Source organism: Sphaeramia orbicularis, chromosome 12 (genome assembly GCF_902148855.1).
Source record: "Sphaeramia orbicularis chromosome 12, fSphaOr1.1, whole genome shotgun sequence".
Lineage (NCBI taxonomy): Eukaryota > Metazoa > Chordata > Actinopteri > Kurtiformes > Apogonidae > Sphaeramia > Sphaeramia orbicularis.
The window spans coordinates 61,875,900-61,947,988 of NC_043968.1; the positions used below are offsets into that span (position 1 = coordinate 61,875,900).

Sequence of the window (72,089 nt, forward strand, 5' to 3'; positions counted from 1 at the left end):
TTAAAGTGAACTCCGGCCCAAATATTATACCGGCCCACCGGGAATTGTCCCGGTCCTCCCGATTACCCAGTCCGGGCCTGGTACTATGTGCGAGGGGTGGGGTTTGTTGTGACTGGCATCACTTGTTTATTCTATTATTACTCTTATTCTCTCTCTGACATTTTTAACATTTTATTTATTTTTATTTTTGTGTAACCTTTCATCCCCCTTTTTTCTCTTCTTCAACTATTTAAGTATACCTGAATTGTGGCACGTGATGCTTGTTATTGTATTAAGAGTCAACCGAGAATATCCTATTAATCTGTTTATGCATGAATTATTACATAACAGAGTGGAATTTTCATTTAATGTTATAATTCCTGAATCAGCCAAACATTTGGAAATTTAGTGTCTAAGTGGATTTTTTCAATATTATTTTGAGCAAAATACAAATTCACACATTGATAGTTCACAGCACTTTAATGGAAAATCTCATTATTTTAGCTCAAATAAAATACATATATAATACATAAATAAAAGTAATTTGTTTTGTGTGTTAGAGCATAACATATAAAACCTAATATGCAACTGTTCTTCATGATAGTGTGCTCTCCATGGCTTGCATCATATGCAATTTTTTACATTTTTTATTTGTTTATTTATTTCAAATAACATTTAAACCAAACAACAACAAGATTTATATAAAAGAAAAGAAAACATTTGAAAAGGAGCGGGTTGAAGTTTAATTTATAATCTCCCGCCTCCTTACCCTATGCATCTACCTACCCTAAATTCCTTTGTCAGATCCTATAAGTAACTCAACAAATCCTATACATAACAGACTAAATTCTGACTAAGTACAATACACAAAAATGATATACATATCAAGGATTGACTCTGTCCATTTCGCAGCAGCATTTCACATCAAAATAAACTCTGTCCTTTCATAGCAGTAATACACATATCAAAACAAAAATATATGTTTGCTGTGTATGTACAGTAAATCTCCAAGGTTACTCCCTCTCTGTGGAACCAACTACCTCGACACATTTGTGACTGCACATTATTGCCATTATTCAAATCTTTAATCAAAAGTCACCTTTTTAGAAATGCTTTTAACTCATCTTGATGCTGTGTGCTAATGTTGAGTGTTTGAGTGTGGCTGGTATTCAAAGGCCTCTGCTCTGAGGATTTTATGATACTATTTTTCTTGTTTTACTTGTTCTATATGTGTATGAATGTTATACATTCTTCTCTGTACCTACTTGTTTTTAACTCATGTAAAGCATCCTTGAGTGCCTTGAAATGCACTATTAATATTATTATTCTTTTTTAGATTTATTATTAATATTGCCATGTATGAAAGGGAAATATAAAAAAATTAGAAAAAAAGACAGTATTTTCTCAAAATGAATTCTGTATTCAAACCAAAATCAATGTTTTTTCAACCTTTTTCTGTGTATGTACAGAATACCATTCTATATGTTGCGTACGGAATCAAATCAAATTTCAAATCAAATCAAATTTTATTTATATAGAGCCAAATCATTACAAAAGTTATCTTATGACACTTTACATATAGAGTTGGTAAAAACCAGACTCTAAGCCAATTTACAGAAACCCAACAGAATCCTCCAGGAGCAAACACTTGTGACTGGTGACAGCAGCGAGGAAAAACTTCCCTTTAACAGGCAGAAATCTCAAGCAGACCCAGACTCCTGGAGGATGGCTGTCTGCCTTGACCAGTTGGGGTTAAAGAGAGAGAGTAAAGGAAGAGAAAAAGAGAGAGTGCTAGAGATAGAGAGAGACTGGGGGAGAAGGGGGGAAGTAGGGAATATTCACTTAATGATTCTCACTTATGTTTGTGTCACTTATTCCTATTTTGTATGTGCTACTCTACTTGTTTTACTCTTGACAAAATAATCTTTCTTCTAAATTTGTGCAAACCAGTATTGAATGTCCAAAAAACTTAATAAAAAAAAAAAAAGCCTTTAAGCTACCAAATCAAGATTGTTTTATTTTTTTTTACCTGAAAACCTTAGAATGGGCCGTCTGCTTTGATTAACATGTTGTAGCTTCAGTATGTCAATTTAAAGTATCACTTAAAGGAAGCAATGACAAAATATACTTTTCCTTTAGAGTACCTATATATCATATTCCAAAAACTGTAATAAAAGTTCAATTCATTGTGCGGTACTTGATAATAATTATAATAGCAGCCTTTGTTTTGTTTGTGTTTCATTCTGGGTATACATAATCATCCACTACCGACTGCTATATCCACCATGTTTTAAGGAAAATGGCTGGTTTGGTTTCAGTTACACTACCGAGTCATTCCAAGGATGAGCAATCACAGCCCATAATCAAGTTTTACCTCAAGTAGATCCAGCCATTTGTGGTATATTTTGCACACAAGGAATATGCAGTGGGTTTATGTCTGAGTGCATAAATGTGTATGAGGATACATCTGTATGTGCATGTGTATTAGTGTGTATGCTTGGTCTTTGTATGCTGTAATTTTTTTTTTTCCATGTATGTAATTCCTGCCTGGTTAGTCCATTCTTATTTTTTTTAAATTTTATCTTTGATTTTATGTGTGTGCAGCACCTTTTTTTACCATGTCTTTTATAAAGTGATACATTATTAAAGGTTTACTTACTTATTTAAAAAGTAATCTACATAAAAGTGGTTTTCAATTATTTTGCAGGCTACTATTCAACTTTTTTTTTTTCACACTAGTTACACAAACTCAACTTCTACACTAGATGGCACTGTTATGACATGTACTCAGAGATTACATTTGTTTGTGTCTTTGTTGGCCTACACACATTGGAATCAAAATCCTCCTGTTGAGTTAAACTCTGATTAAAGGGCCAACATTTTGTCAGATTCACCTCTGAACAGATGTCAGCATGTAGCCCAATCATGTACAGCATATAAATAGTAAGTGACTAGTTTTATAAAGGCTAAAGATTATGACTGAAAAAATGAAAATGTTTGGTTTGAATGAATTTACCAATCACTGGGATTATCAACACTACAGCTCTTAACAGCTCAGACACGTTCATACCTGCATTAATATGTTTCACTGCAGTGCTGTTGCGACACAAGCCAATAAAACATCTACGTGACTTGTTAGTTTCTGTCTTGTGCCCTGATGTTAGGCCTCTAAAAGAAGCATTGGAATAATTATCAGTTTGTTCATCTTAGAAAGTAGGACAAAGCAAAATAACAGTATGTTTTCTGTGGATCTAGACCTTTGAAGATGTGAGATGCAGCATGGGAAACGTAGTATCTGGAAGTACAAAGATAACACTGATAAGTACTAAAAATTAAGAAACATACTTAATTTAGCTTTTAGGATGATTAATTCAGCATATACAGGTAGTAGTATTAAGTACTAATAGTGGTAAAGAAAACCTCAATGCCTCTGCCCCCCTAGAGTGTGGATTTAAAGTAGGCTTATCTATTTGTTGGCAAGAATCTGATATAATGACTTGAAATACTCCATAGAAGTAGCCTATTGGAACAGGCTTTAGATGATGACTTTGACTAATAATCTACTTAATCAACGAAAACGTAATGATAAAAACAGAGTGTCTGGCATTGCTATGCTTATAAGTAAAGTTCAGTTTCAGTTTACTTATAAGTAAAATGAAATGTAACTTTAGCTAAATGGATTGCTTTTCCTGAGAAACGATGCATCAGGTTGTATCAGGTCCTGCAAGGAACTGTTGGAAAAAAAAAAAAAAAAAAAAGAAACATTCGCCACATTTTGATGTGTAGTTTGCATTCTGTCATGTAATTGACTCTATGCACAGCCCCACTACTTCCTGAACTTCAGGTGGGTCCTTTATTTCCTGTCTTTCATTACTGGACACACTGATTAATCCAGGTGCGCCTTAATTAATCAGTAGTCACAAGAAGTAGCAGACACACCTGGACACACCTGGATTAATCAGTGTGTCCAATAATGAAAGACAGGAAATAAAGGACCCACCCACCTGAAGTTCAGGAAGTAGTGGGGCTGTGCATAGAGTCCATTCATTCAATTGATTGAGTCATTGGGAAAATTCATGACAATTAATTACACCTCACTGTACCTGAATGCATCACTCCAGGTTTCACGAGAAAGAGGACAAATTATTCGAAATTTGGAGTATCAAACATTTTGTTATTGCATTTTTGTGAATTGTTATACATCAATTTGTGCCATTTTTGCTCCAGTTTATGTTGGAACTTTGTTTAGGTAAAGAAAGCACCAGATTTACACCCCAGGTGGAAAGCCAAAAATGCAAGGTAGTGCAATGCAGTAAGGCGTTCCAGTATTCTGCATTTAATTTAATTTAATTTTTTTCATTTTTTCTTTTTCAAAAAAGTACACAATAATATAATATATAATTGGCACCTAAATTAATTTCAGATACATATCAACACTTTTCATGTTTGGAAAGGAGTAGGAAGAGGAATGTAATTCTTATTTTAATCTACTCCTTACTAGAACACACACATACACACACACACACAAACTGATGGACTGTCCTTTACAGGCACCTACACCCTCATCTACACCCTTAATTACATCACGATATAACAAATTAACGTTACAAGTTCATTTATAAATCAAAACAATTCAAATCAAACAACCACTGAAGTTTCAAGTACATCATTTCTTATTTATCTCTATACATTTTTTTAAATGAAAAATATTTTTGCAACTCTTTAAATCATTCTGCTGAGAAATCCAAAATTTTACACCAGTAACAGAACATTAGACAGAACATAGACAGGACAGAACACACATTTATATACAACATACATTTTAAAGTGGTTCTAGCAACTTCATGCTTAAAATCAAATCTGCCCCTATGATTTTCATCTTCTGATGTAAACACAGATAAATTATGCATGTTCTCTGGCAATTTTTTTTTTTTTTGGGGGGGGGGGGACTTTGAACACAACTAATGTCCGCAGCTCTGTTATCCCCTTAAGTTTAAATAACCCTAACTTTTTTTTTTCTTCATAAATAATGTATTGGTATGTTTTTTTAAATTCTACTTGATGACTGATTCTAATTTGTGTAATAAATCCAATGGCTCTATATAATTCCAGGTGTGCAGGTTTAGTGCGGGTCGCTCCTTTAACGGGACTTGAATAGTGGGACAATGGGGGAGCACACGAGACTCTGCCTGCGGTCACGAGAGTACTGGGGGAGTGACGTCACTTTCCTAAACCGGGCAACAGCCGTTGAGTCTCGAGCGCAGAGACAGGACCGGACTCTGTGAACGGAGCCCTCAACTTTTAATGTATGCGGGCCGAGTCGCACTGTTTTCCCCTCTTTTATGCATCCTTCTGCTCGGCTAAGCTCACTAACGGCTCGCTTTTTTCCACACCGGCTCGGTACAGGATCTGTTTCGGGTTCTAAAAGCGGTCTGGTGTCACTGTCTTTTATGTTTTAGGCGACTACAACGATTAACAAGGTAAGTGTGTGCAGTTATTTCACATCAGTTAGTTGCTTTGTGGTGAAAATTATAGCTAGCAAGTCATTTCTATAAAAAGAAGGCGTGTAAGTCCCAGTGGTAAGTTAGACAAGTAGCCTACTACAGCTCCTGTTTTGTCCCACGGCGCAGTTTCAAGGCGTAAAATGTGATGTGAAGTGTTTTGTGTACAATGATGCACGACGCGCGCATTTGATGCTTGAGCTAAAATAGTTGCAGCTTCACCCAGATTCATGTTTACACCATAAATTCCCTTTGTTTGAGGAGCAGGATGCAAATAATATGCACAGGCTACGACTATTTAAACTGAAGTCTTTGTAGCTATAAGCTTTTGACAGAAATCTCAGCACCAGACCCAGGCTGAGTGTTCAGAGTTATGGTCTTGTGAATCAACATATTTGTGTTATATTTTCACATTTGAAGAAAGAATAACCTTCCTGTACATCTATTAGTTGTGGCTTGCATCTCATATTCATGCACTTTTCTGTTGGAATTGTGCTGATAATTCACAATAAATCCCCTACAAATTCAATAATACTCTTTTTTTAAAAAAAAAAATGTTGTCTCAGCCAATAGATGCTGATATGAATGGCTTGAATGTTGCCAGAGCAGCTCAGACATGGCTGTCCTTGATGCACCCTCCCACAGAAAACCTCTTCTCACACACCAGTGTCTGCCCACGTTAAATCTGAATAATTCCCTCTCTCTTTTTGCTTTATGTCATATATATATTGAAATTGTTTAGTCTTTCAGGCTGAACTGCCTGTAGTCATTTGCAAAGAGTCTCAAATTGCTTATATTATACTCTTGGAAATATAAGCAGTCACAGAAGACCCAGGAAACAATAATCATATTTTGACTGGAATGCTTTCAATGATTTTTTAGGGGTAAATCATTGACAAGGTTACTTCAAGCATGAAAAACTGGAAATTGCTGGAGGCTTTTAAGGGTAAAAAATGCTGTCATTAGACAGTCAAAACATCCCCATGGGTTCTGCAGACATTTAAAACATTGTTATAAGAAATAAAACAAAGCTGGATACTGTTTCCAGCACTAGGGTTCAAATTATGTCCACACACTTTTCCATTCTTGAAATTACTGTGTACATTTAGAAAGTTAGGTTAAATATAAGAGCGCATAATTGCTTCAGCTGTCGTTTAAAGTGTTGTATTATGTAAACTTCATTATTTGGTTCTCATCACATTTAAGTTTTTAGGAGGAAAATTGCTAATATCAGTTGACTATGTTACATGTTACAAACTATTGATATTGGCAGAACTTAAGTAGACTCCAAAAACTGATATCAGCTAGTAATTACTGATTTTGAGAGAAAATATTAGCTAAAAAAAAGGTTAATTTCCAACACTAAAAGTTTTTGTCAGGGAGGATTTTTGATTTAATCCTCCATGTTTTCCTCCTCTAACTATCGTTATAATGCGCTAGCAGTGGTTTTCTTTCTACAGTAACTACCGGCCTGGCTTACATTTACACCTCTTAATGGATATAACTTTTCAGAAACTACGTTGTTTTCAGAAACTACATGGTCTTGTTTTGTTTTCCTCCTAGTGAGTGAGAAAGTGAGTGACTGCATGGACCAGACTGAACATGAAGAGCCTCAAAGCAAAGTTTAGAAAAACTGATGTAAGTACTCTAACATATGTTCATGTGTGTATATGGAGTCATGTGAGCACATGTGTGTACTGAATGTCTGCATGGCTGAGTCAGTGTCTGTGTATGTATAGCTCCCAACATTGATTTATGGCCGTTTCTCAGCCTTGGGGTCAGCACCACCACATGGCTTGTGGATATTGTGCAGTTGAGAAAATATAATTAGATTTAAAATAATACAATTAATACGTGTCCCCCCTCTTTCTCTCTTCAATGGCTTTCTAAACATGCAAAGTTTCTCTAATTGTAGGTAATACAAGAATTTTAAGACCTCAGAGGGGGGTCACAGGCCACAGAATAAGGTTGGGAGACCATGATTTATGTTGTGCGTAATGTGACAGAAACCTAAATACAGACGGACAACACACTTTTTATAATGAGTCACTTGGGAGGATGACTGCCGAATGGGATGAGTGAATTTTTTTCATTAAACCCACAAAGACCATAAATGTCTACATATTGAGTGTCTCCATGCGGATTTGATCCTGCTGACTATGAATCAGTCTTTAGGGAGGAGTCTGTCAGTGCTGGTTAACTCGCTCATTCGGTCACAGCATATACTCAACACTCACAGGAAGTGAGGCGTCTCCACAATGTCTGACTCATCTGTTGTCACGGCGATCATAATGACACAGAGTCAAACGGCAGACAGGAAAAGGCTGCTGAGTTCCTGGACGAATAGGAAAAGTTTTTGGGGATGAAGGGAGTGTCGAGAGTGAAAGAAGTTGCAGGATGCAGTAAGCACACTAACTAAATGAGCACTTGGGTTATACATACTGTTTTTAAGAGATTAAAATTGTGTGGTGGGGCAGGATGGTGAGTTAAAGAGAGGGAGTCCATCCCACAGAGGAAGAATTAGGTGGAGTACATCCCTGCCTTTACTCGACTAGAGCCAAAAGCTACTGAAAGTCACAACTAGTACATGGCATTTAGAGATGCAGAATCAGAAAGAGGTTTAATGCCAGGTAAAATTTTCACAGTGCAAAGAAAAAAGATGAAGGGTAGGGATTTTTCTTTTCCTTCCTGGTTTGTGGAGGGCTTTTTTTATTTTTACTACTTGACTGTAAATTATGAATTTTTTCCATAGGTCTGGATGCATATTATTAGAATATTTAGAAAATAGCTCAAATGGTGCTCAGTAGAGCTGGTCCAAATTCAGTTTCACTTTCACAAATAATGGATGACTTCTATTTTCAATTAAAATATTTTTTAGAAAAAGCACTTGTCTTGTTTGTATATTATCTCTTTTTTACATCATTAGGTGAAGTCTGAGGAATTAAACTGGAGCAGTGTTTTCCTGTCTCAGGTGAAGTGTAAAAACAACACAAAGAAATTAGAAGTATTGAAAAATACTTTAACTCAAGAGATAAATACAAAAAAGAAATCAACATAATTATTTAAAATAGGAAGATGGAGATGTAGCAGAAAAAGATACACAAAATATCTATTGTTTAAAAAAACAATTATGCATATAATAAAACATGGTTATGTAGGTTTAATAAAAGCTAGTAAAGCTTTTCAAATTGAAGTCAGAGATATTGAGCTGTTCTCTGATTTCAGTTTTGGAACCTACATTTTTGCATGGACCTGTGGCCTAATATCAGACATTTATTGTTGCAAATTCATTCAGCTATGTGGGGGAGAACAAAGAGCTCATTGTCCTAGAAAATATTAAGTCCAGTATTGGGGTTCAAGGTCACAGTAGTTTCTCCTAAGAAAAACAGATTTCGCCTTTTTCTTCTTAGTCTCCTCCTGTGTACAGTTCTGTGCAAAAGTTTGAGGCTACAAGTAAATTTTTTGTTGTATTTTAATAAAAAGACTGTGGGATAGATTTTATGCTCATTACAGCTACATTAAAACAACACAACTAAGGGTGGGCTAAGACTTCTGCATATTACTGTATGCCATCCTTGTTTTTCACCTTTCATCTCAGTAATAGGAATGGTAGTTCCTTACCAGTATTGTTATAGTAAGAATTGAAAATTGTTTCTTTTCCTCACTGAAATAACCAGTCGTAGGTGGTGTGAGAGAAAAAAGGAAAGAGCGCTGGATGTGGATGTTGCTTAGAAACAACACTGAAGCCATTTGTAGCTATGCATGCCTTTGCAGGCCTCACACCTACATACATTGTTGCACTTAGAATACTTCACTTTGAATCCCTTGAATGGTCATTTTTTCAGGTTTTGGTTTAGATTCTTTACATCTTCTTTTCTTATTATGATATAAATTTGAGGTACTTTTTCTGTAAAAGCCTTGAATAGTTTGTCAAACTTTAAAATGACAAACCAGTGCCATGCCGTAAGTATTGATTATGAACTTTAATCAGACAAAGTATGTATCATCAACTATTAAACTTGTAAAACATATTTTTAATTTTATTCGGCATTATACTGCAGTGGATATTTCTGAAGAACAAGGAACCAAAACATGCATTTTTTTTTTTTTTTCTGTAGAGGATTTCTCGTTTGAACAGTGCCAGTACTGTTGTGCGCACAGTCATTAAAATTAATAGTCATGATTAAGATATGCAGGAGAAAATGTCTTGCAGTCCTGAGGCCTCTGTGTTTAACCTCTGTGCCAATAGTCATTCCACTGCTTTTTATAGAGACCCTAAACAACAGTAATAGAAAGGAAATATCCCCCCTTGGTTCTATTTTAAGCTATGTGTGTCAGTAACAGATTACACAGGAATGTTCCCCCAAAACCAGACCTTCATTTTTAAAGAACAGACACGTAATGCCTACATGAATACCTTTTTTATGGAGTCAGGACATTTGTAGATAAATTGTAATTGGATCTGTTTCAGTGTCATTTTTTACTTGTTGTTTGACTTGTTCAGCCCATTGAACCACATTCAAAAGTCAAGTAAGGCAGTATTACAACACCTCCACAACCCGAGGCCTAAAGAAGGTAGAAACCTTCAAAAATGTACTGAAGGAAAGAATAAAACTTGTTATTTTTGTAACATGATACAGGTAGTATGAAGCTCCTTCATGTAACTGTAAAATCTTTAAGGTACGTGTTAGCCAAAACTTTTTCGACATGTGTACTTTTAAGGATTTTAAAAGTTTGCTTTTGTTAATTGTCTTTTTTCTTGTCATTATGATGGCAATACTTCTTCTTACCATGTTGTATTCTCCAAATAACATTTCAGTGTACAACTTAGTGTTTTGACATGTCTTTTCTGATTTTTATATTGTATCATTAAACTAAATGTACAGTTTGTTAGCTTTTATGCGCTTCTCCTTGAAAGATCGTGACACCACTATGTAGGTTTTATGTATCAAAAATGTACAAGTAAAGTGTAAACCTTTATGGGTTGTAAATTCTTGGTCATTTCTTAGTCTTATGGATACTTGATTGTGCTCTGTGTTCAGTTTTTCATTGCTGCAGTTTCCCCTGTCTTAGCAAACTTTGCAGCTCGTGCAGTATATGTGCCATTGTAGTGCAATAAATAAAGAAACTTAATCTAACTATTGGCATTTGAGGTGTGGACAACTTTATAGTGGGCTGTGGATTTTATAAAGCTGCTGTAATGGATTGAATCATCTATATAAGCTGAGGTGATTATTGCTCTGATAGGACAGTTGTGAATACAGCTGAAGCTCAGGTTGTCTGAAAATTATCTCTGTTCTCTTCTGGTACTGTATTGAAATACTTGCGCATAGTGAAAATTCATTGTGTCAAATGATCAAGGCAGTATCAGTGACTCTTGCCATCCTCTGCCATATAACCTGAAAAAGACCTTTCCTACTGCACTGAAGAGATTCCTTTAACTCCTTTGTGGCCTACAATGTTTGGTTGTTAAAATATGTTGAAATACTGTACAAACTGTGTAAAACTGCTCAGCCAGTCTCAACAGAATGTGTCACAAGGTTAAGTAGCCCAGCTTTCTCAACTGCTATGCTGTGACTGCCATGTGAGGCCAAGCAGTGTGAAAATGCCACCTACGCTTGAGGTGCTCATACATTTGCAGTCTTAATATCAAACAGTTCTAATGCTGCATAGAGGATTATCAGGGAACACAAATGAATGTGCTACTTTCCAATAGATTATACACCATGGGTAACAATTGGAATCGTGGCCTACATGTTTTGGTTTCCACATTAACTTAGTGCACTGACATTCTGTGCATGCCAAAGCTAAAGGAGTAAGATCAGTATTGCTTTATCAGACTCTCTGAGCAGGTGTGGAAGTTATGCAAGGTCAAAGAGGAATTGTGTGTGTTCATGCAAATTTGCTTCTTAGACTTTATGGCTGCATTTCAGTAATGTATCTGGGTGCCTGTGTTGGCCTGAATATGCTGTCATTGACATTTTAAGATCCATTTGTGGATCATTTAGGCTGAGCCTTTTTGGCCAAACATTTAGTATAATAAGGGAGATTCTGTGTGTGTGTGTGTGTGTGTGTGTGTGTGTGTGTGTGTGTGTGTGTGTGTGTGTGTGTGTGTGTGTGTGTGAACAGCGTTTAAGACAAGCAGACGGTGTAATCTGGTTTCTGGGAATGGGTTTGGCAAAAAGCCACACAGGGACTTACAGACATTCTGCTTCAGCTGTCAGAAATGATTTGACTCTGACCTCCTCTAATAATGTCATAAACAATGGCTCTGTGTCTAAATGGAACCTTGTTTTTTAAAGTAAAGTGAATTTTATAATGTTTAATGAACTGAGATGGACACTCAGCCTTCATGATGATCTGTTCATTTGCACTGGACTTAGTCGATCAAAATTTAGGTTACTGCCACAGGGAAGCACTGCATTCTGGATGTATATGTATACTATTTGTTTTATTGCATTTGACCTGACATAAAAAGACTCAAGGAGGAATATTAAGATTTAGCTTCATTCAGCAGAACCAGGCCCGTTATCTCTTAGGCATCGGTAGAGATAATAAAGTGATATCGTGCTGTTTTCATTAAGCAAAAGAATTCACATTCCCTAGAGTGATGAAATGCAAGAAGACTTTTGACTAAATAGAAAAGGCATGATTGTTACAGCAATGTATCACATGCATTTCAGTTAAAACATTTTTTAGAAGATGAAGATTGAGAAATCCCTCTTTCACCATTTATCATTAGCGTTTCTTGAAACATTTTAATCTAAGAAAAGCCTAGAAAAAATAGTCTTGTGTAATTAGTGTGAGGAATAAATAATTAATTCATGTAGTGCATGTTGTTCCTTTGAGACTATATTATCAACTCTGCCCTGCTGTTTGAGCAGAGCTGCTCTAAATTAGTTAATTTGCTTAGACTATTATCTTACTCTCAGCCCCTTACAACCATCCCCCAAGCACATTATTCACTGGCTGTGCTGCTCTGCACTCACATACGCAGTCTTTGTTTGTTATTATCTGTCTGCTGTGTTGTTGACAGTGGTTCTGGTATTAAACCTTCACCACCCCTTCATACCGTCACACGACTATAACCAGCTCCCCCAGCTGCTAGACTAAGCAGGATTACTCAAGGCTTTCACACACATGCACACACTCACATCCACAAAAACACACACTCTTTCCCATCCATGTGTGCAGACCACTAGTATCCCCAGCATATACACAGACAACCCCCCGCTTATCTACCACTGTGTCTAATTGATGTGTGGAAGGATTATGCTGTCTCCTCTCACTCTATGCAGCTGTTTTATGACTTCAAATCATTACAGCTACAGAAAACTGTAAATTTTCATTTGCCTGGTATATTATAACACTTTCTGAACTTGATTTTTATCAATTCATATATTTGAGGAATAGGGTGTGTCTTATCAGAACTTATGAATTGTATCTTCGCTGTTAACTAAAGCTATGTCGTAAATAAAATCACATGCTGATCATCTGAAAACATTTTGCAAATTTCTAAAATGCCTTGTGCATTGTGTGGTTTAATTAATTAAACCACAGTATTTTATAACACAGCTTCTTAAAACCTCAAGGAAAAACTCAGACATGTTTTTCCATCTAATGTGAAACCACTGACTGATTATAACTGGCAATGTAAAATATATTTTAAAAAAAATGCATAGTATCACTATTAAAATGCAGTAGTACTTCACTTGTAGAGGGTTTCTTTTTAAATAAAGCACAGGCTGAAGGAGCTCCACTTGGCTTTGTTTCAGTTGGCGCACTCTGACTCAGTTTGGCATGGAATAGTTTGTTCTGGCTGGGTGTAGTGAAAGGGTATTAGTACTGGGAGAGACTGTAAAACCTCAGGGACAGCCCAGTATTAATCTGGGAGTGGTGGATAAGGGATGAGTCTGCATTGTCAATTATCAGCCGGAGACAAAGTAGTGGACAGTCTAATAACCCTGTCTGCACTGACATTCAGTAAAGTCACAGTTCAAACCTGACATGAAAGGCAAGTTTAGTGTTATAAGTTTTAGAAAAGTTTTAGATAAAATTCATCAGTTTGATTAAATAGCACTTGGTGATGGTGCATTAGAAAAAGTGATCAGAACTATGAGGCAACCCCACACCAGCCAGCTTATATGGGACGCTAATAGAAATTTTTTAGTGTTGAATAGGTGAATAGTGTTGGAAAAAAAGATTTTATGTTGGTCTGTGTTTGTCTTTTTCTGACTGAACTACCCAAAAGGACAGTGATTTAGTTTAATCTAGTTTACCATTATCTTTAATTTAAAATTCCATATTAATCCCTGACTAGGTAGGGTATCAGTTAGCAGGAGGGGCAAAGTATTGCACTGCCAGGTTGAGGTAGTGGTAAGCTCTGCATACTTTTTCACTTGTTTATTTAGTTTTGTTTTTATTTAGAAATCTTCATTGGAAAAATGTCTTTTAGGCCTTGATTACACTGTCTTTGAGTGAGCTCAAATTTAATGATATGCTTTTCTGAAACACCATTTATTATAACACAAATGACAGTACTGATATATCAGCCAATATATCTGTGCATTCCTAAAAGTTGAGGAACCCATTCCATTTTTAATCCATAGATACTAAAGTGGAGATGGGAAAACTTCATTACCAAGCAAAGCACAAAAGTACCTCAAATCTGCTAGAGGACGAAACACACTGAGACCTACGAGCCTCATAGCTGTTAGATTCTTCATTAACAAGACAAAAAAGAAAATCAATGGTTTTGACAGAAATGAATACTGATATTTCTATCCAAACATCTGAGTCAAAACTACAATTGTTGTAAGTCTGCCAAATACAAATGTTTTTCTCACTGTTTACATTGGCATTTACATGGACCCATCCCATTATCTAATGTACACTTAATATTTTACAATTGTTTAATAATGTTAGTAAATGGAAGGCTCTTCTCACAGCAGTTTATGTCTTCATTTATATCTAATTGACACTCTAGGAATTGCACTGGTGTTACTTATGACATTAATAATTGCCGTGCTATAAGTGTCTGTTAGTCATGAGACTTGACATTGACCAGCATGCACAAGGACCTGGACCAAGCAGCTAAATATAATTCAGCTGTGCTTTTCCCACTGTTAAATGTCAAAATAACCTCTGTAAAAGAGTATAAGATCACCTGTTAAACACATTTTAATAACTAGATGTGGCACATGTAAAACTAGTCCTGTCAACTGAGGTTAGGCAATCTTGACATAAGGCGTATCAGTTTACTAAGCAGAGACTAAATGTCAGTGACTAAATTGTCTTCCAAGTGCAGCTTGCTTGACAGTTTTACAATGGGAGTTTTTTCTGGTGTTAAGTGGTATCTCTTAACTTACAGGGGTTGGACAAAATAATGGAAACACCTTCTATGATGCCAAAATGTTAGGTGTTTCCATTATTTTGTTCAACCCCTGTATATTGCCAGTCCATGTTTCCTCCTGCTTAGGCCCAGTTTACATGACAACACTCTTAGATGAAAATGACAAAATATTTTAGCAGATGTGCCTTTTGTTTAGATGGCAACTGTTTTTGGGGGTTGAAAATGCAAAAAAGTGAAACCACCTTCCAGAGTTGAAATCTTAAAAATGCTCCACTCTCGTGCTACCGTCCAAAGGGTTGAAATCGCAAAACTACGTTTTCTTGTCGCATAGAGTTTACATCACAGGCACACACCAGTACAGGAAAGCAACATGATGGAATATTTCCCTGCGACGGACCTTCAAGTTGCCCTCGCCACTCTAATTTACATCCAAGAGTTTCAGTTCAGCAATTGTCACGAATCTTTATAGAGAGTAGTGGAGAGCAGAGAAGGAAGATGTTCTGTTTCCTGTTTTGTGATTGTATTTTGTGCTAGGAGAGAACAGGAAGAGAAGGAGAAAGGTTCTACACAGGCGCTTGGTCTTGGTGGTGGTTATGCCACCTAGCCACCTGGTGTGCATACTACATCGATAAATAGGAAATTTCCCACACTTTTGCATGCCCATCTGCATTCAGATTTTCCCTTCAAAACGCACGTGGAATTAAAAGTGAGAACACAACAGCACTTGTGTGTTTTCGGTTCAGATCATTACCATCTAAACGTGGCCTTAGTTGTTATGGCTGGTTAGCTGTGAATTTCTCTTTAATTAATACAGTATACTTAAGTGTCACCCCTGGTTTTGACCACATGGGCTGTGTACTCTAGTTCAGCTTAGTCTGAGGAAAAGGCCTGGGGCCTGTTTAAATACAGATGCAATTAGAGCAGGAACTGCCCATGGGATGTCTTTATTCCTTATCATTTGTTTACATGAGCCACAGATATACAGCCTGGAAACATGGAACACACAACATGCTGAAAGGAGGTGGTTGTGATCTGTGCATGTGTTTGCATGCTCATTTATGTGTGGGTGTGTTTGTGTATGGGCTTGTTTGTTGCCTGATGTGGGAGTGAGAATATTGGTGATGATGCAAAGTGCTTGTCTGGTGCTTTGGATAGATGTATTTCTGTAGGTGGATGTATGACAATATATTTGTTTGTGAATGTGTTTAAATACTGTAAGTGAGTTTTATGTTCTTTAGACTTTATTGTATAGCATGAGTCACCAAGACTGACATACTTATTGACACAGTTTGGAATTTCACATAGATGAAGTAATGGTGTAAGAGACAACTAATCACTGATAATGACAGCAACACTAGAGATACAGGCAAAAGCAGATAAGGTAGCTGATGGGAGTTAAGTTGAAAGGTTGTAGAAAAGGAGACACAGACAATGGAATGATGTAAGACAAAAAGTTAAGACAGGAAAAGAAATAACAAGACTATGATGACTTTGATGTAATGATTTTTGTCCAGACTGAATTATTGTTATGGTGAGCAGGTGACAAACACTTAGAAGGCAGCAGAACACTCCAGACATCTAGAGTAAAAACATTTAAATTAATTAGAAAATTAAAACTTGATGCATGAATTGAATTCAGTTCAATGAAACAACAAAACCTTGAAAAAAAATGTTTTAGCTGACAATGAAAACAAAAAAACAGACATACAGAAGAAAATTTATATATGGTAATCATGATATAAAAATATATCACACTGGCAAACATTATTATAACTTTTTAAAATTACTGTAAAACTAAAAGCACAGGGGGCTCCCAGCAGTATTTCTCATAAAGGTAGCTGAAATCTGCTAAATAAATAAATGGTAACTCTTGACAGAGGTAGTGGCATCAGAACCAAACTGTCACATTGTTTATTTGTTTATTTTATTAGATATTGAAAGAAGATGCAGATAGTTGGAAAATTGCAAAATGTCTGATACACTAATAATTTGTGTTCTTAAAATGAGCAGGATGAAAAGAAAGACAAAAGTTGAGAAAAGTGAGCAGGAACAAAACCCTGTGTGATGGCGAAGCCTCCAATTTGTTCCAGATAGATTGTTTAGTTTGGCCTGCACTGAACAAGTTGAACGATATTCATGATAGAAGATGGATGGAGGGAGGGTTAGACTCTGTTCACCTGAAAAAACTGGAGAACTTTGTCATGAGAGGACGAACTGATTTGCTGCTTACTTCCATGAACTTCTCTGTAAACACTGATCATGTGTTGTTGGATTTGTTTGATGTACATGACCAACCATTTTATGGCAACAACATTATAGTAAAGCAGCCTCTGATGTACACTGTGTCCTATGTCATTGGATTTCAATAGAATGATCTTCTTGTCTGTTGAACCTCTGTTTTTTTTTTAACTTTGATTCAACTTTGTCTCTACTTTTACTGTGCATTACTGGATGTCTGTGTGTATCTAACTTCCTGCCCTGACTCTTGTGAAAAATAAAATATATATCTGCCCTACTCCACTGACTTTATGAGCAGCCATCAACCTTAATGAGACTGGTAGCTTTCCAAGTCCAGCAGAGTTTATTTATGGGGCAGGAAAGGCTATTTATGTCTGGAGGAAGTGTTGAATGAAGCTGTTTTTTAACATAAATGTCTTGCAGACTTGAGCATAAATTATTCACTTTAAAAATAGTCAAAAAGTTAAAAAAATAATAAGAGAGCATTGTTTCGTAGGCTAAAGCACATGCTGGGGCAAATGTTCATCTGTTGCATTTTCCACAGAATGGCTCACCTACAATGCCCCAAGCAAAATAGAGTGTCACTTAGGGGTGTGCGATATGATGATGTTACATTGTGAAGGATTAGAACTCATTGACGATCCGACAAAGCAGAGAGATCGCGGAATCATCTATAATATGATGTAGTCAGAGCTGTAGAGTATTCAATGGCTGTGGATGTACACTGTGCAAAAATATAAATGCGCCATGTGACACTAACTTTTTAATAGTAATAGGTGTTGCACAATATATTAAATCACACACAGTTTATTCTGTTGATCAGTGTGGTACAGATTACTGTCCGTTACAATATGATAGTGGTGTCTGGCATTCAGGGACATTCATGTGGACACGCTGGGGGCTGGTTGAAAGAAATCACAACTCTATATCTCGTGTCCACCACTGGCTTCCTGTAGAGCAGGGGTCACCAATCCTGGTCCTCGAGGGCCGGAATCCTGCATGTTTTAGATGTATCCCTCTTCCAACACACCTGATTCAAATGATAAGCCTATCATCAAGCTCTGTAGAAGCCTGATAATGACCGTCAGGTGTGCTGGAAGTGGGAAACATCTAAAACATGCAGGATACCGGCCCTCGAGGACCAGGATTGGTGACCCCTGCTGTAGAGTAACACATCGTCTTCTCATCGAGTTGACAATATTGTCAGTTGTGGTCTGTTGAATGTTATTCCACTCCTCTTTGAGAGCCACACAGAGCGATAGAATATTATCTGGACCCATTCCCGCATGATTTGTGACATCTGTGGCATGGTGGCCCCAGTTTAAGGAGGGCCTGAATACTGTTAATGCTGTTTTAGCAGCGTCTGGACATGCTACACCTGTGTTGTGGGTGGAATCACTAGACCACTGAGCAAGTGCTCACTCATAGAGATGGACACAAAGTTTGTTTACAAATCATGAGAATTAACCATCTCTAACAATTATAAGACATCATGAGCTTATTTTGGGACGTGCATCTCGAGTTACACAAATGGTAAGGTAGATTTGTTTGCAGTAAGCTTTCACTCACTACCAGTCGCTGCGTGCGCAAGCACCCAACACAAATCCTTCTTCGGAAATTGCAGTGAAGTACAGAAGATAATGCAAAGCACAAATATAAGACATCGTACAGTTTACACACAGTACACGTGGACACATGCTGGAATTTTTTCATACTGTTAATCAGAATAGTTAAATGTTGATGCACAGATGCATCACATTGGTTCAGATCCACGTCACGTGGAGTTCACGTTGTGTAGCGGGAGTCATGGTTGACAGTGAAACGGATAAGTTGCTTCCTAAAAAGAACCTCACTTCCATCGTATGGAATTGGTTTAGCTTTTCCCCAAACGACAAAGCACAAACAACAGTAATTTGCTAAATTTACACAGACACAATTTGCACATCGGATGGCAACACCATGAACCTGTTCAATCACCTGAAGAGACAGCATCCCAAACACTATGCTGAGAGCCACACAGCCACACCACAGCCAGAGGCAAAAGGTAGCTTTAAACAAAAGCAAACAACTTTAACGTAAGCATTTAGTAAAGGCACTCTATGAGAAGAGTTGCAAATGGTGGAAAGAGGTAACACAGGCTGTGACTTTTACCTGGCAAAAGACATGCAAATTAGTCTCAAAGATTAATGTAAAGAATTGTGATAAAATCGAGATTGTGATTTTATTTTTAAAAAATTATGATATGACATTTTTGCCATATTGCCCACCCCCAGTGTCACTGTATGAAAATATTTTTGCACATACAGCTATCAGTGAGAGAGTGGGGTTTGTGAATCACTGACAGTGTATTCCAGTAAGTAACTGAACAAACTTAAGAAAGATGTTAATTAAGATATTCAGAGGTTTTGAGTAGAGGTTGATTATGTAAATTTTCCATGCATTAAAAAGATGAAGAACAGAGCTGTATTAGATAGTTGATTAACTGAGTCCTCAGTCCAGGTAATGTCCACATTAACCTACAACTTTTGTGATAATGTTTTTTTTCCAGGAAAAAAGATGACAAACACCCTCTGGTCCTTTATGTAGTGTGAGAATTTGCGTCTTTTCTTTGATATATTTGACTGTATAATCTGAGTTACATGTACATTGTAAGTGATACTCATTTCATTTAAAAGTGATTTATAGTGCATCACAGGCACAAATATTTCCCTTTGGCAGTTTATAATGTTGGCGAGTCAGTGCAAGACAGTCACTTAGCATATAAATGGGAGTTAATACAGCAGAGGTACCAGACAGCTTTGGTGTCTGTAACGAATGATCATGCATAGACAGTGAGTAAGGTGAGGCTTGTGGTGTGTGGGGGGAAAGTATAGTAAATTTAGTTGCCAAATGAGAAAATGTTGTCATTACATAAACGTGCAGTTCAAATTGGGCATTATTGTGAAACACATGGCAACATCTTTCATTATGAGAGAAACCATCTGGTCTTTGTTTAACAGTTCTGTCTTCTAACTCTCTTATTCTGGGTTAGGGTTTCAGAACCCAGTTAACTATTGTGTGTGTAGAAGTGTATGCGCTCTTGTTGATGTGTGTTTGTACTACAGAGGGCAGTAAGCGCTTTCAGCTGTGGCCTTAGAGAAAGGATGTATTGTTTGAGGACATTTGAGCATCTGCTTTGTTGCAGATAAGGGGGCTGAAGTTAACAGCCACTGCTGATCAAAGGGCAGAGATATTGTAGATGTGTCAATCTCTGTCTTTCTTTGATCGTTTCTTTTCCTTTTATTTTGTACAGTGTCTGTCCTCTCTTCTACTTCCTGTACATTCCGTTTTCCTCTGTTTCTCTAACAAAGATTATTCTGGCAACATGTTATTCCCCACTGGAGTCACTGTAAGCCTTTGTTGTTTGTATGTCTCGCCTCCTTCTAACCTACTTTCCTTTCTGCATTTATTAACTCTGCTTCTCATCTCAGCATGTTGGTAACAACTGTTTTTGCACAAAAGCACAAGGTTTATGGTGGATGTGGTATCTGTGTTGGAACAGTGGCTGGTTTTGTGTTAAGTAATTCATGCTATAGTCACATACTTGTATAACATCAAAAAAACAGAAACAGATTACTTACCTAGATCTCTTCCTCTGTTTTCCTTCTGATAATCTCACATGACTTTGGTTTCCTGATTGGTTTAATGTCATCAAATGTTTGGTCTGTTGAGTCCAGAGAACAATTTGTCAAATGCTGCTCAGTTATTATAAAAACATTTTTTATACCAGACTATGATTTTTGTACCAGTTTTATTTGCAGCCTGGCAATAAGATTAACCTGTGTTTTATGTCCACTAGGGCTGCAACTAACGACAATTTTAATAATCGATTAATCTGTAGATTAGTTCAATAACTAATTGATTCATCAGATAAACGCAAAAGACTCAATTCTCAAAGATCAGTATGTAATGCAAAGCAATATAGGCAGCAGACAAGTCACTAATGATTAAATCCCCGCAGTGGCTTCGGGTATAGTTAGCGAGCACTAGCCCACTACCTAGACTTATTATGGCTAGAGACTAGCAAGCTATAGTCTTCAACCAGGTCCGGTAGGTAACATTAGTCCGGTGGCCTGATAACTGGAGATGGATTTAAACATTATGATTATGATGACAGTGTCTAACTAGCTAGCAAGACAAACTAATGATGACATGTAGGCTATCTTAAGCTAGGTTTATATTCCCAGTGGAGATGACAGCCCCATTTGCCCGAAACATTGTGTGCCGTGGGGTTTTGGGCATTTTTTTCTCCATGTTCAAGTTTTGTTACATTAACGGCGCAGAAGGTTTGGGCAAATGGGGCTGCTGTGGCCACTGGGAATATAATGTAAAAATCTGGTCCGGCATCCAAAGCCTCAGCCATGCTGCTCTGTGTTTTCCTCTGTTACACTACACAGTGTGTGGGCATGCCTCAGTACTAATGTGCTTAAGACCCAACGACTCGACTGCCGAATTCGCTGCCAACTTTTTTAAGAATCGATCAACTCTTTGTGACTGAACTCTTCAAACATACAAAACATGATGTAGGAATCATAGTTTCCTGTTCTTAGTTTGTTTTTTCGTCAGAGAACTGGGAAAGTGCAGAGAAACACGAAAACGCCTCCGGGTAGCCTTGTTTATACAAAATCCATCAGGTTAGGAATTAATGAGGATCTGTTTCCTTTACAGTTTACTTAAAGACCTACAGTAATGATTGGATGTTTGATTTTGCAATTGTATAGTTTATTTTCAGAACATCAGTGATAGAGAAACTGAGAAACTAACATGAAGAGAGTAGAGAGTATAAATAAGCACTGAAGTGGAGGATTGAGTAAGTTAGAACTATGACTGGTATACTGTAACTTCAAAACTAAGTAAGGAATACAAATGGCTTATGCATGTTTAAAAAGATGTGTTCCTGTCCAAAGTTTTCTGTTTTTCTATTTCACAGCATGTTTCTAGTTCATTCATTCCTGTCTTGCTTCTTCCTTGTCCTTTGCGTCCTGTTCTCTTGTCCTTGTCCTTGTAGCCAGCCTCCCAACCTGGACAAACAGGAAACACTTAGTGTTATCAGTGGACTCTTTGTGGGTCTTAATGAGTGTCAAGCTAAAGACAGAGAGGGAACAAACACTGCTGTCCACACCCTGATCCAACAATAAACACACTTATCACAGCACAAGAAACGGAGAACGAGAGAGCGAAACTAAGAAAGAGTCAGGCGTACAGAGGTGACTGAATAGAAGATGGGAAGTCAGGCCCATTTCACTTCCTGTTAGTGCATGTAGAAGGACAGTGGTCTTTATAATCACAGGATTAGTGACCCATGACTTATTGCTGGTGTAAACCTACTTTGCCCAGTGAGAGCCAATGTAGGCTAAGCCTACAGTGTTTAGTTTAAGCAGATACTGAAAAAGGTCTTACAATTATACATTGTTCACTGGCTTAGAGCTGTCTGAACATTTGCTGTTCATACAGAATTTGACATTCTCTGTGGTTTGTAGTGTCCAGTATACATCTTCAGAAAATTCTTAGCATTAGTTACACGACAGGGGCTAGGTCTTATGTTAGGGTTATAGCATTTATATTATGCAATACAAGTTTGGGAAAATATATTGAGAAACTGCTGTAACAATTCAGTAAATTCCACTGACTGATCTTCCACTATTGATCTGTGGCATTGATTCAAATTATTCTATTTCCACTTTGATTCCAGTGACTGAAAACAAGTACAGATGTTGAAGGAATAAATTGTTCAGTGTGAGTATTATAAGTAATAATTGTAGACAGTTATAGACACATTTTACCACTCATAATACTCCATCACACCATCAAAGTTTAGCTGGTATGATATATCAGTCAATTTCAATCAATCTCAATCAATCAATCAGTCAATCAATAAAATTATTTATATAGTGCCAAATCATAATAAAAGTTATCTTATAACACTTTACATATAGAGCTGGTTTAAACCAGACTCTCAAGCAAATTTACAGAAACCAACAGAATCCTCCAGGAGCAAACACTTGTGACTGGTGACAGTGGTGAGGAAAAACTTCCTTTTAACAGGCAGAAACCCGGAGCAGACCCTGACCCCTGGAAGATGGTTGTCTGCCTTGACCAATTGGGGTTAAAGAGAGAGGGTATAGGAAGAGAAAGAGAGAGAGAGATTAGGGGAGAGGGGCAGAAGGGGGGAAGTAGGGGGAGGCACATGGATGCACAGCAAAGTGCACTTGAACTGTTAAAAAGTAGATCAGCTGGTGTTAGTACAATTATCAATAACTAGAACAAATGTCCATAACTGTTAATACTACTACTACTACAAGTAAAAGTATTAACAGTGGATGTACTACTACTGTAACTGTTAGTACAAATACTAGAAACCACTACCATCTTTGTAACTATATAATAAACACAATTACAACAATATGGATAAGTGAGTGATGACAATGAAGGCAGGAGAGAAGGTGGACTACAGCAGCAGGTCCAGAGATGATCCAGGGAAAACCTGTGAGGTGATAAAGCACAGACTCCGGAGAAGAAGTCAAGTCAGTCACATGTATTTGCTGGGGTGTAAGTAGAAGAGAAGATTAGGAGAGAGAATGTCAGAGAAGAGGAGGAGTAATATACAAATTTATTTATGTAATTATAAAGAAATTGTTCTTTTCTCTGTTTTCTGTTCAGTTTATTAGGATCTGATCTGAATATGATACCTTTTTCCAAAATTTTGGGGGTTTAGATTGAGGGGCTTGAAAGGTTTTACGCATTTGACATATTTTTATGTTTTTTATATAATTTGAAATTGTTTTGCATTTTAATATATTTCTCCAGAATGAATCCATCTTTGGCTGTCAGTACTTGTATGTAGAGAACTTTTCTTTAATGACAGATGATTATCTTCTTAGTACTTCACTGTATGACACTGCCCTGCTTAGTGTCAATATTTAGCTTGGAGAAAACTGTAAAATATACTTTGTTTAGTCAGTTTTTATTGAAGCTGCGGCTTGTGCTGATTTTGCATTATCTCTGCCAGCACATGATTATTTCATTGGACTCTCTGCGATGACACTGGTTGTGTATGCGGACAAAACTGGAGCAGCGCATTCCGCTCCACTTAAACCTGTCCATTACAATGTAGTCTAATGCTATCGGTGTCATGCTGCACCACAGTTACGTCCCTTTCTTTTTATTGTCCAGTCCATTATAATGACCCAGACCATTAGGCAGGATCATGCTTTACAGTACATCAGCATTTGCACTGTAATTTTTTTTATTACTGCTGGTAGGAGGTATTTGTGTCAGTACCCTAAGTGGTCAAAGTCCATTCAGGCTTTTCTCTCACATGCAGTTCTTGTTATCAAGACCATGATGAGAGTTTCACGACTAATATTCACAGAATAGTTGTGCATTTCAGTGTCTTTGAGTGTCTTGAGCAGCACTCTATTTTGTTGTTATTATTATCATTATCATTATTATTATTAGCTGTAGGATAGTGATTTTTACCCTGCAGCATTATAAGTGTACAAGATTGAAAAAATAGTGACAATCTGTCGGTATCTGTACACTATACTGTTTCCACTTTCAAGTACTGTTTTGCTACATGGATTTATGTTGCTGAAGAATGTAAAGCATCAGTGTCCAGTGTAAGAGGAAGTCCTCAGTATTGGTGAAATGAATCATGAACACTGGAGAAAATGATGCACAAAGTTGTACAGATGTTTTTTACTACATGGTCATGCATGCTGTGTAGTGTAGAAATGTTGGAGGTTCATATGAGGTCAAAGCTTTCAGGACGTGTGTACTTTTAGAGTCAACAAAACAGTAAGATGTAGAGTACAGAAACTTTCTTATTTTGTCTTTGCCCTAAAGGTTTTTGTTCCTTGGTAGAGAGAACTGACAACCAGCTACAGCATGAGCAAATCTACTGAGTCAGTGGTTCTGCCTTGACGACAATGCAAGCCTCTGAACCAAGAAAATATACCTAGACTCCAGGACACTGGTTGTAAAATTCTACCATAGCTGGTCCATACCATGTTTCTGGTTTTCCCAGTGTGTAAAACCACACTCTTAACATTATTATTGCCAGGTTTCTCCTCTTACTAACCTCGGAGGTCTGACAGGGTTGTGTGGTTGACCATCTTTCTCAGCAGTCTGATGGTGGGTTTTTCTGTAAATCCTACTTGAATACACTTTAAAAATAAGAAAAAAAAACCCAACAACTATCATATCATTATGTCCCAAGTTTAATTCTGGACCTGAAGTGGATATATTTTCACTAAGGCTGTTTTTCTTTCTTTTTTTTTTCTTTTTCTTTTTTAGTGTCAGTCGCAAGCCATTTAGTTTGTATTTAGAGTTTAGAAATATAATGAAACAGCACAAAACATGCAGCCAGTGTGATACAAATAATCAGATAAATCAATAAAATATTTTCACTGTGGAATAGCCAATAATTTAGGATGAAGCAGCTAATGTTGCACCTGGTTTCACTCTGGTTTTTTGACTGTGGGACACAGTGAAGCTGGAGCCAATTCTAGCATGTACTTGGCACAAAACACTTTGACAAGTGGCCAGTAGACCTTTGTGAGGCTATGTGCAGTTTTCCATTCAAGGTTGCAATATTTTAAATGAGAATAGGCAGGCTGTTATTGACATTTTCTTACCTTAAATGGCAAAATATCTCCACACAAACAACAAGCTGCTTCAGTAAATGGCAGGTTATTAATTTGTTTTCAAAGAGATCTCATTTGTTGCACTGTATGATTTTAGCAGTAGTAATCTTACTGATCTATCATATGTGATTCTGCCTATTACTCAGTATCTGTTGTTTTAATCTGGCTTGGTTTCCTACTGTTTTTGGATCACAGTGGTACTTAATTACAGTAGTAGGTTCCCACCCTTCCTGTGGTTAAATCGAGTACAAGGCAACATTATTTGTGTTATCTTACCTCTTTCTGTCCATGTCTTTCTTTTCCTTCATTAGATGTACTTATTTTTAGTATTGGATTCCCTTAATCCTCTGTGCAGTCATTGAACAACACATGACTCTCTGTATGAAAATCATGAGACTTAAAACAAATCCAGCTGTCTTCAGTGAAAACAAGTTATCCAAAGTATACCACTAGAGAAGTCTGACTTTATTTTTGAAAAACAGAAAAATAGAAAATCAAGATTACTCCACTTTTAATACCAGGGGAAAGACTTGGTCAAGCTGCCTCTCTACCTGCGATTGACATTGTGACATTTTCACTTCTTCCATTTTGTGGTGCTTTGATTCATTGTGTATTTTGCTCACCATTGTAGTCTTTGCAGTTTGGTAGGTTAAGGCTCTTACACTTTTATACTCCAGACCAAATTGGTTAGAAACTATCAAATCAAAGAAATAGTGTGTCAGTGTTAGTACCATTACTCAACTTTTTTTTTTTTTTTTTTTTTTTTAGCATTAATTAGCCTTAGGTGGTTTGGACATTACCGGCCATCTATAGACAGCTTGTCCAGCAGTAGTAGTACAACAGCACTACTACACTACTAGTTTTTGACACAGCTAAAAAAAAAAAAATCAGTCTAAATTTAGACTTGGATTCAAAGACATTACAAAAAATGTGGTGATAGAGATTGTTTTATTTCAGAGGCCATGGTGTTTAAATAGCTATTTTTCTGTTGTAGTTTGTACAGTATGTTTATATTGTGTTTTAGGATGTTGTGAGGTTGTAGCCTACAGCTCTTACCCTGGCCAGGTCTTCTTTACAAAACAGAATCCATAAAGCTAAAATAAAATAGTAGATGAAAGACCTAACAACTACACTAATTAAATATCCTGAATGGTGATGTTTATTATCAACACATGAGTCTAAATATGATTTGCGAGATGTTTGTAAATTTGTTGTACAAAAAGTTAAAAAAGAGACAAAAAGATGTACATCTGTTGTTGGAGTTAAACTATGGAATGAGGCCAGCATGGATTTAAGAATGTGTAGCCCATTTTTGATATTTAAAAAAATGGTACGTAGGGCAATTTTTGAAGGATACAATTGTTAAGCTCTAACAAGTAATAGATAAATTATTTATTTTTGAGTGTACATCAAATTACCATTAATTTGGTGGTTAAGTTTTCTGTTTCTCTGGTTTATTTTCACCTTTTTACGTTTCGCTTGTTTGTTTGCTTGGATACATTGTTTTTTTGTTTTTAGTTTTTTTCTTTTTCCTATATTGGATGCTGGGTAACTGAATTTGTTATGTAGGACAGGCATTAATATAAGCATTTTGCTTCTGCCTGTGCTTTTTCAGTCATTAACCTGTTGGAAATGTTTGTAATGTTTGAAGTGCTGTTGTTGACACTGGTTACTATGTGATGACTGAATAAAGAATTTCATCATCATCATCATCATCATCATCATCATCATCATCAAAATAAATCCATATATAGTCTACATATGTGTTTTGATAGAGGCTTCCCACCTCTATCATCAAATGTAAACCTCTACCCTCTGACCCATTAAAATGGACATAAAAAGGCTCATGTAGGCATGTAAAATAATTGAGTGCAAAAACTGAGGTTGTAAGTTTTTAAGTAAAAGTACAGTTGCTCAGATGTTTAATGCAACAAAAACAAATAATGTATTTGACAAAATCCATGGAAACATTCATCCTGACTTACTTGTTTTTGGGGAAATGTCACATATAAAACACAAGTAGAACATGGACTGGGTTGGTAACTTTAATATGATATTTTGTGATGCACTGACTGAACACTACAAAGCATAAACTCCAATAAGCACATGCTATTAAATCATTTTCAGAAAGTGATGGGATGTTTCCTTTGCCAAGTTGTGTTAGCAGTTGTATCTTCCATAAGATACCTAAAACTCTTATTGCTCTCCAAGTATTCAGTGAGTGAGGGATGATTTTCTACACTGAGCTTCTCATGGATATTTTTGGATATACTTGATGATGTTTGCACACCACTTACCATTATGGACCTGATAGAACACCTGGCAGTCTCATGTCTCTGTCAATGCTCAGCTGAGCATCTTTGTACCCAGTCTGTCAGGGAACTTTCTCATCTTACACCGCCTCTAAATAGTATTTCACCTCTACTGCTTTGAAGCCAAGATCACAAGGACTCATGTATATTGAGGGTGAGAGCTTTACTTTACAACTGGATAAGAATCAACTTTCTCGTGCCCTGTGCAGAGAAAGGAACAATGTGTACCATGTCATCAGAATAAAAAACCCTCATTTAATCACCTGGGGAAGGTTGGTTTAAACTTTTGATAATCTGTTCAATAGTGGCTACTAATCCACGTACTAATCTGTCATTCTGGTTGGAAAAAACATGCTCTTTCTGTGCATGTCTGTCGTACGTTGGGGTCCATTAGGTGTGACTTTTCTGTAGGGACCAAAATGTGGTAGTAGCAAAACAGAACTTGTCTGCAGCTGCCATAAGTTTTTTGTTTACTTTTTTTTACCCAAAAAATCTTAAAGGATTTAAGGTTTGTTGAACACCTCACTGGTTGAAAGGCTGGAAGAAGTGTTTTAAAGATGACTTAGGCCGGAATCCACTGAAAACAGAGAAAAAAAATCAGAGATGCCAGAGGGAAAGTGTTCCTGGCAGATTAAATGCATTTGGAACCACTTTGCTCATGTCAAAAAAGTGATATCTTCATTAAATGCTCTAGAGCATTTTAACTTTTTTTTGTTTTTTTTATTTTTTTTTTTAGCATCAATGTAAAACAGTTTACTTTAAATATCTAATGAGAATGATGTTGTAAATATTGTCCACCTAACCTCAGCTATAGGTCCAAGGGTAAAAGATCCAGAACAAAGTATTTTTCACTTCCTCACTGATCCGTGTTTATGAATCTGTGGCTCAGGCTGCAGACTCTCGTGGACATCCAAGCTGTTTGAAAGACAGACGTTATTTTTATAGCTCTGCATTTTTCCACCAGCTGTGCAAAATGTATTGCAGCGATTGCATTTGAGTGTGAGCCACAGAGGCTATTTACACCCTGTATTGCTAGGTTGGCTTAATGCTCTCCTGGAATAGGGTACAGTATGCCACCACAACTATTTATGGAGTCACTGAGTGCACCCCTTCTCACGTGTAGGTCAGTAGGCTATCAGGTCAAATTTAATACTGTACTGAGTCCTAATATGCACAGGTGGCCCAAGAGGGAGTTTGATCGAGCTGAGTAAAGAACTTCAGCTGCCAATGTAGTTGGGCTGCATGAATTCACATCTCCCCTTTACTCTGCTTTCAAGTTAAGAAAAGTATGACTTTATGACCTGTTTAACAAGCAGCCATTTTTAAACACATTTCAGTTCAGAGAAAAAGAAATATGATTCACAATGCCAGGTTTTTCCCTATATGTTTGTGGAGGGTTTATGTAGGTGACTCAAACCTATGGATTTGTTCATTTACATTCCTGCTAAGATGACCTTTTCTTTCCAGTGTTATACTTTTTCTTCAGCCTAGGTGCTGTGTAAAAACGATAATGTACTGCAAATTTTGTAATCGAAGGGAAACACATATAACCGTAGATTACTACTTGACAATGACAGTTGGAGGTAAATTACTCCAGTAAATTGACTGTATGTCACTTAATTTGACCTTCAGGCTTCACTGCCAATAATGGAGGATTAGAGGACGAGGTTTCCCACCTGGTTTTGGACATTTATTGCTATTAAAATTACAGAACTGAACAATGTAGTGTGAGTGCAGCCTGAATGCTTGTGGTGTTGTGTTTTATACCATCTCACTGCAGTGTATCAAGATTGTCTCTGTATGAGATCATGGTAGGAGCTTTCCAATAGCTGACTTGTCTTTATCTGAGCAGCCTGTCAGCAATACAAATGTGGGGCCATTTGGTTTGTGTGTGTGTGTCTTACATATGGGAAAATAAATGTTTTGTGTGGGCCAAAGCAACGCTCTCTCCCACAGAGACACATTACTCACATTTAGGGCATCTGAGCCATTTTGGCTGCAGAAAAGCTTTTACTAATGGGTCTGCAAATGTCTGACAGCAGCACCTCATTTCTGAGAATGAATAAATTATAATTAATTTAGCATGCAGTTTGCCAGAATGTGAATGATAAAATGAGCATCTTGCAGTCTGAAAAACTTTAATGTAACTTTTAAAACATGTAAATTTGTTGTCATCATTGCATTGTTGTTTAAGTTACACATACAAACAACACAATGATCACATCAAATAGTGTTAACCTTTCACTTTTTTCTGATTATCTCTTGTAGACAAATGAGTGGAACAAAAACGATGAGCGTCTTCTTGCTGCGGTGGAGCATGGTGAGGTGGAGAAGGTGGCATCACTTCTGGCCAAGAAAGGCACCAGTGCTGTGAAGCTGGACAGTGAAGGCAAATCAGCGTGAGTCTTCCACACATCTGTAGAGGAACAACGAAAATGTCCTCTTAAAGACTGTGCAATCAAATATTTTTATTTATTTTGTTTTTTACCACACTGTACACTTCATTAAAGGGATACTTCCACAAAGAATCTCTGCCAGGTTGTGGCAAAAGAAACTGTATGTCCTTGTGGTGAGCATCTAACTACATGATAAATAATTATGGGAAGTGAAGTCTCAAGGATTTTGGATTCAGGTCCTTTACTTGTGAGTTTTCCCATGACAAGAACATGCTTTCTGCCAAAAATTATTTCTGCACAGTGGGAAAACAATTCTGTGTGTAATCTTTACTGGTTTCTGGAGGTGAAGTTGGATATTGCTTTGAACTGAATACCCCCTTCAGCCTTACCTAGAGTGGCCACAAAAAAGGCTCTCATTAGACTGGATTAGATTAGGCTTTTTTGTTAGAGGATATTAACTCTGGTCCACACCCAAACATAGCAGGCAATATATAGTAATGGACCCTAACATTGGATACCACTTACCATAAAAGTTCATTCTGAACTATTGTAGAAACATGGCAGTACAACATGGATGCAATCTACTCCCTTTGTAAGCAGCACATTGTTAACAAAACCTTACATATTCTTACTTTTATTTTTGAAAACCACAGTTTTATATCATTTTTGCAGTTCGATTCTTCTAAATCTTACACACTAAACCTTTAATGGTAAGACTTTCCTGTGCAGTGCTTTCAAAAGTCTTATTATGAAATGAGAAATTCTTCTCAAGGATTGAGAATACAGTAATATTTTAACACTATTGTCAGTTTTCACATTGAACTTGAGGGATATAAATAATAAGAACTCGTAAATAAATGAATGTTTTTTGTAAATTCAGTGTTGAAAGGCTGTTAGTTGTGATGTGTAGTCTATTTGTTGTGAGCGGGACATTGCTCAAAATCAGAGTGCTGACTTCAGACAGAATTGGCTGCATCAGCACCAGTTGCACCTTTTTAAATTACTATATTTTATTTTGATAAAAAAAAAAAAAAAAAAACAGTGTACATAATAAAAATGTAAAAGTGCTGGATGTTGGAATCCTAGTTCACATATAGTGAAAGAATGATTTCTACAGTGACAAGCATAACAAATTTAAGTATGTTGTTTGCAACTCCGTCTTTCTGCATGGTGTATTTATATTTGATAAGTAAATACAACATCTGCTGCTGAAATATTCTGGAGGTAGAGGAAAAAAAGTGAGAAGAACAAAAGCCTGATCAGAAATGGATTTATTGTGGTTTTCAAAAGTGACTGATTTCATAGATAAAAAATATCCAGTTATTTTGTGTTTTTCTTTCAACTGAGGGCCCACAAGGCTCGCATGGGTTTATGAAACACATGCTCGCTCCACCGCATTTTGTTTAAAAATGTATGGTCATTCTAAAAATATAATTTCGTTGAGTTCCTGAAAGGCTGACATTCTGAAACCTTAAACAACCTATCTGAGAAACTGCTTTTCTCAGCATCAGGTCTTGTCTGCAGTGGCATTGGAGCTCGTTGCCTCACTGGTGTAGATTGTTGATAACACAGTGGCTCAGTGTTAATATTTGACCTCCTTCTTTTTCTGAAACACAACACCCACTGACCTAAATGTGTTCAGCAGCTCCCACTGAGCCAGAAACTGCAAAACACAGAGACAAATGTGGGGAGAAACAAATCTGCAGATTCTCGCATGCTGAAACACACAGGCTTTTTATTCCACCCGTTCTTCACATCCTTGACCTTTACTTGGTGTGTGATGAGGACGCAGAAACCGACACTCACTCAGATGTATAAAGCCTTGCAGCTTTTGTAAATCATGATGAATGTGGTGGTTTGGGATCTCAATGCTCAGATCTTTTCAGGACACACAAAGAGGAGTCTACAGTATCTCTATGGTGATAAAACCTGATTGAAAGGCATGTGGGTGTAGTTGCATGAATGTGTAAGTGAGTGTTTGTGTGTACTCACACACCAAAGGGAGGCTGGGCATTTTTTTCAGTCTGCTCACTGAGCTGGAAAGGGTTGTATTGATTGCCTACTGCATACATACGCACAAACAGACACGCACAAATGACACAATGGGCAGTTTTTGCATACAGGGTGATATCGACTTATGACATTCCTGCACACAAAGCAGTACTTTACAACAGTACAACACTGTAAGTTCTGATAACTGTTGGCTGTCTAAAAATAGATTGTTGATTGAAATTGACTGATTAAAAAGTGATTTCCTTTTACAGGGGTTTTCTTAGTTTAAAATAAAATGGAGGTGGTATCATCATGATCATCATGATGGTATCATCATCACTTTCTTCTGACTCAGACTATTTACAAGCAGCCTATAGATACAAACGAGTGCAGTACTTGTTAGAAAACTGTGTTTATCATGAAGACCTGTCAGTTTTGTCAAGAGTTGGAGATGGCACAAAAATCTCCATGAAACTGAAAACCTGCTTTCCTAATTGGATTTATTAATTGATTAATGATGTATAGATTATATCAGAAAATATATATAAAAAAGAAATACGTGGTCATAATTCTCTTCTGATCAAGTTAAGGAATTATAAATCACTTTTTTTTTTTAACAACTGACCAAAATGATAAATTAATCAATGTGGTTTTTGAGTAACCCCTAGTATAAACCAAATCTTGGGGTGGTTGCATTTGACAGGACACAAAGGTTGTTGTATACAGGGTTTGTACGGGTGCTTGAAATCCCGGAAAAAAGCTTGGATTTAAATGTTGTGTTTTCAAGGTCTGTAAAGTGCTTAAATTTTAGTTTAAGTGCTTGCAGTTAGGCTATAACTCTGTGATGCAATTTATTTATTTTTGATATTAACACTGCCAGGTTACATGGCAAGCCAAAGCTACTTACAAAGAGGTGATACATTTTGAAAAATAATACTTAATGTCAAAAAAGAAAATTAGTGGGTGCTCTCAGGTAGATTCCAGGTACATTTTTATCTTAATTTTTGCTCAGTGTGACTGTGTCTGAAGAATGCCAAGTGGCTTCCCCTTTTTTGGATAAAACTTTGTGTTAGCCTTTAATTTCTACACTTTTTGCTATTATGAAACATAATTTTAGATATTTATAGCATAATACAATGTACATCATCATGATAAAAAGTGAAAACAGTAAAAATGAGTAGATGTATTCCTGTAGATATGTATTTTAAGCCAGCGATAAGGTACTGTGCTGGAAAAATTTGGAAATGACCCTTAAAAGTGCTTGAAAAGTATTTGAATTTGACCATGAAAAATGAATCCTGTATATAAATTATTGATGATTTTATTAGTTCTCCTTTGAAAGCTGCAGATGACCTGTGCTTTTGTGCTTTTGTGATTGTGTGGTTATTGTCAGTTCCTCTGTTTCTAATGACTTCTCTTTTTATTATTTTTTGTTTTTTTTTCTAGTCTTCATGTAGCAGCTGCGCGTGGTCAGACAGATTGCATGTCTGTCATCGTCTCCCACGGAGCCGACCTGTCAATCACTGATGCTGCAGGTATTTACTGTGGCCGCTAATTAGTGCAGTGGAGGTGGGATGTCTGTGGGTGTTCCGCATTTAAGCATTAATATGATCATTTTCCTCAGTAAATAAATACAAAACATGGATGTTTTTTCTTTAAATTACTTTAATTGGTTGATGAAGCTGATATTTTAAGTAACACATAAAATTCAGAATTCACAAGCAACTTACAGGTTGCCTGCTTTCTTCCTTTTAAGATCTGTCACTAAAATATTTGTCTTGATAAAGATTGAACTGAAAGTCATCTTGATTTATGTTCAGGTTTGAATCCTTTACACCTGGCTGCCAGAAATAATCATGTAGAGTGCTGCAAAAAACTCATTCAGGTAAGGTACATTTTATCAAAACGCCTTTGCTTTTTTACTGCTGTAATAGACATAGCACCTTAAAAGCAGTGTGTTCAGTGTTTGGGTACAAAGACACTAAACTACATGTGATTCATTAAATGAACATTGTATCAGGCTTTTTTTAATGACATGATCCCAGTAATGAAAATGCAGCAGAGTTACTGAGGTAACTCCCTTTAAATTTAGGTAATATTTATTAAAAAAAAAAAAAAAAAAAAAAAAAAAAACAGGAAGCATGAAACTAAAATAGAATGATGTAACATCTATCAGTTGCCCAGCAGTGTGAGTTCTTGGAAGAAAAACTTGGTGAAACAAATGAGAAATGTGTGAAGAAACATGAAAAATGCCATCTGAGATGACTCAGTATTCTATTAAAAGACATCCAAGAACAGGTCATTCACTGCTTCACTTCTTCAGTCTGCTGACTGCACCATCCCGCTGAGGTCTGCTGATGCATATGCACACTGTCTGCCCTGATCTGCTGACCTAACCATCCCATGACATTCTATACACACACCTACACACACACCTGCCTGTTCAGGCCCTGTTGTTCTGCTTGTGCACAGAAAAATACAGTGGAACGCTGTAGACTGTGTCTGTAGAGTAAAATGTGATAGTAAATGTTGGAGTAAGCGCAGTGATAGCGGTACTTCAAATAAAGTTGCTGTAATTAATTCAAATGTATGGTTCAAAGGTCAAGTGTATTCATTCATGTATTTAATATATTTATGTACTTGATTAAGTTAATTGACAAAATACCTGGATTCTTAACTTTGTGTACATTTCTGTTTATAAAGTTTGAATGTTGATATAATGCTGGTCTACAATTTTTTTTTTTTTTTTAAATTATCAAATTAAATGTGCTACATCTTACATACTGTAATATGATGAATTGGAAAACAAATGACTGAAATGACGGTTAGCTCAGTTTTTCAATGTATATGATAGTGTGTTATTACACATATATATTGGTTTATGTACATTTATACAGTAGATGTATAAATCTTCCACTAGAAAGATCCTGTAAAGTGAATGTATTGTGATGTGCAGACAGTGTTTTGAAGTAGATCTGATAGCTCTGAGACAAACATTCCTTTTGAGTGATACTCATCTCATTAATTCTCAGAATTTCACATTTTGACCCAAGACTGTATCTTGGAAACCAGAGCCAACCAGCATGTTTGACTTCTTTATTAGTGACTCAGACTTTGTAACGTCCCACTACTTTTGTTCTGGAGAGACCGGTAGACCTGTGTAGACTCCCTTCTCTTCCTCTATCTTTACCATTTTCAAAGTCCTGCTCATTACATGAAACAATTCTGAGGCACATTTACACTCTTCACATCCAAACTTTACATACAGCTGTTGACAAACATCTGTTTTATGTGGTGTTTTATGTTAGCCATTTTAATTCCAGATTTGCGTTCCCATGTGCAGATGTTCCACATTCTTTGCAAAGGCACTGCCTAAGATGATTGTTATTGGTTTACAGAAATACAAATTCTGGAATAATAATGGATTGTCCAGCACTGGCACACTAATAAAGAGTGGAGATGAGTCTGACTATGCAAGACTAGTAAATGGACCAATTATTGATTTTGACATTAATAAGACTGACTATTTTGTTCCTGAAATTGTTTATAATTGATCTTTTTTCTCAACAATTTATACAGCAACTTATTTTCTACTTGTGGCATTGAACCTACAGAGAATTACTACAAAGAAATTCTTAACTGTTTCTGTCTCAATGTTTCTCTATTTTTTTTCTCCAAAGTTTTTTTTTTATTGAATTTTTATATTGTAACAATCATAACTGTACAATTGAATGTACATAAAATATAACAGCATAGTTATGTACCTCCACTCTAATGAAGTCTCAACCCTGATGCACCTCATACGCCAACAAAAATATGCACACATCTAAAATGAGTACATAAAATGAATTAATTAAAATTTAAAATGTTTCTCTATTTGACTGTTTTTGCATTCTCTTGAGTGTTTTCCAAAAAATGTGTTTGTAGCAGGTCACTTCTATAAAACCATGGTAACTGCAAATTCAGTTCCTCACAAGAAAACATTGACTCATTTCTGTACAAATTATTTTTGAAGAATATAAAAAGGAACAAGCAAACACTATGTTTCCTGCTGATATTACTGAAGATATATTTGCCTGAGACATGTTTTGAGTTTTTTTTCCTTGTAGTAAGGTTATGTGGGTGGTAAAAAAGTGGAGACAAATTGTAATTATAGCAGTTCATCATAAAACCAATATAATGCACTGTAGATCACATAATACTGAAATAAAATGATGTTAAGAACTTGAATTGAATGTAACAGTTAATATAATATTTTATGGTTTTATTTCCAGAGTAAATGTCCAATTGAGGCTGTCGACGGCTCAGGAAAGACTGCACTGCATCACGCCGGTAAGACTTTCAGTATCTGTTGCAGCCAATTGCACAAAATGTGCCTTTATTGAAGATTAAACTGGTTTAGAGACAGATTGTGGGAAAAGAGCATGAGATTAAGTTTAAACTCTGGCTTTATTTGGATGAAATAATCTCCTAAATGATATCAGATGTTTATTTCAAGTGTTCCCAGCATTCTCTGTAGATTTTTATTCAAACCAAACATGAGAAGCAGTTGAAATGGTCTCGATATGATTCTGTCAGGAAGCTGCTGCTGCTCTGTCTGTAATGTATTTTAACAAAATGACTCTTTTAGCATCAGTGTTTCAATACACTTAAATCAATAAAAGTTGAATATATATGGGTCGTGTGTTTCAAGTAATGAATGTAGTGTGATTATAACAGCTCCCATAAGTTTGCTTGTGTTTAAGTTTTGTTGTTTAAGCTTTTTCAGCAGACTTCCAAATATTTCTATGTTGTCATTTTTAATCCTTTTGGTCTGCTGAAAATCAGAGAGGGAGACACAAAAGGAAATAAAAAGTTTTTGCTGGTTTTGATCCTCGTCCAAACTGGACCAACTGCTAACTCTGGACACCTGTGTGATGTTCTTTCATTGTTTTATTTTCTCATCAGCTGCCAGCGGGAACATCCAGACCGTCCAACTGCTGTGTGAACTCAAATCTTCCATCAACCTGAAAGATGCAGTATGTACTTTTATTATTACTTCTACTGTTTCTTCTCTAGACTTATTTTTACTGGCAGGACAGACAGGACTTAGAACCAGACCAAAGACCACAAAAATGCTCCTCTGAGTGTCATTTCTACCAGTTTCTACGTATTTTTTTCAAGTACAGATTTATTCAGAAAGTCTTATGACTACTGGCAAACTTCAGTCTGTATTTATCTACAGTTAAACACCTCTTTATGTAATGTTTTAAAAGAGTTCAGAGACAAATTATTAGCTTGAAGTTTAAATAAACAGTACTTTTCGCACCCTCATTTATAAAGATTCAACATGAAGGATGCTTTCCTGTCTGTCCACCATGTTTCATATTGTGATTGATATTGTAGAGTGTGTGTGGTAGTGGGTCATTGTACTGTGGGAACTCTGCTCTGAAGCCGCAGACATGTGGTCTCCATTGCAGTGACGCTCCATGCCTGTGGTTTTAACCCTACTGCGTTGTGTGAGCATGGTATTGTGTGTGTGCTGGTTGAAGAAAAGTATGAAAAATGTAATAGAGAAGAGACTATGTTGCACATTTATTTCCTTTTATTACCACACCACAGCTGGTTTCTATAGGAGATACAATCGCAGTGACTATCTCTGACAGGGGTGTCTGTCTGTGTTTACCTACTTTTAAAGATGTTGTGTTATTTGTAGCAGCATCTGCTGTTATTTTCAGGTTTGAGTTAACACAGCTTAGATTTTTAGGTTCTTTCCCATTTTATTTTGAATGGTAAAGTAAAATTCCAGAAATATCTCTGCCCCAGAATGTGTGACAGATGTGTTTGAATTAAAAAGCCACATGAAGGTAAAGCAGATTGAAACATTTAGAATTAATAGACAACAGTAATAAGTGAGTCAGTGCTCAGGACTCCTGCTTTTTATTTATTTATTTGACTAGTTTGAAGAATTACCAGACGAACACCATAAACCAGTGAGTGCACAGGACTCTTAGGTTTAAAGCAAATAAAAAGTTGGGTAGCTCAATGTATCTTTTTTCTTATTTTACCACAGAACTTGTAAAAATTCAACAGTCCTTTATAAAGACAAAGTTGATAAGTACACGTCCCTGTTTATGTCTCAGCACTATATACAGTATGAGTATAAAATAATGAAGTCACACTTCTCGGAAAGAAAAATGACCCAAACTGACCATTATATCATCACAGACTTGGGATTTATTGCAAAAATGTTTTTGAGATTAAAAATCCATTACACATTTCAATTTATGTACCTGTGAGAAGACAAACATGACCCCTACCACAGTCTTATCTCCTCATCATAGCTGAAAGACTTGATGCAACTTCCACTGAGCTGCTCTGACTCAGTTCTTAGCTCTAATCATGTGCATATGTGTGTGAGCGCCCTGTCTGCTGGTTATTTGACATATAGACTGCGAACCACAACGTCGTCTGTTTCTGTACTGAGCAGAACATGCCAGCTTGTTAGCCTCAGGCACACATCCATAACTGATTTTTCTTTGACTTAAATAAACATCAGGGAAGATATAGAAAGGAACAGAGAAACATCTGGCTGGTCTTACATAAGACAGACAAAGCAAACACAGTAAGCTGAGTAAGTTTAAGTCTTACATTTTGCTCAGATGCAGGGTTACTATCATTGTAAAAGCTTCCTTATGGTTTCACTTGTGAAGAAAAGTTCCCAACTGAAAAGAAGCTCAGCCTTGACATAGTTCACGGATGAATTCTTTGGTTTTCATGTGTTTGATCTGAATGAGTTTTAGAAGATGAGAAAAGGGACCATTTGGAATGAACACATGACATATCAGTTCTTTCAAACGATAAATGTAGTGATTGTAAATTAACTGAGAAACTGTTTTTATCATGTGAGCATGTAGTAAAGGGAGAACAAGCTGAAACCTCTGATTCCATTTGTAAATGGTGATATACTTTGCTCTAGATAATACTGATGATATCTCCTCAGTTTGTAACTCATTCCAATATGAAAACACTCATGTGCACTTGTGCTTTAGGAGTATGTGTGGTAAATTTCAACATGTACAAGCTCCTGAACTGTACTTTAGCAGCTGTGTTGGGATAATTGAGTGAAGTTTATGGCAGTTACCAGAGAGAAACCTCGTAAAGAGCTGCAGGATTTATATACTGAAAGTGGTTGTAACGCATGAGAAAATCGTTGCTTCGTTGTTTTGTTTACTGTTCTTTAACAGATAACGTTGCCCCTAAGGCTGGTTCAGTTCACATCTTCAATCTTTAGAACCTCCTAAAAATAAGGGTAATATAAACTTATACACAATACACAGCAAATAAAGCATGTGGAGAAGTGCTGGTGACATACGTGCAACTGAGGATGAAACATCAAAAAAGAATGGAGGTATTAAAAATCTCCCCAAAACAGACAAATATTCCCCAGATAGCTCAACAAGGGAACTTTTATAAGAAGTTTGTCTCAGTTATACTTGAGCTAAGACACTATACACCTTTAATAAAATAAATGTCTGGTCTTTTTATGGTTAAAGAACAGTTCAGCCTGTTTTATAACTTTTGTCCCATAGAGAGTGTAATGTTTGAAAACAGGATTATGTTTATAGATTTTGTTTGCTGTGGCTGACAGATACCAGACTGTCACACTTAGTTGTGAAAGTTTCTGCTTCCTCCTTAAAAACTACGGCCAGACTTTACCCAGATGCCCAAATGTCACTATTCTAGTTTTTAACAACTGACAAAGCTGTACAATATGGTAGCGCTATGGTAAAAGACACCTGTGAAAGACACAAGTCCCTACATACATGGAGTTATTCTTTAAATTCCAGAGAAGGAACTGGAAACAGACTGAGCAGGACTGTTAAAGTCTTTAGTGGAGCTCAGAGGAACCCACAACATAGTTTTGTTCTCTCTGCGGTGTGTGGAAGCAGCAGCAGCCTTGTAATAGAAAACACGAACCTCTGCTAACACACGTTATGTTTCCTGACTGTCTTTTGCTCTTTTCAGGTAGACTTATCTGTGTTTGACAAAAACTTGCTCAAGTAAAAGGTATTTTACAAAAGTGTCTATTCATACAAGGCTATGGAGATAATTATTCGATGATTTAGTAAATAGTAAAAAGTCAACAATTATCAGGAATGTAACTTCTTTCTTCAGTGAGGCAAAAATCTGGCAACGTGAAATCTTTGCTTTACATATGTATTGGAGAATTAGGCCATACTTAAATTACAAGTTACATATACATCTATTTCTAGATACAACTAATGTTCCAAGAACAGGTGATGGTGATGTTGAAGGGCTGTTAAGTTGAATTTCCGCAAAAAACTCGCATATGGTCTAATCTTTACTTCCAAAGCTATAGTTGATGTTAAGCTTAGTTTTAGTTATTAATTTATTAACTATGTTAGGAAACAATTTATAGCTCATGGATGGTTCATAAATTATTAGAACTGAATCATGAACTGACCTTTCAACCATCTCAGCAGATCAGATGGTTTATGACCGAGGTCACAGACGGTCATGCTGAGCTTTGGGGTCAGGTTTGAGGTTATAATCGTTGGTCCTGAAAGACATGGGACGTGAATAGTAGGCACTTGAAATACTACTCCAGTGCAGCCCAGTGAACTTTCTGAGCCCATTCATTTAGCTCTGGGAAAATATAATTTGTGGATTTTTCTTTTGCTCATATTTTTTCCTCATCCTAAAAACATAAGCCATATCAGAATAACAATCTGTTACTATGCTGGGAAAATTAATTTAAAGAAATTCCCTGAGATATTCACATGGATCTGAGACTTCTGTCACCAAACACACACTTGTCATAATCCATGTGTCATCTGACATGCTGATGTCAGTCAGGGTGTGTTATGTGGGAGTGTGTTTTGTGTTAGTTTTGTGGCCTTTATAGGATAGTTCCACTCCTGTCTACTGCTCATACTGTGGTTGTTTGTCCAGGACGGCCTCACTCCCCTGCTGCTGTCAGCCAAACATGGTCATGCTGAAGTGTGCAGTGCTTTACTGGACTGTGGTGCTGAAATCAACACTTCTGAGAACAGTGGCAGGTACAACAACAGTTGAGATAAACAGAAAAAAACAGAATGTGTGAGGAAAAAAAAGAGGTGAATGATGACAAATACAGACATCTACAGTATGTGTACACTTGAAGAGATTGCATTCCTGTTTATTACTTGTGCTTTTGTCTGAAATATTATCATATGTGGCTGCCTGTGTGTTTCAGGACAGCTCTGATGTTGGCCTGTGAGACCAATGCAGTGTCAGTCATTGATGTGTTGATTCAGCGAGGAGCAGATCTGTCCGCTGTAGACTCACATGGCCATGATGTTGTCCACTACGTAAAACTATCAGGCAGCTCTGAGGTTAAAACTGCAGTCACTGCTGCTCTGAGCAGACAACAGGTCACAGGTGAGATTCACATAATGATACAAGGATTTATTTAACTTTAAAAACAAAGAAATCCTTCAGCCTCGAGGATACAAAAATAAAACAGACAAACAGAAGAAAAATGGTTAAACAAAAGATACCACAGTGTTTGCATTAGTAATGGTGCCTGGTATTCGAAGCATAGAAACTGAATGCTGGTCTTCCAACCTCAGAACAAGTATAAGAGACTTGCGGTGAAAATCTGTGTTTAAGGTATCAGACTATACCTCTGCAGATACACAAACACACATACAGCTATCACGTCTCTGAGACAGAGACCACCCTGCTCTTCTCCACAGGATGGAACAATGAGAGGTATAAACATCAGCAGTAATAAACCTGAGAGTAGGATGATAAACAACATCCAAGAGCTTTAGAGTAGAGGCAGAGACATGCCCATAAATCACATCACAATAATCTGAAAACGAAGAGAAAAGTAGCTGTAACAAAACTTACCCTTCAAAACATAGAAGTAGTGCTTCTTCTACAAAGAATAAAACATTTTTTGTCGTAATTTGCTGACAATTATTTATGTTAGGCATCTTTTCACAAGCAGAGGTATTTATATTCTGAAATAAGTTTCTGCTACTGTTATTGCTTCTGTTCAGAATAACATCAACAACAACTTAGGCGTATTGTTAAGTGTAAGGGTCATGTTAAAGGAATGTTGCAGGCTCTTCACAACAAAATAAGCAGAGCTGCAAACTGTAAGGATAACAGAGATTCCTACAGCTGGAGTTTAACACAAGTCAACACTGTCATCTGCTGGAGATGTACTGTTAATACTTTTCAATACATCGACATAAAAGGAAAATCACATAAGGAAGAGTGACATGTTTTCACTTTACTCCCATAGTATAAATATACATCATCTACACTTACCTCACAGCTTTTTATCAGATGCACTTCTTTCATTACCTTTTACTCTTAATTTCCTCTATTAAGAATTTTAGTTAATTAATGCACATTTTATTTTGTGTAAATTCTAGATTTTTCCTGTCAGACAAGACAGTCATATAAAGCACGTCACTCTGTGACTAATTAAATATTTTTTTTCCTCTTTCATTGTTGCCGTTTTTTTTTAACAGAAGCCAAGTCTCCCAGAAGTCCTCAGGTAAGTTTCCTTTTCTAAAACTGGTTCAGTAGTGCCACTTCAACAATGGATCTTGGCTTTATTCAGTCAGTAAGATGAGTAATTAAGTGTTGTTTTATTATGTCAGTAATATGCTTATTTTCCACAGTGAGAAAGAGCTAAAAATGACACCACATTTACAGTCATTTGTGCTTCGTAATTATAGCTCATGTAGTTAATGAGCTATACATTGTGTGAATTATCCTGTCAGCTTAGAGACCAATCTTTTCGTCGCTGTTTATGGAAAACAAAACCTCAGTCTTGTCACTCTTGATTGATTCCCCTCGTACTAACCAGCACCAACCCCACCTTTTTGTTTTTCTTTTCTTTGCTTCTCTTCTGTCTCCTTGCTGATTCTTCAGCATGATCAAGTAGCTAAGATAAGTGATGAGCGGATCACAACTCCCAAAAAACGAAAAGCACCTCCACCTCCTATTAGCCCACTGCAGGTAAATGCATGTCTGTGTATTGTCTGTCTGCTTGTATCAGTATCCACTCTTTGCCTGCAGTATGTGTTAAATATTATCTGTAAGATTACTGCTCAGTTTGTCTGCTATCACCAGAAATTGAATATCATGTCTGAAAGCATTTCATTAATGTAGTGTACTCATGTAATCTATGCACTAATCTGCATTTTGTTTTCCTGAGTGCAATATATTCTAAAAAAAAATATTCTAAATCCAGACTCTGATTGCGATTATTAAATTGGTTCATCAGTTTTAGTAAAAATAATGACATTGATGCCCTTCTCAGAGCTCAGGGCCGTCATCCCCCTCAGTCGTGACCTCTGCTGGGACCCCCACATCTGGAAAAAGTGACACTCCTAAGAGATTCAACTACAAGGTAATAAGTTAAACAGCAGACAATATACATCTAATGGCTCAACAATGTGAAGCTTTAGACTAAGAAATATACAGCACAAACTTCATTTCATTAGTTAATTTTATCAGGTGTTTGAACCACATCCTCTGTTCTTCACATAAGCTCCAGATGCTTAAGCTTTTGACAGATGGTGTAGAAATAAAGATGTTCTCTGGTAGAGCCTATGTTTCTGGTCAAAACGAGTAACAAAATGAATTGAAACATTGACCTCTTCAGGAAGGTGTTTGAAGGAAAAGGGGTGGCTGAGTTCTCATGGTGAAAACCCAACAGAATATGATTGACTATTCATTTCTCTTGAAATGTCAAGATCTTATTACCCCACCCCTCAGATGGAAGGCAAGGGGTATGGTTTTGGTTCGGTTTGTTTGTTTGTTAACACTCTAGCAGCAAATTGCCCATTATCATGTACTTATAATGGGCAAAATTTCACATGTCTGTAGCAGCAAAATTATTGGTTGAATTCATACCAAACTGGGTTGATAGATTGCCCATGACCGAATAGATGTGGTTACATTTTGAGAAAAGTAGGTCAAAGTTCAAATTTTTTATGATTTTTTTTTTTTTTTCTTTTTCTCCGATTTACTTAGAATGGGCCAAATTTCAAATGTCTATAAAAACATCAATTTTGTTTCAATTTACTTCAAACTTGGCACATATATAGAGACAATTGATATGCTGACATCACCACATACATACACATGATGACATCAGCTGGATCGATGCCAAAATAAGCTACAATACGTGCGAAGGGCGGGGTTTGTTGTGCCTGGCACCACTTATTTAGAATTGTCTTTTAAGAATAAGGCAAAAACTATTGATGTACAACATTATGTTGGATATTCATGCTAAAAAGAAAGGAGATAAATCTGAAAAATAGTCAGCAAGAGTACTTTTAACTTAATTTGTCCCAAGAGAGCAGTTGGTTTTGAAGTATAACATGGACACAAAAAATACAAAGATACAAGACTTAAGGTACAACAAACTGGGGATGATGGATGACGGTTGGATATCTCAGGTTGAGGGACAACAACAATAGGTGTCCCAGACTGACTTTCTAGCCAAAAAAATGCTCATTAAGTAATTAGTACAAAATGATTCTAATTACAAACAACAAATCAATTGATCATAGGTAGCCAAGTTGGCAGCATTGTGAAATATTGTCTCATCAGTGAATCATTTTTTTTTTTTTTTTATACTCTTTATTTTAATATTTTGAAACACTTTTATAGTGCATAACAACACTTAATAACAAAAAAAAAAAAAAAAGGGGGGGGGACAACCCACACAATAAAACAAGGGGGATGTTGTTCCTTATACATTCGACAGTTTTTCCATACTCAATCTGATATCAAGAATTTCTGTCCTTGAATATGATCCATTTCTCCCATCTTCGCTTGAAAGTTCCCATCTTAATCCTCAGTTGAAATGTTAATTTTTCCATGGAGTATATTTCCTCTATAATGTCCAGCCATTGTTGTAGTCGTAGAGGGTCACTTTTTAACCAGTTCCTTGTGATTACCTTTTTACAGGCAAGAGTTAAAATTTTAAATAAGTAAATGTCTTCTCTTTTAATTATGTCATCAGGTATTAGACCAAGGTAGATAGTCTGAGGGTCCATTGGAATTTTATAATTTAAAATATTCTCCATTGTCTGAAAAACATGGTTCCAAAACATTTGCATTTTTACACATGTCCAGAAGATATGCGAGTGATTGGCATTCATGTGTCCACATCCTCTCCAACATTGCTGCTGTTTTCCCAGTTGTTTGCTTTTAATATTTGGTGTAATAAAGAAGCGAATGAGGTTTTTCCAGCCAAATTCTCGCCAACCTTTAGAGCTGGTGGATGTTAGCTGTGTTTTGCACATAGAATGCCACTCACTTTCAGACAGGGTAATATTCAGTTCAGATTCCCATTTCGATTTAACATAATATGAATTCACACCATTACATTTTTGTAGACCCTGATATAATTTAGACACAGTCTTAGTGGGTGTGTGTTTGTAAGCTCCTGTGAAGACCTTGATCAGTTCACTGCCCTCTGATAAGTTACTTTTAATCTCTCTGTCAAAAAAATGTTTTACCTGTAAATATCCATACTGATCCTTATCCTCCAAATTATATTGTTTTTTTATTTTATCAAATGATTTAAAAGTTTTCCCCTCAATGAGTGTACAAATGGCTGTTATTCCCTTTTCTCTCCACCTCAAAAATCTATTATCAGATTTAGCAGGGGTGAATTTATCTGACTGGGAAGGCCATACCAGGAGCTTACTATCATTTTCCAAATTATATTTCTTAACAATCACATTCCATATTCTCAATTGTTCTTTTATGATGTCATTATCTCCCTTATATTCTGTGTGTTCTTTACCCCCTAAACAAGTCTGAGGTTGTGAAATGTCTAAATTTAAATCAATATGTTTCCATTTGGCTTGATACTCAGGGGAACACCAATTTACAATACACCTCATTTGGCCTGCGTAGTAATACTGTTTCAGATTAGGTAAAGCTAGACCTCCTTCTAATTTTCCCAACTGAAGTGTTTTAAGTTTTACCCTTGGTTTTGTCCCAGCCCAAATAAATCTAGATACTAATTTGTCCCACGTCACAAACTGAGAGTCAGGGATTCGGACCGGAAGTGATAAAAAGAGATAGAGTAGTCTAGGCAATAGATTCATTTTCACCACCTCTATCCTTGAACTCAAATCTAGTGTTAATGTTGACCAATTTATTATATCTTTCTGTATTCTATTATTTATTACCTTGTAATTTATCTCATACAGTCTATACAAGTCTTGAGTGATTAGTATCCCCAAGTATTTTATTATTTTTGTATCCCACTTTAATTTATATTTATGCCTGATGGTTTTACTTGGAGTATAATTTATACCCAGTATTTGCGTTTTTAAAACATTCAGTTTGTAACCTGACATTTTCCCAAAATTTTCTAAAACTGTCATAAGTTTAGGAAGTGTTGAGTTTGGGTTTTGAAGGAAGGCGATAACATCGTCCGCAAATAATCCAATTATATGTTCCTCTTTAGCCAAATTTATTCCTTTCAGGTCTTTATGTTGTCTGATTTCTTGAGCTAACGGCTCAATAAACACTGCAAAAAGTGAAGGACTCAGGCAACACCCCTGTCGTGTGCCTCTATAAAGTTTAAAGCTGTCCGTAAGTTGTCCATTAATCTTTATCCTAGCAGATGGGTCACTATAGAGAGCCTGTATACACCTAATGAATTGGTCATTAAAGCCCATTCTTTCCAATACTTTAAAAAGAAAAGGCCAAATAACCCTATCAAACGCCTTTTCTGCATCCAGGCTGACCAATGCTGCGTTTAGATTTTGTTTATTGGCGTATTCAATAATATGGAGGGTTCGTCTGATATTGTCCTGTGTTTGTCTGCCTTTAATAAATCCTGTCTGGTCCTCATTAATTAGGTCTGGTAAGTGAGATTCAAGTCGTTTAGCAATTATAGAAGTGAATATTTTATAGTCTACATTCAATATAGAGATCGGCCGATAAGATTCACATTGTTCTTTATTTTTTCCTTCTTTTGGGATCACTGAAATTACTGCTTCTTTCCATGAAGGTGGTATCTTAGCCTCTCCTAGTGTCCAGTTTAGTGATTCCAGTAACACTGGGGCTAGATCCTCCTTAAAGATCTTATACCACTCATTAGGGAAGCCATCACAACCTGGGCTTTTATTATTTTTTAGTTTACTAATAGCTTTATCTAGTTCTTGTCTTGTGATCGGAGCTGTTAATTTAGTATTCTGTATATTGCCTATGGAGGGTAGATCTAGCTTTGATAAATATTGTTTGATATTATCTTCATCCACAATTTCAGATTGGGAGTATAAGGACTTGTAGTATTCTCTGAATATGGTTTCAATTTCTTCTGGATCACAAACTGTTTTATTACTTATTGGGTCTCTAATCTTATGTATTGAATTTTTAATTTGTTGTGACCTAATTCGTTTTGCTAAAATCTTTGTTGCTCTGGGACCTGATTCAAAAAAAGTTTGTTTTGCAAATCTCAATTTCTTTTCTAATTCACCTAAAAGAATTTCATCTATTTGGCCTCTAACTTCTTTTATCTTGTCTGTAACCTGCTTATCCTCTTCCTTTTGATGAAGTTTTTCTAGCTTCTTCAAATCTTCTTGTAATTTATCATATTTTAATCTCCTAGTTTTATTTAGATATGCTGTTCTTGAGATCAGCTTCCCTCTCATTATTGCTTTGATTGTGTCCCATAATATTGTTGGTTCTATTTGGTCATCTTTATTATCTTTTATACATTCACTAATTTCTTTTTTAATTTCCTTTCTTGCAGTCTCATTATTCAGTATACCAATATTCAGTCTCCATAATGTGTTTTTAGCTCTGTTGTTCAGATGTATAATTACTTCTATTGCTTTATGGTCTGATATGTCTGCAGTGTTTATTGAGCACCCCCTCACCCTATATCTATCTGTATTATTCATTAGAAAATAGTCTATTCTAGAGTGTACCCTGTGGGTAGCTGAGTAGTGTGTGAAGTCCTTCTCTGACTTGTGGAGGTTTCTCCAGACATCAAACATGTCAAATGTTTTGATTAATCTATTTAAGTCTTTCATCAGTGAATCATTTTTAGTTCATTCACAGCATCAATATTAACATCTCAATACTCTGATAGTTATCAATAAGATCCTACTTATATATGGACATTATAAATGCAGACTAGTACCATTAACAGATGCAGTAAAAAGTGCCTTTACCTGTTTCTCCATCCAGGTCTGTTCTCACATATGAAATATTGATGTAATGAAGACTTTATACAAATCTGAACCAGTGTGCTACATTCTAGAATAATAACCTGAGGCACAAATCTTTCCATGTAATAAACGTGGAGAGGTTTAAGGCATGTGTTCAATTTACCGACATACTAATGCTCATAAATCTTTCTCCCACTCACCCATCGTTTGGTCTTCACTCCTCCCACTCCTCTCTCCTCCCCTTCCTCATGTTGAAGGAGGATGAGGTTCGAAGAATGGCACAGAAAGAGCTGCAGGAGGAGAGAAACATGTTACTGGAGACGATCGAAGACTTGAAGCAGACAGTGGAGCAAACGGTGGCTGAAGCAGACACAAAGGTGAATAATGAGTAAACACACATCTTCACTTTATATCTGCATAGACTTGAAAATAGATACAGATACATTTGAAAAGTAGAGCATTACAACACTGAATAGAGTAAAGGATACATTATTTGGGTATTTAATTCTTTGCTTTTTAGGTGTATGAATGTTTTATAAAGTTATTGTTTACTCAGTTCAAACAGGTTTTTCTACATTCAACAAGTAGATTTGTTACACATTTTCCTATGTTCATTTTGGCTTTGACTTGTCTTAAACTTTTACCTGGTTACAAAAAAGTCTTTATCGCTGCTAAAACATGAAAGTAATGCTATTTGTCTAAGGCTGTTTTTCTAGGATTAATGCTTTACTGTGACAAGTGCTGAACTTTTTCACCCTATGCATTCTTGCAGAGGTCTAACCTATTCGTAAGACATGTCACAACTCGTTTTGTTTTTCAGAAGGTAGCTAGTGGTCCTGAACATGCTTTTCTGCCTTTTGTGTGCCTCTGCGTCTGAATGTATGTGTATGTGTTGACAGGTCGAGCACAGTTTTACTGCATCTTCAGCTCTGGTTTCTGCTCTGCAAGCTAAAATTACTGCACTCACTCTGGAAAACCAGCAACTTAAAAGCAAAAGCAAAGTAAGTCATGCGCCAATTCATGTTCAGTGAAATGTAGACAATTATCAACATACTCAAGAAGAAGGCCAAGTTATTTTAGTAGAAGTAAAGACACTGCTAAATATTTTCTCAACAAGAAAGTGAATCTGTTCGTTATATGATGGAGAATGTGAACAATAAACCACAGCATTTACAGAGTTAGTGGTGTTTACTACGACAAACTTGGAAATTGTTAAATTTACAATCAGTAGCAAACCACCTGAAAACATCCCAGGGGTTTGGGGTAACACATGTGAGTAACTGTATGACACAAATAACATTTATGGTAGTTTAATGTATGCTGGTCTTGTGTAGAGCATCTGAAAATAAGAACACAGGATGGTATAGAAAATACTTACCAGAAAAGTAATACAGTGGTTTCTGCGTGCACTTATGTATCATTACAGTCTGACAGAAGGGACTGCGTCTAAGTGTCTTTGTATCTTTCTTTGAGGAACTTTTTTTTTTTTTTTTACCTTTAAATTATTTTTTCCACACTATATGATCAAATTGTTGATCCTTAAGCCATCTTGGTTCCTGAAGGACTAGGCCTCTTCTGGACCCTAGTTTTGCACTAAATCATTGTTCAATATTTCACATTAGTATTCAAAGTTTATTCATAGGTTTTAGCTCATTACTGGTCTTATATTTCCTGTGTCCTGACTTAATTTGGAATACACTACAGGTTCGAATGTCACTGGGTGTGTGGAGTAGATTTATGTTTACACACAGTGAAGTTAACTGTAGACAGAATGAGGAAAATAAAGTACATTCAGAAATCACTGCTTCTGTTATTGCATTTGTCATGCTGTCCCACACTGTTTTTCTGAGATGGAGTTGTAGATGGGAGAAACTTCCTGCATATATCTATGTATTAAACTAACATTACTCATTTGTTTCATATACATTTGATTATTTTTTGTGCAAAGTGGCCAAGGTGTTTTCAGATGGTTTCATGTATCAATTTTAAATTACAAGCTTTACAGATTTGTTTCCACATATTGATGGGTTTTTCCATAAATGTTCCAGTATATTTCTCTTCACATTCACCTCAGTATAAAGATGGAGTGGAGTTTGTAATGTGTAATGTAATACTGTAGGAATTATTCTGTAGTGTCTCATTCCATCTTTCCTTCTTACCGGATAGAAACATCCGTCCCGCCAAGAAAGTGAGGGCCTCAAGGAGACGAGTCGTCCAAACAGCATGACTTCTAATTCCTCCTTCCACTCCACTCAGGATGAGTTTGAGTTTGCCACCTCTCCTGTAGACAGAGACGGGTCTGTTAAACGAGAGGACAGAGGTGAAGAGGAGAGTCCAGGGGAGAGAGGAGGAAGCAAAGAGGAGATCCGACTGCTGAGACAGGCTTTGGAAAGCGTTCAGATAAAACTGCTTGAAACGAGGAAGGAAAACCGCTCACTTCAGGCTCAGCTGAAACCAGAGCATGGCAGAGAGAGAGAAGATGATGAAGGCACAAGGGAGAAAGAGCGAGAGACAGAGTTGATGGAGAGTTTAGCAGAGCTTCAGGCGAAGCTGACAGACACTCAGGAGCGATACCACCAAGCGGTCGAGGAGGTGGAGGAGCTGAGAGCCCTGATAGGAAGAGGAGGAGATGGCCCGATGGAGAAACAGGAAGTCCAGAGACGTACTTCAATACTTGAACATGAAGTAAAGCAGCTGAAGGCACAGCTCCTCCAGGCTGGAGCAGAACAGGAGAAAGCAGCTCAACAAATCCAGCTGCTAGAGGAGACGCTGAGGAGGACAGACGAGGAGAGACGGACTGGAAAAGAAAGAGAACAGAGGACAGCCAAGGTTGAGGAGCTGTATAAGGAGGCGCAGGAGGAGATCAGGATGCTGCAGGTACATGCTCACTTGAATGCAGAGTCTTAAAGCTTCAGTAGGCGGTACATTTGGAGGTCAGTCACTGTCAGTCATGTCTCTGCAGCGCAGACTACCCTTTTGTCTTCCCCACATCTTAAAGGTCGTTCAACAACTGAACATCAACTGAAACTATAACTATTGCAGTAACGTGAGTGTCCAGACTGATGAGAAATACCCATTGTTAATAGTGGGGCCAAACACATGCTGTGGTCCAACTATGTCAGAGCCACAAAATTCAACACATATTTACCCCAAATTCATGTCATGGAAAATCCAAAGAAGTGGGTTGTTATTCCCCTTCTCTCATACAAAGATAAACATGTTAATGTGCAAATATTTCAACACTAAGTGCTACCATCTGCTTTAAAATGCCCACAAAAAATAATCTTATGTGCTTTCTCTGTCCTCACTTAGTGTACTTATTAAATCTTAATTAGTATCATATCTGTCCATTAAATATTACTACAACCATAAAATGGAGAAAGACTGTTGGCCCAAAATATAAATATACACATCATAATTAACACATTTCATCTGACCCATCTGACACATTGACATTGGTTTGTATTCATTTCTTCCTGCTGTTCTTCAGGAGGCTCTGAGGGGAACAGTTCCTGTGGAAGCTGCAGCCAAAGATTTTGAAGAAATGAAGGCTGAGCTGAATGAGGTGATTGCTGGGCTGCAGCGCCGCTTACTGGAACTATCACACTCCTACAGTGAAACAAAGAGTCAGCTTAGTGCAGTACAGAAACAGCTGTCTGAGGGCAGCCAGGCCTCGTCTCCAACGTCAGAGCAACAGCAGGAACAACAGCTGCAGGCACTTAAAAGCAGAGCAGACGAGCTGCAGACAAGACTATCAGAGACCGAGAAGAAGTACTCGGCCGCTCAGCAGCTCATTGCACAGCTCCGACAGGAAGCAGAGGAGCAGACGCAGAGCTCTGTGTCCCTCGCTGATCACACTCAGGTAGTGTCATCTCTGGGAAACGCCATCAAAGAGCTGGAAACACAGTCAGAAACCCTGAAGGAGCAGCTCCATCAGAAGGCACTGCAGGTGGATGCACTGCACAACAGGTGAGAAAAAAAAAAACTGAAAAAAAGGATGAGGTTGATAACACTTCAGACTTCCTCAGTATAAAATGTGAGGAGAAAATATCTAGCATCTGATGTTCTTAATGTGTTACTGTTTGGTTCAGACTGTCAACAGAGAAAAATGCCACTCTGGCTGATTCAGTGTCCCGCCAAGAACATGACATGATGAAAGAGCAACTGGATGGAGAGGTGAGCCACCTGACGCAGCTCCTCCAGGGGGCCCTCAGGAAGCAGGACGAGATGGCTCTGGAGGCGGCCGATGCATGGCAACAGGTGAGAGAGAGAAAGATATCACAGCAACACTGGAAACTAAAGTTAATGGCTGTGATTTGATTAAATGTTGATATGTCATTACTAAATGAAGACCTTTAGATCACCTTTACTTGGTCAAGGAAAAAATTGGGGATACTTAGAGGGGAGATGTGGCATTTTTGTGATGTCATATCACACATTTCAGCAATTTTTTCAGGAATGTTTCAACATCAGGACTTAAACGACGTGTAACAAATTTGCACCGAAACTAAGTTCTAACCCAGGACCACAAATAGTGTTGTTTCTTTGTCAAATCGAGTCATTGTTTAGATCAAGTATAGTTTTAAAGCACCATTTTATCTCAAACTTACAAATCTGCTTCAAGGAGCTTTACAATATGTACAATAAAATGGGTAAACATAAGGAAAAAGACAACCTCAGGGAAGTCAAGGCCAATGTTATATTCACATTTAAAACAATGCAAGGTGTGTTTATGAGTAAAATACACTAAATGATGTAAAAATAGGAATAAAAATATATTAAAACACTGGGTGGTGGCTGAAGATAAAATAAATAAATATCACACACTTGTATTAAAACCCAAGAGAGAGTTAAAGTGCTCATTGGACTGTGCACATGTCATTTGTTGGAGTTTTCTAGAGGCTCAGACCTGCCACAGAAAAGGCTCCGTCACCTTTAATCTTTAGACAGGTTCTTGGTACGCCTAAAACCAGGTGATTTGAGTATCATGTTTCCCCAGCCAGAGTACACTGGGGCAAACCATTCAGGCACTTACAGACATTTACTTAAACTCTGCCACATTTCGGACCATCTGTAGCCTTTGCATGGAGGACTGGTCCAACTCGTAGTACAGGGGATAGTAGTAATCCAGTTGAGACCTAATAAACATAAGGACCACATGCTCAAACTGGCTTATAGACAGATACAGTTTCACCTTGCCTAAAAGACGCAGCTGGAAGAAGCTGGTCTGGACTACAGAAGACATTTAAGGAGCAGGAGGTTTTATTTCATGTTCTCTTGTGTTCATCAGGCTCGAGACAATCGAGCTGAGCGTGAAGCCCTGCAGGAGCTGGTGATGTCCAGAGAGAAGGAGAACCAGAGCCTGACCTCCAGACTCACTGAGTCCCAGGACGCTGTGAGTCAACTCAAACAGCTGGTGGAGAATCACGTGGCCTCAGAGAGAGAGAAGAACAAGAGGGTCAGTCACTGTAGAGACATCACACTGTAGGAAAGGAGACTGTAATAGAAGAACCATTCTGTAAACTACACAGACTCTAACCGTGTGTTTTGTGTGCGGCCTCTCAGATAGACGACCTGTCTCGTGAGGTGGGGAAGTTGAAGGACGCCTTAAACAGCCTGTCTCAGCTCTCATACAGCTCCGGGTCCCCGTCCAAGAGACAACAGCAAAACCAGCAGCTGGAGACGATGCAACAACAAATCAAACAGCTGCAGTACCAGTTAGCTGTAAGAAATCCTGCTCAGCATATGTATTAAAAGCAGAACAAACACTAAAAACACATCAGTGAAACCTCTGGACACTGGATGATCAAATTCCACCTTCTTTATGCTTGATGTAACATATTAATGTCATGTTGATTTTCTGTAGGAGTCAAAGAAGCAGCACCATGAGACAGTTTCTGTCTACAGGATGCACCTCCTCTACGCTGTGCAGGTACAGTCTAAATCCATTTATTTAATACATGTCTTAGAAAGGTAAACATGTATTTGCTCTTTTTACCTCTGCCAAGGAGGTTATGTTTTTGCCGGCGCTGGTTTGTCTGTTTGTTTGTCTGTCTGTGTGCAAGATAACTCAAAAAGTTATGGACGGATTTGGATGAAAATTTCAGGAAATGTTGATACTGGCACAAGGAACAAGGAGCAAATGATTAAATTTTGGTGGTGATCGGGGGGGGGGGGGGGACTGATCTGCCTTGGCGGAGGTCTGCGCTCTCTGAGTGCTTCTAGTTTGTATCTGTGATATTCAGCCATGCACAGGGTTTTAAAATATGCACATTAGATTAGGTGAAGTGGTGTTAAGAAGACAGAGGAGGGCTAATGTAGAAGTTATTCTTCAAACCATCTTGTTAATGTTACATTGTAACTATAAAAGTAGCTAAATTAAACCATGTTGTGAGACTCTCCTCTAATACACTGTGCTTTGGTCACCAAATGTTTTCAGCTGATTCTTTGATGAGGTGTTTTGTTTTGTGTTTTTTTTTGTCTTTCTATCCATAACACAAATCTGTGCCCTGATGCACTGGGTTTGGAACTGACTCAAACCTTTGACAAAACTGGACACATTGACTTCACATTGGAGCACGATGCTGATTATCTGCCCCAATAACATACTCAGTATCAACCTGAAGTCTTTCTCCAAACTTAAAGTTTTTCTTTCTTGTAACAATGTCCACAATGTCTCTCAAAAAGAAAAGTGTTTGATATTTGTCTGTTTCTGACAGTCAGCTGAACCGTACATGGTGCCAGTGAACCTATTACTGCTTTTACAGTTTGAAGTTAATCAACTAAATGACCTTGTGCTTGTTGATCTTTGACATAAAAAGGATGTTCGTACTAAAATTCACACATGCAGAAACAGTTACCTACATATATGGTAAAGAACAGAATGAGCCCCGAGCCTTTAGAGATATAGTCATAAAGACAAAGTGCACTTTGACATCTGAATCTGGACCCCAAGGGTTTCCATTGGACTTCTGTACTAATCCCATTGCACTGGGACACTGCTTTAGGATGTTTGTTTCCATTCAGCTGCAGTCACATCCATCCAAATCCACACTAGACAAAACGTCTGTTTCTGTTCAAGGATGTGTATAACCTGTGACTATAAAAGACACCATCGGCCATTTATCATATGTGCAAACTGCTGGAAGTCATTAATGATTTCACATTTTTTAAGGAGGAAATTACTCACCTATCCCCCAGAATTCCTCACTTTTCTAAAGGCTGATTGGCTCTGTTTCAGATTCCAGCCTGACAAAGGCAAGACAGACAAAAACCTCTGGTGACTGAACATGGTGAACTACCACCTGTTTGTGTTCTCATATGTTATGAAAAGTCAAATGGTGTGTTCTGAACTGACACTGTGTGCTCTCAGGGTCAGATGGATGAGGACGTCCAGAAAGCCTTGAAGCAGATCCTGATGATGTGCAAGATGCCAAGCCAAGCCAAGGAGGCCTGTTGAGACGCAGCGGGCCCCGTTTCCCAAAAGCATTCTTACAAACACAGACTGCTGCTGTCGGCCGAAAGCTGGCGGTTTATCGTCCAAATTCACACACTGCTCGTGCCGATTACAAGGCGGTAAATGGTGCCTCTGGATAAACCTGTACATGAGACGAATGTTTACAGTCATATTACGCTCACGGCCTTTGCCAATGTCATTCTGACTCACTGATGTTTATATAATCATATGATGGAAGATGCTTTTGGAAAATGTACAATCTCACCAAACTTCAAATGTCCGTTTGTGCACAATTAACTCTACATTGTCATCGTGCAGTAACCTCCAAAATCACTCTATGTGCACAATGACCAGCCGTAAAAACAGACCTGGTTGGGTTTTATTTCTGTTTAGTGACTCCATTGGCGCTGCTCTTAATAGTATCTGTTTTTATGATACACCAGTGTTAGTATTATTTTTCATGTGGTCTGAATGTTTCAGTTGTTGACATTTTCCTAAAACTAAATTATTTGTGACACATTGAATATGCATGTGTTCTACTCCGGTCCAAAAAAGAATCTAATTTCAATCTTTCTGACCCCATTTCTATGAAGAAAAGGCCTGATAATGTTTCTATTGCTATTTTCCTATTCGCTCAAACATTTATAAAGATATATTTTACTGAACTGTATTACATGTCTTTTTTCAAGTTACTGTACTTTGAAGAAAATGAAGATGGTAGCTGGATTTTGATGGCCTTGTTAGTGTGTCTGAATGAAATGCGTTTTGTGGAATGCACTGTTTGGTCTAATGACATTTTAATGTGTTTAGTTCTTTCCTGTTCTTATCCATATATTGAACACAACATTAACAGCCAAGTGTTTCAGTGTCTGTGCCAACAGTGTGGGCACCAATTCCCTCTCGTCTCCTTGGATTTTCATGTTTACTTTAGCGATTCTTACTTGGCTTAATGAAATTATTTATAAGCGTAGTTCTGTCTCATGTCACGTGCCTGTACTTCTATCATTATCCTGGTTCTTCAGTGCATGAAGCTGAAAATAAACTGGTCAATACATTATCCATATTTACAGTAATAGTTTTTATATTTAAGGATCTGTCAGTGTTCCTATAAAGGTACGTTAAACTGCAGTGTTCAATAGCCACACACACACACACACACACACACACACACACACACACACACACACTTCTGAACTGTTAAATATCACCTCTTTCCTCGACAGAAAACTCACATTGTGACTGAACCAACACAGATCTTTTGACGTGTTTCCCACTCAGGAACTTGTCACTGAACATCTTCTAAAACTAACCTTTCTTTGACCATCAGTAAAACCTGTCTTTTTTTCTCATTTGGTTCACAAACATTTTAACACAAATCATACACTCTCTGTTCCTCTCATGCCCACAAAGGAAGAGAGGGAAAAAAGACAAGTTTTGTTTGTTTCTCTAACAGTTTTGTAGAGACAAAAAAAAAATGCCTGTTTGATACATGTTTTTTTCCAACAATAAACTTTGGAAAAAAAAGTGCTACCTCTGATCTTGTCATCTTTTGTTATAATATTGACAGTTTTAGACCTTGACAGCACTGAAATCCTGCATATAAAGTGTCCAAACGGCTAAATGCATCCCAAAACTAATGGAAATACTTGTCACTTTGATTTCAACAACAAATTCCTGAATAACTGATGAAACATGTATTGTTTTGTAATAGTCCTGGAGAAATCATTAAATAAACACACTGACTCATCCAAGTTGTCTCCAAGCATATTGAAACACATCAATTTGTCTTTTCAATAGTCAATCATATGCACAGCAGGTGATTTCAGGGTCCTAGTGAATCAATAATCGTTAAAAAAACTGACTCTTAAATGAATACTGTATGTGCAACATGAACAAAATTGTGTCGTTTTCCTTTTCTGCCAAGTCACAACTCACGCAGCGCATCTGAATGTGCCAACGTCAACAGGCAGGGAACGAAGATGCAACATAATATTAATAAAAGCCACATATTGGGTTTGATCAGGTCTTTTTTCTTTTGCCAGTAAAGACAAACAGCTCCTTTGTTTAAACAAAATAAGCCACAAGGTTTCTTTGTTCACTCATTAAGCTCAAAATTGAGATAAATTATATTTCACTGAACGACCACTAGATGGCAACATTTGCAAAAAAATTAATGTTCTGTGGAAAGACCTCCATGCCCTAGAGATGTTCAGATCAGAGATGCATTCAAGGGAAACTCCAAAAACTGGAGAAACATATTGTGACAAGTGTAAATCCTTGTCTGAACAGTTTGCTCAGAGTTCTGATGATCTCAGACTCAGAAAATGTGGCCTTCACATTCACCAGATCTTCAGCTACAGTAATTGAACATGTGTGTGCGGCTTTGGAGAGACATGTTGAACAGACTCTCAGCATCATCTACAAAAACATCCAAAGAGGGAAAATATTTTGGATATAGAATTGTAGTGAGGGAGCGCTGAGGCTGTTTCAGCAGCGTCACTGTGGGGGAAGTGATGAGGGCGTTTCCACTGATTTGACATCACTGTAAGACAGAGCATTAGAAACACTTGAGTCTGTGGATGAGACAGTAACACACAAAACACCATCCTATAGTGAATGCACTGGAGCGTATCACACATAAGAAACAGAAAAAAAAAACATGAAATAGGCAACAATATGAAACACATGAATGAAAGGGAGAGTTGATCTACAATATTACTGTTTCAGTTGAAGATAGCATTTTTTTTTTTTTCATTATACAATAATAATAACAATTCCACTGAAACAACCAGTAGAAATGTTGAACTTTGAGCTTGAAGTACTTGTAACTGTACTTGTGTAAAGTATATAATAACTGTATATCACAGTACTGTTAGACTGGAGGTAACCTCTGCTCTGTAACAGTTCACTGACACTGGTTTGTTTGACATTAGAAATGTTACTGACATGTTCAACTATTTCCTTTTCCCTTCAAAATATATAGTTATTACAATGACCTTTAAAAATCCACCATTACTCGACATCCCATTAAAGCTGGACAGTATGACCAACAGATTCAAACTCAATTTCTTTCATTATTATGAACATTTTGTCTGCCTAAAAGAATGCAAGACTAAATATTTCTTCATCAAACCTACAGTAAAGATGCAATATCAACCAACAACAAGAACAAAAAAGCAGCGCTTGCCAAACTGAGAATGTGCATTAACTGTTACGTAAAATACTTGAGCACCACTTATATGCAACAACTGGAGAAAAAACATAGTCACAATGAGTGTGTTATAACAGTTTGCCTTTTGAAGAAAGGATCACTAATGTTAAAACTCAGTTAAGTGAATTAATTCTATATTATAAAATGGAAGTGGACTCTGTGTGTGTGTCTTGGGCATCAAACAAAATCCAGACAGAGCAGACTGCTACAGGTGGGTATACTTATGTAGTTTTGATCAAGGAACAGATTACAGAAAACGGCTAGTTGATAGGACCAATATTTTGGGAGATATTAGTAATTTTGGAATTCAGTGACCTCCTAATGGTCAATCACGTTGCTATGCCCAGAATCATAGAATCATCAGTGAAGTGGGTTACCTAGCAACAGATAAACAATAGGGCCACATTGCCCTGGTGTCAAATTTCATGTGCAGAACAAGGTTATTATCGTTAACAAAAACTAACGAAAAGACGAAAACTAGAATTGAGAAAACATTTTCGTTAACTGAAATAAATATAAACTAGAATTAAAAGAAAAAAAAGATAACTAACAAACTGTATTGTGTGCTTGCAAAACTAACTAAAACATATAAAAATGATGGAGAAAATTCCCTTCGTTTTCGTCTTTGTCAATGTCGGATTGATATGAAATTGATATATTTAGCTCTAGCAATTTTAGCGGCACCATACGACACTTGACGGTCCGTCACTTGTGGTTTCCAGTCGTCTTCTGGTCCCCACTCTACCTGGAAACATGGAGACTAAAGTTGGCAGAAAGCAGCAGAGTCTTGTCTGGGATTTATTTGAATACGACGGCGAAGAAGAGAAAAGATACGACAAAACTAAAATTAATACTAAAACTAAACTAAAACTAAGCATTTAGAAAAAAATGAAAACTAATAAAAACTGGCAAACCTGCTCTAAAAACGAATTAAAACTAAGTTAGAGAAAAAAAAAGTCAAAACTAAATAAAACTAAACTATAATGAATAATATAATGAATCCAAAACTATTAGAACCTTGGTGCAGAAACAGACATGCCAACTGAGAGGTTCTTCAACTGAAAATGCCAGTGGAATTTACCAAGAAAGTAAAGAAAGTAAAGAAATGAAGTGGATCAGAGGATCTAGAACCAGTGGTTCCCCATGGGTCAACGCGCTAGTTCAATATATTTATCAGACGGGCCGCCACAGATTTGGGGCCCTGTGAAAAAATATCACTTAAACCACCACCACTTTAATGCCACAAACCCTAAAAATATCACACTGTGCAGCCATCGATCAATAATCTGTTTACGATAAATTTCACACTTTTCTGCAAGAGTAATGAGAAAAGTGCACGACATCTTTTACATATGAATAATATTTTCTTAAATAATAACAGTACCTGGTTAGATGTTTTTACACTGATATACAAATCGGCTCAGATTTACTTAGGGGGTCAAATGAGTGGCCATTTTTGTCAAAAAAAAAAAAAAAGTTGTAAGAAATGCATAGAACTGTGTTGAAATAATGCTAATACATTTGTGCACAGACTACTGATATTATTTGACAGTGGAAGCTATATTTTCACAAATATTGGATTTTGAATAGCACGTATATGTGAAAACTTTTGCTGATGGATGGACGTGACATTACCCATGATGCTCTGGTCAGTACCAGTACTTTATTAGTAATAAACTTATATACTTACTATTGCTAATTCTCCTCTTATTCATAAATGTTAGTATTGTGGATCTAAAACAATAACAGCTGACACAAAAACACAAAATGTGGCAGTGGACGGATGTGACATGGTTGTTACAGATCCCATCATACTGATGCTCGGCAGCCATGTCACCGTTTCCACAAATGATCCCTGTGCAAAAACTAGGATCAGAATTATTTTTTTGTATAGTTTATCATCATACTAAAGAGTAAATAACAATATAGAATTGTTATTTCTTTATAAAAAATTCTTCTTATTAGAAAACTGTTGATTTAAAAAGTGACATGTGACATTCTTAATGTATGTATTGGCGTAACGTAAGCAGGATGGATCAGCACCATACTTCATATTGAACCTGTAAAAATAAAACATGATATGTAGTATATAATCTTGTAAGAAAAACTGGGGAATCTAAAAGAATAGAATATTTGTTTTTCAGGTAAATTCAGTTCAAATATAACTTGGCCATTTGTGACATGAAAATATAGCATTAATTGTGATGAAACTGGACATTTTTGACCTGAAAACATAGTTCATATGACCATCAACATGTTACAACAGAACTGAACTCCTGCAAATTTGCATAACTGCATTCTCCTCTTATTCATAAATGTTAGTATTGTGGATCTAAAACAATAACAGCTGACACAAAACACACAACACACAGTTCCTTTGGGGATTCACTTACATTGATTTCTTATGCACAAAGACATAAATAAGACCTCTAAGCAAATTTTAGCCGAAATACAAATAAAATCGATTTATTTGTTGGATGGAAGTACATTTCCCTTTGCCTTTTCCTTCTTCTTGCTGTTAGTGTTGCTGTCGTTCAGTCTTCCCTCCACTTCCACACTTCTGTGGTAAAACACTGTCACTTCCACATGGTCCTAACTGTCAAATACAATGATACACTTAATAATATGTCCCTAATGACGCTCAAAATAACATTATTACTAAAACTATGAGTCCAATGAGTCATGTCTGTTATTTTTGTTTTATCTATGGATCATTATGTGGAATATAAAAATACTAGACTGAGTTGGATTAGATTATAAACATATATTCTATATTACATATTATAAAATAAATACTGTGTACAATACACCATTTCTTTTTGTTCAAAGTGTTTTTACTACATTTCGAGTCACAGAAAAGCGTGATACAGTCATTGTTTGTTTTTTTTGTTTGTTTGTTTTTAAACCCAAACCCATGAACATTCCCACCCTGTTGCACCAAAAAAAAAGGAAAACTGACAATAAGAATAATAAATAAATAAGGAACACAGATATTAGTCACAGACTTGTATTAATAAGACTATTGTGGAATAAGTGAGGGATCTACCTCTTTTATGTGATTCAGAACAGGTTGCCAGGTACTGAAAAACTTATTGGCACATCCTCTTACAGAATATCTGATTTTTTCCAATGTTAAATGATGTAAAAAATCCAGAAACCAAGATTTAAATGTTGGGGGTTGTTTATCTTTCCATTTTAGTAGTATTAGTCTATGAGCTAGAAGAGTGGTGAAGGCAATTAGATTTTTAGATTTTTGGTTGAAATGAAAAGAATGTGATGTAATGCCAAATATTGCAATTGTTGCTTCAGGTTCAATATGAGACCCTGTTACATCAGAAAGAATACACTATTTCTGACTGGATTTTATGCTTCTGTGCCAAAAATAAATCAAAACTAATGTAAAGAAACAAATATTTACAAGAAGCACCTTGTCTTTAATTTGACCTTGTACATATATTTTATTATCTTCTATATATCCTTTCTATGTTGTATATATTTCTTCTTTCTGTGGTATAGAGTTAGCCTTTTGGACATTTCGGTATTTCTTTATATTTTTTATACATTGTCAGTATTTTTCAATATACGAGGAAGCGTCAAAAAGTTTGTGGAAAAAGAACATATGTTTAATATGGTTTAAATAGCATGACCCTCAGTTTTACACAGATGGACTTAAAGGCTGGTATTCAGTGGACTGACCTAGATGGAGCATATGCCGAAAAATAAACATTAGAAGTTAAACCGTTTTTTCCAACTGTCCTTTATTCACAAAAGTTTTGAAGCCCCCTCGTATATAAATTTTTATGTGATAGTTTTTATCCACAGTCTGTATTTCTGCACTTTAAACATCTGCTGCTAAACAGGACAGAGCTGCCAAACGGATTTTCATTGTTCCTGTAAAAATGACAATAAAGATCTATTCTATTCTATTCTATTCTATTCTATTCTATTCTATTCTATTCTATTCTATTCTATTCAAACTGACAGAAGCCATTTTAGTCATTTTATGATTTTTTTTGTTTGTTTGTTGTTGTTTTTTTTCTTTTTTTAAAATATTAGCAGAACCAATAGGGTCTTTTAGTCTGCATTGGTATTTATTGATTATTTATTGTTGATTATTTAAATGCATTTATTCGTAGTTGCTTTCAATAGTCCTGTATTTGTGCATTGATTTATTTAAGTTTGTCACATTGCACTTTGGATGTGGGCTGATGTCTGTGGTAAGCTGCAAATGAATTGCCCATATGGGATAAATAAAGTTTTCTGAATCTGATTCTATTCTATTCTATTCTATTCTATTCTATTCTATTCTATTCTATTCTATTCTATTCTATTCTATTCTATTCCATTATGGTGATAGGTTAATAATTTTCATAAAAATAATTGACTAATACCTTCTCTTTTCATGGACCCTTAGAATCCTCACCACTTTCCTCCCCCTCACGGCGCCCCCTGGTTCACAGTAAAGAGAAACCAAGCAAAACTAACAGCGAACTTTAACATCCTCCAAAATCAGACTGAGAAACACTTTGAGCAGCAGCACCGGCGTGTTTGAAATACAGGGTGAAAACATATTCCGATGCATTGTTTATTTTCCTGTTGGGTTAGGCACAGCGTCCTCCATGTCAACACTCTGTCCTCCCTCAACGTCCACTCAGCTTCTGCTCTCAGATGTCCTGCCAGCCCGACTCTGGGTAATTTATCTGCCGTTCTGTTTCCTCTAACCGGTGGCACAACCACTTCGTTTCCTGCCCTGGCCCTGTGTTCTACCCGCCGGGCAAACACACACAAGCTCATATGCACGCAAAGAAAGCACACACACATACACCTCTGCCTTTACACGACAACTTCCTGTCAATCTTGCTTTCCCACACGTTCTGCCCTCGGGCCTCGGGGGTTAGAGCAGCGAGATCCAGAGCTGTGATCCTAATCCAGCCAGGGCCCATATGAGTCCAGCATCCTGGGCTGCAGTAAAATCCAGGAGTCTGGGTTCTTTGAGTGGCAGCATGAATTCTACTTGGCAGCACTGAAATGTAAATGTGAGTTATTTGATGAGGACGTTCAAACATGGGTCATTTCTGTGTTAGGATTTTTTTTTTTTTTTTTTTTTGACGGATAGTTCAATATTTTCCTCCAATATCCAGTTTCCTGAAGTTCGTTCCAAGGACTCGTTGACTAGTTGACTGATCATTAAAGGGAAAAACAGACAAATATAGACAAAACTGATACATCTTACAACTCTTTCAAACACATGTTACAGATGTTTTTATAAAACATATGTTGGTTTTGGATTGTAGTTGGAGTTATTTTCTGGTATTTTGTTAACCACAGATACACAAACTCCAACTGGCAGATTCAATTTATAATATTAATACAAGGGAACATTTCTGTAATAAAGCAATGCATGTTATTTTAAGTTTGTTCTGCGGTTGATTCAGATTACATTTAGAGTTTAGTGGGTCTGCAAAGCTACAAGATAGTGTAAATAAACCTATCCTCCTATGATATTATTTAACAATTACTAAAACAAAATATTTTTAAATACAACAGGTCATTTGCACTGCTCCTAAACTATGGAACAATCTGCCTCTCCATATCAGACAGACCTCCTCTCTGTCTGTTTTTAAATCCCTTCTTAAAACCCATTTTTTCTCCTTCGCTTTTGAAAAATGTGAGATGTTTGAAGGTACTATCTTTATTCTATTGTTTTTATTTGGCAGTGGTTTATTGTTCTTATTTATCTATTTTATTTATTTATTTATTTTGTTGTTTTTACTTGTATGGCTTTTTTCATCTATCCTGTATTTTATTCTTTTATTTGGGTTTTATTTATTCTTCTGTATAACACTTTTTTCTTTTTTGTACAGTTTCTATGTCTTTAAATCTATTCTGTATTTTATTCTTCTATTATGGTTTTAATTATTCTTCTGTACAGCACTTTGGTCAACTGCAGTGTTTTTAAAGTGCTTTATAAATAAAGTTGGATTGGATTGGATTATATTACAAGGTAAAGGGAAAAGTAAATGGACCCAGAGCTGAACTCTGAGGAACCCCAGAGCAGAAATGAGTCTTAATATAACTGAGAAGCTCCACAAAAATGACAAACAGGATTAACTGAAAGGCAAAAGAGTAGATGAATAAATCATTCCATTGGAGTTACACACAGTTCATGTTTTTATTCACTTTTCGGCAACAGCGTCTGGAATCTACTTCCATTTTTACTTCCCCCTATACATATTGTAAGTCATTAGCAAATATAACTAGCCTATATTTTCATCATTGATTAGTCTACTATTCATTTCTTGCTAAATCATCTAGTTTTTTGGTTTATAAATAGGCAAAAATGGTGAAAAATGTAGATCATTGATTAAAACTTGATAAACCAGATAACTGTTCCAGTTCTATAACTGTAGGGGATGCAATGCTCTTCACTTCTGTTTTTGAAACCAGTTTTAATGTCAGGTTCCAGGATAACTGAAATATTCATATGCATCTTCACTCATTGGTATTTTCTACACAAGGAGGACGGTAACTCCCTCCTTTGCTACTTCTATCATCAGCTCTGTAAAAAAAAAGTGTCAGTTCTTTCTTACCACTTGCTCAATCATGCAATTTAGTTTCCAGATTGACTAGTCTTACTTTGTTAATCACTACTGTTAAGCCTCGTTACATACGTAGATAATAACAATTAATAAAACTAGACAAAAACATGCGAAGTGCAGACAGAGTTGAGTTGATGTGGAGAAGTCAAAACAGAAGGTCAAAGCCCAGGAGAGGAAGACTGAGGCTGAAGGAGTCCATTTGGGGAGGAAATGAGACGAGACTGCAGCCAAAAGAAAAAGCTAGAGTAGCATATCGGGACGAGGATGTGCTGAAACGCTGCAGCGATGACTAATGTACGACTCAGATATTCCTCTGACAGCGCTCAAACCTGCGTCAGGGGAAGTGCACGTGAAGCCTGCGGAGGACAGACTGATGAAGAAGTCACTTATGTGCTTTGGTTTTCTTGACAACCGTGGCTCACTGATGATTACTCACGTCAGTAAAGCTGTGCAGTTTCAGCTGCCCGGCTTTCCACTTGAATTAAAAATTTCATGCGCGTGTCTTCGCTAACTACTTGTTTATGCCGCGTATTTGCAAGTAATCACGTCGTGTGTGCTTAGTAAATATTGTTGTATGACTGTTCACTGAACTGCGTCACTGGCTTAAGTGTTGTCCTGTCAATGCCACTTGAATCCACCAATGGTGTGCATGTGTGTTATTACTGTTTTCTCTTGGAATTTCCTATTTTTGGTTGGTATGAAAGACATCCAGAACAGACAGGGCCACCTTTGGCTATAGAAATATTTATTAACCATCTCTAAGAGTTGTAAGACAGTGTTGACATGTAAGTAGATAAATAAATCCAAAACACGACAACTTTGAAGACTGAGCTCTGCCTTAAAACGGAACAATCTGCTTTCCTGATGACAGGAGACAGGCCTCTACTCTGACTACGTTTAAGTCCAGGCTGAAAACGTTCTGTTCAACTGTGCAAAGAACAACTGACAAGGTTCTATCTGCATTCTTCTCTTTTACTTTATTCTAACTGATTATTATTGATGTTTCATTGATTATATTTTATTTGTAATTGTATGTTTTTAACTTGTCTCTTTTTCATTTTTGGAAAGCACTGTGAACTGCCCTGTGTATGCATTGTGCCATACAAATAAATTTGCCTTTGTCAAATGTGAGAAATCAAAACTGGAGAGATCATAGTGCAGTCAGGACTTTTCTTTGCCTGGGATTGAGACTTTAGACGTTAAAAGAATGGAGTTTATTACAAATGGGAGGAATGGAGTTTGGAATCTGTCAGTGTTTAACAGGCAAAGATGATCTTAGAAATCTGTTAGACAGATTGACACTTGAATGTCCCTAATGTTAAAGGGGTCATATTTTGCTAAACCCACTCTTATTAGTCTTTGGTTCATTTATTTGTGTATTTGGACCCTAGTAGTTCAAAAAGTTTGAATTGGAACCCTCCAGATGCTGCAAAGCTATCTTTATATTAATTTTGGCAAAAATCAAGTGGATTTCTACAACCTGTTTAAATTCCTGCTTAATTTGTTACATCGATAACTAGTTACATCACAACATTTGCACGTATAAAGTCAAGACTTCCGACAAACATTTCTCCGAGTACAACATAATTGTTTGTCAGCAGCAGCAGTTGTAGTCCATACTGAAAATATGTCCAAACTTCAAGCCGATTACCTCAAATGTTCAGTTGTTGGTTGAATTAACAAACACAAGTGGCTGAACAGGACAGAGCAGCACAGACAACAACCTGTAGGAGGTGGGGTGTGAAGTGGCTCATTTGCATTTAAAGGTGTGGGAGACTTTCATGACCAATTTTTTATCAAATCTGTAAAACCTCAGTCATAGCCTCAGTATCACGAATCTGTAAGTCTTTCTGTGATTATTCACCTGAATCTCATTCATTATGGTGAACAATTTTGAAGTGCCAGCCACCATAAACAAACCATGTGTTTACAAACCAACCCGGGACGTCATTCGGGCATCTTCGGAATTTTGCCGCGACATGCATTGTGGGAAACAGAGGTTCGCGCAGTCACCAGACAGCGGCAGCGCAACCATATGTATTATATGGATGAAACAAACACAGAAACACGGAAACGGTTGGAGGAATATGCACAGAAGGAAGGGAGTTCCTGCCATTTCCGATCATGTCTGTTCCAGCTGCCGCTGTCAGGTGGCTGCACAAGCCTTCGCTTCCCACAATGTACATCGCGACAAAATTCCGAAGATGCCCGAGTGACCTCCTTGCTTGTTTGTAAACAAATGGAGTGTTTATGGTGGATGGCACTTCAAAATTGTGAGATTTTGAGATTCAGGTGAGCAATCACAGAAAGACTTAGATTCGTGATACTTAGGCTATGACTGAGGTTTTACAGATTTGATGAAAAATTGGTCACGAAAGTCTCCAGCACCTTTAAAGGGCCAGCGGTCAAAACAACCTTTCTGGTGTCATTACTCAGAAATAAGGTTGCAGATGGACCTGTGGAGTTGAATTAATGAAGAATTCAGACCCAAGCATAGCATTTACAGTTTATGTAGACCACAGAGAAATGTTTTAAAAAGCATAATTCCATTTAAAAAAGCAAAATATCACTCCTTTAATGTTTTCTTCTGCTACTAAACACTACAATTCAATCTGTTTGACCTGAGTATTATGTTATATGTTATTTATTCAGATTTGTAGTTTGCAGTTTCAAAGTTCAAAAATGCTTCTAGAAATTTTTTAAAATAATTTTTTTTCACCATCTACAAACAGGACCACTTTGGTTTGTCAGTGTTTTAATGGAGTAAATATTGAGAAAGTAAAGGAAGCTAAAAGAGAATTAAACCATATTAACCCATAAAGACCAAGTGTTACTTTTGTGGCAGTTCCCAGATGAATGTTTCTCTTTATTTAACCTTTGTCAAGTGATTTATCTCCATTTATTATAATATTATCCTCTGTATTAAGTGTTTTTTTTCTGTGAAAATCAGGTATTTTCCTATATTCCGAAGATTATTATATCAGAAACAGAGAAAATGGAAGAAAATGTGACTTTTTTGTCAAATCTATCATTAACTGAACATAAACCCAGTGTCTCCATTCACTGTCATTTATCAAACTCAATGGGTTTTACTGGTGAATCAATGTTGTAGAAGGTGACGGTGTTTCCATTGTAACTACGGAGTCTCTGAACATCCAAATGGATCATATCTGAGGAACATAAAAAGATGACAAACTACACTTTACACCAATTATTTAAATACAATGATAGGATTAGTGGATCAACAGGTATTAAACAGTTTAGATCAGCAGATGGTTTTAGTCGCCAGCGGCTGTTTGGGTCTTTATTTGTTAAAATATTTGCAGGAACTTTACTCTGTCTCCTTAAATGGAAAAAATTTTAATGATTCTCCTAAAACCTTCAAGTCCCATCATTTAATTTGTGTTTTCTCCCCTCTGCCCTTCTGCCATCCTTTTTACTCCCATTTCTTTCCATCATCTAACTCATCTCCCTCCTCCTTTTGCTACAGATCTTCACAGTTTCATCAACACTGATAACCTGCTTGTGTTCCATCGAATACGACCACATTTGATTGAGTAATTAACTGATGCATGCAGCGTGTTGTTGTCGTCTTCACCCGTGTTCACCATGCCGTCAAATGTTCCCAGTTTGTCTAATGCAGGCCGGCCTTGAAACAAGACCCTGCAGTAGACGAGTGGAGGGGCGTAAGAGACGCATGCAGCTTAATTGCTGCAAGATGTAACGTGGCCTGCAGCCTACTGCGGCCCACAAACACACTCACACACACTGAAGCACATGAAAGCATGGGAATAAATGCATAAAAAAGCGCGCAAACACATAATCAAACATGTCCACTTAGTACTGTATGTGCACAAACTGTAAGTCTGTGAATGAATCTCAACACAACCCTGTTTCTACACTGCAGAACAGGTCAAAACCTCAGACACATTTTTTGTTTGTTGTTGGTGAAAAATAAGGTTTTAATTCTACTACAAGGCTTTGATGGAGAACACTCGAATTTTCTTCTTTGTGAAACAAACCAAATCGAAATGATTCAAATTCTACAGGTTGTGTTTCCTTAAGGCATCTGAAGACGGTCTCTGAACCAAAGTCAGGAGTAAAAGGATGACATTATTTCAAAGATGCTTTTGTATGAAGGACTAGAAATGATCAGAGAAGAGAGAGAAAGGAGAGATACTGATCGCCTTTCAGATCCAAGTCGTGTTGAACTCGCAGCCTCTGAATTACACACTTAAAGCCTTACTCCACACATGTACTGTAGGTGAACATTTACATCTCAAAGTCATGAATTACAGTCTGTCTCCAATGCACACGGTCCATAGAGAATCCACTGGAAACATTCAGAAAGGTGACAGACAGTATACTGGAACATCTCCCACAGTGAAGAACACATTTTATGACTCAGAACTAAATCTAACATCACAAGATCAAACAACTTTCGCAAAATTTGGTCTCATCTTGATTGTCGCTTCGGGCAGCGAACCAGAATGACCTCACAGAGTAAAGCCTCGCTTCTCTGGTTTCTGGTTTTGGGAGAAAAAATATATACGGCCCCTAAAAAAGTGATTTGACGCTGTGATGATAGCAGATGTGATTTCCTAAAGTGAGTTGTATTCCATACACTCACTACACCATCTCTGGGCACAGCGATGCATTCACTGACGTCATAGATCTGACTGTAGCTCTGTAACCCGGGGTCACTGAGATACGATTACACTTAGACTTGGGAAGACCACGACACGGCAGGCCAACAAAGTCCTGCACAAAAATGACGTATCAAAGCAAAAATATATCATGAACAGCTTTAGGAGCAATGGTTATTTAAATAATTAGATCTGCAGAGTGTCTGTTGATTTAAGGAGAATAGAAGTTACCAAGTGATGAGCATTTGCCTAAAGGGAGGATTAAGCAGCAGTTTAATGACCCACTGTCTTCTTTTTATTGTGTCTCTTCCAGTTTCTGTACTATATTCAACCTGCAATCAATAATAGATTATCAGATGTGCAGCATTACAGATCACAAGTGCTGTTTCCCTTGCAAAGCCTCTGTAAAGATGTGGGATAGCTGGATGAGATCCCTGATCTGAGAGGGTTTTGGCCACAGATTCAAACCCCAGAGATGTTTATTTCTGCATTTGATTTAGCACAGAATGATTGCAGCAATACTGTCTGGAGGTGGGGTAATAGCAGTGGGCAGAACAAGGCCTTTGATCAGACTATTTTCATGTTTTTGTTTTACATTATGGCATCTTACAAATATGTTAATAGTGATGTCAACTTAGTCATGTCCCAGGGCACCTACTTTGTAAACCAATCATATAAGACAGTATAATTACGTCTGAAAAATATGTGCATGTAAACATTTGGCAGATAGCCATGAAACAAAAGACTCTGGAGGAAAGAAAACATGTGAAAGTGGTGACAGCAGCACAAAAACAACTTAATTTCTCCATTTTTCCTGTGCAAGCCGAGGAAAGTAGTTCCAATTCGCAGGCAAGTTCACATGGTTTTTCCCAGAGGAGTTAAAAGACTTACTGCAAACTCCAACTCCGTCAACCGTCATATATCTCATAAGGGTATACCTGTGCAGTCAAATGGTCCTGTGATTTAATTATGCTGCCCTGCACCGCCGTTCCCATTCGAGGCCAGGCTTCCCAGTTTCAGTTCCTCTCATTGAGTCCGGCCTCCCCACATCAGGTTCTGATGAGTCTAACTGGAAACACGTGCTCCACGCTGGCTCCCCCGACAGATGGGACAATATCATATTATTAATGACAGAGAGAGAGAGACACGGGGGGAGGAGGAGAGGTGGGGAAGGAAAATCCTCCCTCCTCAAAGGCTTGCTGGTCTTAAATAGCTCAACACTGAGCTGCTGTCGCTTCTGAGGAAGTTATTATAGGAAGGAGCGCGTCTGTGTTTGCATATGGAATATCCTCTCAATCTAACTCAGTACCCAGAAGGCTTAGCTCCATGTCACTTCTGTTAAAGCCGCTGAACTCTGGACCCTAAGACACACGTTTTACCCAAAAGTATTTGGACACCTGGTGTATGCCCTGTGGACCCTCTAGAGCTGGTTTTCACCATTTAGACTCTGCACTTCAGTCTGATTTAAGGGGAATATTAACAGTACAGCATGCAGGGTTTTAGAAATAT

General features: G+C 37.0%; 1 protein-coding gene across 2 annotated transcripts; it reads left to right on the forward strand.

Moving 5' to 3' along the window:
* Positions 1–5,208: 5,208 nt before the first annotated feature.
* rai14 (retinoic acid induced 14) lies at positions 5,209–56,789 on the forward strand. Of its 2 annotated transcripts, XM_030149874.1 has the most exons (21): positions 5,209–5,459; positions 7,044–7,118; positions 30,335–30,465; positions 33,901–33,989; positions 34,275–34,339; positions 36,729–36,786; positions 37,402–37,472; positions 41,410–41,516; positions 41,693–41,877; positions 42,984–43,009; positions 43,390–43,476; positions 43,781–43,870; positions 48,926–49,045; positions 49,568–49,669; positions 50,835–51,545; positions 52,159–52,637; positions 52,760–52,928; positions 53,959–54,126; positions 54,234–54,392; positions 54,535–54,600; positions 56,041–56,789. In XM_030149874.1, the coding sequence occupies exons 2-21, from the start codon at positions 7,083–7,085 to the stop codon at positions 56,125–56,127; spliced, it is 3,006 nt and encodes a 1,001-aa protein (XP_030005734.1). In that variant the 5' UTR covers positions 5,209–5,459; positions 7,044–7,082; the 3' UTR covers positions 56,128–56,789. The 2 variants fall into 2 exon arrangements, with proteins under 2 accessions (XP_030005734.1, XP_030005735.1); XM_030149875.1 differs by lacking the exon at positions 43,390–43,476.
* Positions 56,790–72,089: the final 15,300 nt, after the last annotated feature.

Bases quoted from the DNA above. Each gene is read 5' to 3' on its own strand.
- rai14 (XM_030149874.1), top strand. From the start codon at position 7,083: ATGAAGAGCCTCAAAGCAAAGTTTAGAAAAACTGAT. The intron at 43,477-43,780 runs GTAAATGCATGT...TGCCCTTCTCAG, and splicing joins CTCCTATTAGCCCACTGCAG to AGCTCAGGGCCGTCATCCCC. The intron at 51,546-52,158 runs GTACATGCTCAC...GCTGTTCTTCAG, and splicing joins AGGAGATCAGGATGCTGCAG to GAGGCTCTGAGGGGAACAGT.